The sequence below is a fragment of the Heterodontus francisci genome, chromosome 12, assembly GCF_036365525.1.
Source record: "Heterodontus francisci isolate sHetFra1 chromosome 12, sHetFra1.hap1, whole genome shotgun sequence".
Lineage (NCBI taxonomy): Eukaryota > Metazoa > Chordata > Chondrichthyes > Heterodontiformes > Heterodontidae > Heterodontus > Heterodontus francisci.
Genome location: NC_090382.1, coordinates 79,114,883 through 79,186,971, shown reverse-complemented (window position 1 = coordinate 79,186,971; position 72,089 = coordinate 79,114,883). Strand labels below are relative to the sequence as shown.

Below are 72,089 nucleotides of genomic sequence, written 5' to 3'. Positions count from 1 at the left end.
TGCCTCTGGAGAATCCGTGGCATCAGGTGGCATGACCGTATCTCCAACACAGAAGTCCTCGACGCAGCCAACATCCCCAGTATATACACCCTACTAAGCCAGCGGTGCCTGAGATGGCTTGGCCATGTGAGCCGCATGGAAGATGGCAGGATACCCAAGGACACATTGTACAGCGAGCTCATCACTGGTACCAGACCCACCAGCCGTCCATGTCTCCGCTTTAAAGATGTTTGCAAACATGACATGAAGTCCTGTGACATTGATCACAAGTCGTGGGAGTCAGTTGCCAGTGATGGCCAGAGCTGGCGGGCAACTATAAAGGCGGGGCTAAAGAGTGGCGAGTCGAAGACACTTAGCAGTTGGCAGGAAAAAAGACAGAAGCGCAAGGGGAGAGCCAACTGTGTAACAGCCCCGACAACCAATTTTATCTGCAGCACCTGTGGAAGAGTCTGTCACTCTAGAATTGGCCTTTATAGCCACTCCAGGCGCTGCTTCACAAACCACTGACCACCTCCAGGGGCTTACCCATTGTCTCTCGAGACAAGGAGGCCAAAGAAGAAGAAGTATAAATTATCATTCGGAGCATCCTCACCTTCCTTTTGCTGTTGCTGGTGTTCAGGCATCATGAGTTGAGGGAAAAAAGACCTCCTTAGTCTCTCTCTTTGCCCTTCTTCCCATGGTACTAGACAAATTGGATCTATGAGACCCATGTCACTGTGGCTTTTCTGAACAATAAATAAGCAGAGCGTGGCTATTCAGCCCTCTGCTGCAAGTGAGCTGAAACATTGAGGCAATGAACAGCTCCCTTATATCTGCCTTCAAATTGCAGCCAGGTAGAAGACATACCCTCTGTCGATTGTCTCCTCCCACTCCCCTTGCAATCCTTGAGTGTCCTCGTGGTTTCCATTATCATTGGAGAAAATGGTGCATGGAATTCAGGGCAAGTCTCCGCACCTTCCAGCTTCTCCTGCAACCTTATAGCTTGAACCCATCACCCTTGACCCACACAATGTTACTGTTACCCTTCCCTCCATTAACATTACCATTGAGCCTCCCCCCCCCCATTCTGTACACAGTGTAATCATCAATGTATTCATGCCATCACTCCGCCTGTTCCTCCTCCCATCACTATTCATATGCCAACTCCTATCCTTGAACCTCCTCACATCGAAATGACCATTGTTGTCGAGTCCCGTTCCCCTCCATATGAAACTGTCAAATACCCACTCATTAGTCTTGACCTTCCCCAATATAGAATCCATTTGCCCCCATTGACTGTGACCATTTCCTCTGCTAGCCAGTACCCTCAATTTGTCCCACAGCTCCCCAGAAACCAACAGTCAACAGAAATCATCCCTCCATTTAGGCCCTTGCCAAATATCTTCACACAGTACTGAGCTAATCCACCCACTACCCCCACAGCCAACGAAATGCATCTTCATCATCAACATCAACCATTTAACAACCTAGAGGCTCCACTCCACCCTCCCCTGCTCCTCGATGCACCCGATCAACCTCGCTCTTCCTCCCCTTCTACCCTCCCCTGCTCCTCCATGTAGCCTCCACCCATACCGTTGCCGCCATTCCCTGAGACGATTCACCTGGAGGCAAACATCCAGTCCAATGATTGCATGGTGGTAAACATCCATTCCAATGCTGGCATTAGTTTAGTGGCTGAGTTAAAGAGAGAAGAGCACAGTCCTGAGACTCAGCTGCACAAATCTGACTGTTGTACGCCATGTTGAAACATTCGTGAATCGGGCCTCACGGGAATATCGCTCTGTTCACTTAATCTGGCAGGTAGGACTAAATTGTAACTATGTGTATGGTAATGAGTATTCATGGTATTTAAATGAATGCAAAGATGCAATCCGCCACCGTGCTGGGGTACCCAGAACGCTGCAAACCTGCTGCTGACTTAATTCCTCTAAAACATCCCGCCTTCGGGAATCCGAAAAAACACCTCCTGCCTAAATATATCACCCCGCCCGCCACCAAATCCGCCACGGCGGTCTGCATAAAATTCAGTTGCTAAAGACATGCATGAAGAATAGCCATTTGGTGAGGTCCCAGGCAGCTGCATACAATCAGGGATCCATATTCCAGTATGAGTCAGTACCTTTAGGAGAGGAAGAAAGAAAGCAGGAGAAAATTGATGAGGAGCAGTCACTGCAGGGAGGAATGATTTTCAACAGGAATGGAATGACTCAGTAAACCGCAAAGAAGGTAGGACTTTTTCTGAACGCTTCGCCAACTGGATAACAGCATCTCGTTGAGAAGTGAAATCATTTCTGCTCAGTACAGCCCTGGAGCAATTCCTGCAAGAACACTCTGCAAAGAATGAGTTGATTCAGCAGGCAAGCTGACTAACATCTGTAAATTGAGGATACCGTTCAGGTGAGATGCAATGCTTTGAGATATTTATTATTTCTAAACTGTTGTTGTGCATTTTTAATAAGCAAGACATTAAAGTTATTGGTGTCAGCATATCAGGACTGGAAATCATCCAGAGCTCCTGCTATCCAATAACTCCTTCTGAACATGTCTATGTGTAGTCAAGGTCAGGCACAGCTTCATTCAAGTAAAAGGTGTTGCTATGGGTACCCACATGGGTCCCAGTTATGCCTGTCTTTTTGTGGGATATGTCGAGCATTCCTTGTTCCAGCCCTACTCAGGCCTCCTCCCCCAACTCTTTTTCCAGTACATTGATGCCTGTATCGGTGCCGTTTCCTGCTCCTGCCCTGAACTGGAAAACTTTATCAACTTTGCTTCCAATTTCCACCCTTCTCTCACCTTTACATGGTCCACCTCCGACACTTCCCTTCCCTTCCTCGACTTCTCTGTCTCCATCTCTGGGGATAGGCTGCCTACTAATATCCATTATAAGTCCACCAACTCCCACAACTACCTGGACTACACTTCTTCATACCCTGCCTCCTGTAAGGACTCCATTCCATTCTCCCAGTTTCTCCATCTCCGACGCATCTGTTCTGATGATGCTACCTTCCATGACAGCGCGTCTGATATGTCTTCCTTTTTCCTCAACCGAGGATTCCCCCCCACTGTGGTTGACAGGGCCCTCAACTGTGTCCGGCCCATTTCCCGCACATCTATCCTCACCCCTTCCCCTCCCTCCAAGAACTGCGACAGGGTTCCCCTTGTCCTCACTTTCCACCCCATCAGCCTCCAGATCCAAAGGATCATCCTCCGCCATTTCCGCCACCTCCAGCGTGATGCCGCTACCAAACGCATCTTCCCCTCCCTTCTCCTGTCAGCATTCCGAAGGGACCATTCCCTCTGCGACACCCTGGTGTACTCCTCCATTACCCCCACCGTCTCGTCCTCTTCCCACGGCACCTTCCCCTGCAATCGCAAGAGGTGTAATACCTGCCCATTTACCTCCTCTCCCCTCACTATTCCAGGCTCCAAACACTCCTTTCAGGTGAAGCAGTGATTTACTTGTACTTCTTTCAATGTAGTATACTGTATTCGCTGCTCACAATGTGGTCTCCTCTATATTGGGGAGACCAAACGCAGACTGGGTGACCGCTTTGCGGATCACCTCCGCTCAGTCTGAAAGCATGACCCTGAGCTTCCGGTTGTTGGCCATTTCAACACTCCCCTCTGCTCTCATGCTCACATTTCTGTCCTGGGATTGCTGCAATGTTCCAGTGAACATCAACGCAAGCTTGAGGAACTGCATCTCATTTACCGATTAGGCACAGTACAGTCTGCCGGACTGAACATTGAGTTCAATAATTTCAGAGCATGATGGGCCCACCATTTTACATTAATTTTTAGTTATTTTTTCTTTTTTATATTTTTTTGTGTTTATTTTATTTTATCTTAGTTTGTTCAGTTTGCCTACCCACTGTTTTTTTCCATGTTTGTACTTGTGGCTGTTCAGTTTTCAGTCCGTTAATACCCTATCTGTACTAATACTTTTTCTTTCAACACACCATTAATATATTGTTTGCCTTTGTTCCATGACCTTCTGGTCAATTATTCTCTGTGACCTTGTCCTAACTACACCTTCTCCTTTGTTATCTCTTGCCCCACCCCTGCTTTACTTGCTTAAAACCTTTCATATTTCTAATATCTGCATGTTCTGAAGAAGGGTCACTGACCTGAAACGTTAACTCTGCTTCTCTCTCCACAGATGCTGCCAGACCTGCTGAGTATTTCCAGCATTTCTTGTTTTTATTTCAGGCCCAGCGGTACTGCCTTCATGGTCAAATAGCCTGCCACCCCTCCACATTTGGCACCACATATGAAGATTGGTGACCTGGTCAATATCAAAGTACTGCTGACTTGTGATGCTAGCTTTAGCTTTCAGATTATAAAATACAGTCTGAAGGAAGGTGATTAATGCTTCAGGTATTCTTTGCACTATAAATATAGTTATCAATTTTGACTTTGTTCGCTGTGTGCTTTAGAGAAAGCATGAAACAAAAAGCCACTTCTTAAAACCTAGTGAATAGATTTTGCTGAAGTTTGTCATCAAAATCAATTCATTCAGTTTTGTTCAGAAATTTCAGAACTTTGTATGAAATGGTAATCCATGTTCAGAGGAATGTAAATAAAGTGCTGGTGGTATTGCTTTATGGGTGGAAGATCACATTGTAATCCCAAATGCTTTTCCCATCTCAGTTACACTGTTGTGGGGAGATGCCAAACAGAAGCTAGCTGCTTCCTTACAGGGAGAGGAAAAATCAGAGAGCAAGCCATGAATGGAGAAAGCAGGAAGGTTGGAGAGAAAATAAAACGTTTTGTACCGTGCCAAAAAAGACAGAGATAGAGAAGTACTGTGGAAGTCGTGTTATTACAAACTTTGTAATAATTTCTGCCACAACAACGCATTTCATTTGATTCCACCTGCAGCTCTATTACTGTCAGCAGAGGAACTGAAATCTGAATACGACAAACTGAGCTGGTTTTTATGGGGTAGTTTGTAAGAATTAGGTTTGCCTGTAATGTGTAAACATTTAAAATATCTACTGCTTCCGGTAACAGGATCTTGTGCTGCAAGAATTGGGTAATTCCCTTGTGCCACGACTGCTACGCTGAGGAGACCAGACTAGGGTCAGACTAGGGACAGATGGAACAGACCAATGTTGTGGTCAGCTGCAGCTCAGTTGGAAATACTCTTAACTCTATCTCAGAAGCTTGTAGGTTCAAGTACTGCTCCAGGCAGTTAAGTACCAAAAATATCTAGATGACAATCCAGTGCAATACTGCTAGAGTACTGCACTGTTGGTTGTGTTGCCTTTCGGATGAAACATTAAACTGAGTTCCCATCTGTCCTCTCAGGTGGATGTAAAGGATCCCATGACACTATTTTGAAGAAGAGTAGGGGAGTTCTGTCCAGTGTCCTAACCAGTATTTATCCCTCAACCAACACCTAAAGTACGATTATTTGTCATTATCTCATTGTTGTTTGGGGTGCTTGCTGCACGCAAATTAGCTGCTGCATTTCCTGCATTATAACTTGGCTAAACTTCAAAAAGTACTAAAGTGCTACTTTTTGAAGCTTGTTGATCTGTATATATTCAAGTTCAAAACTGTGCAGATATGAGGTGCTATGGACCATCAACAGCATCAGAATTGTATACAACCACAGTCTGTAACCTCAGCCTGGCACATTCCTTACTTCTTCATCACGGAAAAGCCAGATGGCAGACATTGGTTCAATGGTATGTGTCGAAGGGCATACCAGGAGCAACACTAGGCATGCTTCAGAATGAAGCTATAAAATAGGGCTAGCATGACAGCAGGCTTTAGACAGAGATAAGTGGTACCACAGCCAGCAGATCAGAGCTCTGTACAGCCAAGAGTGGTGATAGACAATCAATCAATTACCGGGAGGAGAACATCTCCATCCTCAGTGTGGTGGGGCCTCATATGTGAATGCAAGAGACTGAGTTGAAGAGTTTGCAAATATCTTTAGCCAAAAATGCCATGTTCACAATTCCACTCAGCCTCCTGAGAGAAGTCTGCAACATGGCAGTATCCAACTAATTCTGTTTGCTCCTCGCAATGATAAGAAGTGGCTGAGTGCACCAGACATAGTGAAGGCCATGGGTCCTGACTATATTTTAGCTGAAGTGCTCACCAGAACTAGCTGCTCCCTTAGTTACATCTAATTGATGTAATAGAAAATTAACCAGGTATGTCCTATTCACAAAAACAGAGAAATTCTAACCCAGTCAATAATTGCCCCATCAGCCTTTCCTATCATCAGCAAGTGATGAAAGAAGTAATCAATAGTGCCATCAAGTAATGACGATTTGTTAATAAGCTTCTCACTGATGAGAATTTTGAATTCGACCAGAACCACTCAATTTCTGTCATTATTCTAGTCTTGATCCAAGTTTGGACACATGAGCTGAATGCTAGAGAAGAAGTGAGAGTAGCTGCCCTTGACATCAAGGCACCATTCAACCAAGTATGGCGTCAAGGAACCCGAGCAAAACTGAAGTCAATGGGATCAAATGGAAAATTCTTTAGGGGCTGTTAGTCAGTCATCACAGCCTGTAGGAGCTCTTTAGCTTAACATCCTAAACCCAGCTATCTCAGCTCCTTCATGATCTTTCCTCCATCATAAGTGGAGTGGGGTTGTTTGCCAACAAATCCACAAGAGACCAGCTCCAAAGTAACTCTTCCGATAATTAAACAACCCTGGACAGCAGCCAGGTTTATGTTGACAAGTGGCAATGACCACAGGATGCCAACCTTTTTTTTATGCCTTCATGGGATGTGGGCGTCGCTGGCTAGGCCAGCATTTATTGCCCATCCCTAATTGCCCTTGAGAAGGTGGTGGTGAGCTGCCTTCTTGACCCACTGCAGTCCACTTGGGGTAGGTAAACCCACAGTGCTGTTAGGAAGGGAGTTCCAGGATTTTGACCCAGTGACAGTGAAGGTATGGTGATATAGTTCCAAGTCAGGATGTGTGACTTGGAGGAGAACTTGCAGGTGGTGGTGTTCCCATGCATCTGCTGCCCTTGTTCTTCTAGGTGGTAGAGGTCGTGGGTTTGGAAGGTGCTGTCTAAGGACTTTTGGTGCATTGCTGCAGTGCATCTTGTAGATGGTACACAGTGCTGCCACTGTGCGTCGGTGGTGGAGGGAGTGAATGTTTGTAGATGGGGTGCCAATCAAGCGAGCGGCATTGTCTTGGATGGTGTGGAGCTTCTTGAGCGTTGTTGGAGCTGCACCTATCCAGGCAAATGGCGAGTATTCCATCACACTCCTGGCTTGTCCCTTGTAGATGGTGGACAGGCTTTGGGGAGTCAGGAGGTGAGTTACTTGCCGCAGGATTCCTAGCCTCTGACCTACTCTTGTAGCCACATTATTTTTATGGCTGGTCCAGTTCAGTTTCTGGTCAATGGTAGCCCCTAAGATGTTGATAGTGGGGGATTCAGCGATGGTAATGCCATTGAATGTCAAAGGGAGATGGTTAGATTCTCTTTTGTTGGAGATGGTCATTGCCTGGCACTTGTGTGGCACGAATGTTACTTGTCACTTATCAGCCCAAACCTGGATATTGTCCAGGCCTTGCTGCATTTCTACATGGACTGCTTCTGTATCTGAGGAGTCACGAATAGTGCTGAACATGTTGCAACCATCAGCGAATCACCCCACTTCTGACCTTGGGTCCGTAGTAGCACATCCTCCCTAACTCAGAAGTTTTCAGGTCCATGCCCTGTCCAGAGCCTTATATAGGGACATAGGAACTGGAGTAGACCATGCAGCCCCTCAAGCCTGTCATGCCATTCAGCTAGTTCAACTCCAGTTACCCAACATTGCTCTATATTCTTTGATAACCCTACTGAACAAAAATCTTATAATTTCAGTCTTGAAAATTTCAATTCACCCAACATCCACAGGTTTTTGGGAGAGAGAGTTCCAAATTTCTGCCTCTTTCTGTGAAAAAGAGCCTCTCGACTTTACTCCTACAGAGCAATCGTGTCTGGAACATTTTGAATCATGACTCCCCCCACATTGCTACAACCTTAACCATCCAGTGTCTTCACCCTAAGATTCAATTCTACCCTCTCCATCCCCACCCAAATCAATGCAGCTTTTCCCTCACTAACCTACAGCCACCCAAGGCCAAAGCTTTGCCATTGACTGCAATAAAATTTAAATTGAACCTTCTAGTTCTAACCTTACTGTGAGAATGACAAAATAACATCAGGAGATAGGAATGAGTAAAAGCCATCAAAACCAACCAGTTTATTCTACTGAAGCAGTTTTAATTGAACTGCTACCATATGCACAGTCTGCATCGCTCTGCTTTCCAAAAACAGCAGGTTTGTTATTACATGAAAAATAAGGTGGGAACTGATGAAATGTTTTATTACCTGCATCCCCTTCCCCCCCACCACCCGCTTCCCCTTCCCAGCTCCCCCCTCGCACTATCTTCCCCCTGCAACCCCTTCCCCTGCACCCCCCCACCCCTCTACAGCCTCCTTCCCAGCTCCCCCTCGCACCCCCTCCTCCCACCGGCATCTACCTATGCCTGAGCAGGGGCCCTAACAACCCCACTGCCTTGTGGGCGTCTCGGGAGAGTCCAAGGCTAAGGGAGTAAACCCTAACAGAAAATCCGGAGCGGAACCCCATAGGCGGTCATGTGTCACCTTTGGCATGTTTCCAGCAGTTCCTGCAGCCATACCGATGCAAAACGTCGTGCTCTGCACTCCTTTGGACCCCACCAGAAAGGCCGAGAGGGGGGATTCGATGCGTGGGCAACTCACAACCTCTATACATTCGCCCAGGCATGCGCCATGGAGAGGTCACTCCATAGTCGCCTCACAGTGACCGAAACAACACGGAAGGCAGCAGTTACGGGTTATAAGTCCACCTCAATTGGCGTAGAGATTGGGCGCCACGGGTTGCCTTTGTCGGTGGGAGAGGTCATTGCACCTCACTGGACAGCTACCGCCCGCCTCAAACCGGGCAGCCCCCGATCAATAAGATTCTGTCCTGCCACAGTCCACCTGCTTCAATGGGTGCTTGGAGATCAGGGTCATTGCCTGAAAAGCGGACTGCAACACCGCACCAAACAGCACGAAAAAAGGAAAGAACGTACCAGCCCTTCGTTTTTCAAGCTGGAACGTCAGAATTATGTGTCCTGGCCGGTCGGAAGACCTTGCACAAATCAACGATTCTCGGAAGACCGCCATCATTAACAACGAGCTCAGTAGACTCAATGCGGACATTGCAGCACTTCAGGAGACACGCCTCCCTGCGAGCGGATCCCTAAAAGAGCAAGTCTACACCTTCTTCTGGCAGGGTAGGGATCCTGAAGAACCAAGACAGCATGGAGTGGGCTTCGCCATCAGAAACTCTTTGCTCAGCATGATAGAGCCACCCTCAAATGGCTCAGAACGCATACTGTCCATCCGACTGTTCACTGCCTCTGGTCGAGTACACCTACTCAGCATCTATGCTCCAACACTCTGCTCCTCACCTGAAGATACAGACCAGTTCTACGAGGAACTCCATAATATCATTAGTAGCATCCCCAATACCGAACACCTATTCCTGTTGGGGGAATTTAATGCCAGGGTTGGGGCCGACCATGACTCATGGCCCTCCTGCCTTGGGCGCTATGGCATTGGAAGGATGAATGAGAATGGGCAGAGACTGCTTGAGTTGTGTACCTATCATAACCTCTGCATCACCAACTCGTTCTTTCACACTAAACCCTGTCACCAGGTTTCTTGGAGGCACCCAAGAGCACGTCGTTGGCACCAGCTGGACCTCATCATCACAAGGCGAGTCTCCTTAAACAGTGTTCAAATCACACGCAGCTTCCACAGTGTGGACTGTGACACCGACCATTCCCTGGTGTGCAGCAAGGTTAGACTCAAACCAAAGAAGCTGCATCACTCCAAGCTGAAGGGCCACCCGCGCATCAACACGAGCAGAATTTCTTATCCACAGCTGTTACAAAAATTTCTAAATTCACTTGAAAAAGCCCTTCAAAACTCTCCCACAGGGGATGCAGAGACCAAGTGGGCCCACATCAGAGACGCCATCTATGAGTCAGCCATGACCACCTATGGCAAACATGTGAAGCGGAATGCAGACTGGTTTCAGTCTCATTTTGAAGAGCTGGAACCTGTCATAGCCACTAAGTGCATTGCACTGCTGAATTACAAAAAAGCCCCCAGCGAGTTAACATCCATAGCACTTAAAGCAGCCAGAAGCGCTGCACAAAGAACAGCCAGGCGCTGCGCAAATGACTACTGGCAACACCTATGCAGTCATATTCAGCTGGCCTCAGACACCGGAAACATCAGAGGAATGTATGATGGCATTAAGAGAGCTTTTGGGCCAACCATCAAGAAGATCGCCACCTTCAAATCTAAATCAGGGGACATAATCACTGACCAACGCAAGCAAATGGACCGCTGGGTTGAGCACTACCTAGAACTGTACTCCAGGGAGAATGTTGTCACTGAGACCGCCCTCAATGCAGCCCAGTCTCTGCCAGTCATGGATGAGCTGGATGTACAGCCAACAAAATGGGAACTCAGTGATGCCATTGATTCTCTCGCCAGTGGAAAAGCCCCTGGGAAGGACGGCATTACCCCTGAAATAATCAAGAGTGCTAAGCCTGCCATACTCTCAGCACTGTACGAACTGCTTTGCCTGTGCTGGGACGAGGGAGCAGTACCACAGGACATGCGCGATGCCAATATCATCACCCTCTATAAAAACAAAGGTGACCGCGGTGACTGCAACAACTACCGTGGAATCTCCCTGCTCAGCATAGTGGGGAAAGTCTTCGCTCGAGTTGCTTTAAACAGGCTCCAGAAGCTGGCCGAGCGTGTCTACCCTGAGGCACAGTGTGGCTTTCGAACAGAGAGATCGACCATTGACATGCTGTTCTCCCTTCGCCAGCTACAGGAGAAATGCCGCGAACAACAGATGCCCCTCTACCTTGCTTTCATTGATCTCACCAAAGCCTTTGACCTCGTCAGCAGACGTGGTCTCTTCAGACTACTAGAAAAGATCGGATGTCCACCAAAGCTACTAAGTATCATCACCACATTCCATGAAAATATGAAAGGCACAGTTCAGCATAGCGGCGCCTCATCAGACCCCTTTCCTATCCTGAGTGGCGTGAAACAGGGCTGTGTTCGCGCACCTACACTGTTTGGGATTTTCATCTCCCTGCTGCTCTCACACGCGTTCAAGTCTTCAGAAGAAGGAATTTTCCTCCACACAAGATCAGGGGGCAGGTTGTTCAACCTTGCCCGCCTAAGAGCGAAGACCAAAGTACGAAAAGTCCTCATCAGGGAACTCCTCTTTGCTGACGATCCTGCATTAACATCTCACACTGAAGAGTGTCTGCAGAGTCTCATCGACAGGTTTGCGGCTGCCTGCAACGAATTTGGCCTAACCATCAGCCTCAAGAAATCAAACATCATGGGACAGGACGTCAGAAATGCTCCATCCATCAATATCGGCGACCACGCTCTGGAAGTGGTTCAAGAGTTCACCTACCTAGGCTCAACTATCACCAGTAACCTGTCTCTAGATGCAGAAATCAACAAGCGCATGGGAAAGGCTTCCACTGCTATGTCCAGACTGGTCAAGAGAGTGTGGGAAAATGGCGCACTGACACGGAACACAAAAGTCCAAGTGTATCAAGCCTGTGTCCTCGGTACCTTGCTCTATGGCAGCGAGGCCTGGACAACGTATGTCAGCCAAGAGCGACGTCTCAATTCATTCCATCTTCGCTGCTTCCGGAGAATCCTTGGCATCTGGTGGCAGGACTGCATCTCCAACACAGAAGTCCTCGAGGCGGCCAACATCCCCAGCTTATACACACTACTGAGCCAGCGGCGCTTGAGATGGCTTGGCCATGTGAGCCGCATGGAAGATGGCAGGATCCCCAAGGACACATTGTACAGCGAGCTCGCCGCTGGTATCAGACCTACCGGCCGTCCATGTCTCCGCTTTAAAGACATCTGCAAACGCGACATGAAGCCCTGTAAAATTGATCACAAGTCGTGGGAGTCAGTTGCCAGCGATCGCCAGAGCTGGCGGGCAGCCATAAAGGCGGGGCTAAAGTGTGGCGAGTCGAAGAGACTGCACAGTTGGCAGGAAAAAAGACAGAAACGCAAGGGGAGAGCCAACTGTGTAACAGCCCCGACAACCAATTTTTTCTGCAGCACCTGTGGAAGAGTCTGTCACTCTAGAATTGGCCTTTATAGCCACTCCAGGCGCTGCTCCACAAACCACTGACCACCTCCAGGCACTTACCCATTGTCTCCCGAGCAAGGAGGCCAAAGAAGAAGAAGAAGAAGTTTCTCAAACACTCATCTTATTGCACTGTTCACTCAAGTGAATCTTCAGCAAGTTTTAGTTCATTGCAGAATCTGCAACTGAATGTCGATTCAAAGCCGAATTTTTATGTTCAAATTCTTTTTTGTTGAGTTCTTCTTAGTCAAATAGAAATTGTTTACAGAAACAGTTTGAAAAATGATGACTGTAATCACATTTCTCCTTGCAATTCCTTAAGAGATGTTAATTCTGTGAAAATGGAATCTGAAATAAACCTGAAAATGGAGCATAAGAAACCCTTCTGTATTGAAGTTACATCACTGAATGGAGTGAGTTTACCCACTGAGAGTGAAATACCAACCTATAAACAAGAAGATGAATCCAGTTCAACAGACCTGCCTGGTAGTGCAGCTGAATTCATATCAACTGCTCCAGTTCCTATCGACAGTGTAACAGATCAAAAGAATGACAATGCTTCCCTGTGCACTGCACCCGAGATGAAAATAACTGTTGATGGGAACCAAGTTGAAGTTCCCTCCTTCTCAGAGCATAGCAATAATGTCTTCTTTAATTATCAGTCTAATGACTATGCAACAAGCTGCAGCAAGAAAAGTGTTGAAACTGAGAATGCCTCTTGGACTTTCTCTCCAGATATTAGCATCATTGAACCAGTTGCAGAAAAAGCAATGGATGATAAAAACAGCAGCCAGTGCAAGATGTCAGAGCAGAACCAAGAAATGGCACAAGAATTGGCTGGCACTGAGGAGTCCCAAAGCTCTAGTAACTGTAAAAGTTGCTGTACAGCATTTGTCTGTGGCCTTCTCACTTTGGGTTTTGTGATATTTGCACCGCTGATTGTAGTTGGAGTTTTTTTGTATGAAATTTTTGGTTGTATATTTAAATGTAAGGACTCCTGTCCTGCTTAACACAATAGTTCCGTCTCACACCTACTCAAGAACTTGTTTCTCAACTTCCTGGTTTGACAGAAGCTGCTAAGTTCTTTTTTTATTCTCTTTGCATCGATGATAGCTATTGACATTTGCAACCAAATCAAGAAGTAACTGATAGATTTGGAAATTTCCAAATAATACAGGTGTATAATTAGATAGCTATTACATTCAACTTTTCTTTTATCCTTTAAATTGAATTGTGTAATCTGATTATTAACTGTTAGCCCGTGAATAAGCCTATCAACGCTTATAATGTGAAAAACCCTCCATGAGAAGAGACCAATAGGAACTAATGAAATACAAAGTTACGAGTGGGTGACAATTCACTTTGTGATCAGAAATATCTTTTCTATCTCACTACTGATCTGACATAATCTATTCCTATCACCAATAGTGTGCTTTCAATTAAAGAAATAAATTTTAATAAGTACAACATTTTAATTCATAATTAAATTAATACATTTTAATCCAGTATTAATGTGCAGATACAAAGTTTTTGGCAAATTGTAATTGCAATGAAAAAGCAGTGGAATTGTGTTTTTTAATTGGCTAGTAGAGTCAGAGTCATTTACGACACAGAAGGAGGCTATTTGGCCCATCGAGGCCATGCCAGCTCTCCACAGAGCAATCCTGTCAGTCCCACTCTCCCACTTGATCCCCTTAGCCCTGCAAGTTTATTTCTTTCAAGTGGCGATCCAATTTCCTTTTGAAGTTATTGATTGTCTTCACTTCCATCACCCTGTGGACAGCGAGTTCCAGGTCATTACCACCCGCTGCGTAAAAAAAGTTCTTCTTCATATTCCCACTGCATCTCTTGCCCAATACCTTCAATCTGTGTCCTCTATTCCCTGTTCCATTAGCTAATGGGAAGTTTTTCCTTGTCTGATTTATCTAAGCCAATCGCGGCACAGTGGCGTAGTGGTTAGCACTGCAGCCTCACAGCTCCAGTGACCCGGGTTCAATTCTGGGTACTGCCTGTGTGGAGTTTTCAAGTTCTCCCTGTGTCTGCGTGGGTTTCCACCGGGTGCTCCGGTTTCCTCCCACATGCCAAAGACTTGCAGGTTGATAGGTTAATTGGCCATTATAAATTGCCCCTAGTATAGGTAGGTGGTAGGGAAATATAGGGACAGGTGGGGATGTGGTAGGGATATGGGATTAGTATAAGTGGGTGGTTGATGGTCGGCACAGACTCGGTGGGCCGAAGGGCCTGTTTCAGTGCTGTATCTCTAAACTAAACTAAACTTATACACCTCTTTCAAATCTCCCTTCAATCTCCTTTGCGCTAAGGAGAACAACCCCAGCTTTTCCAACCTAACCTTGAAACTAAAATCCTCCATCCTGGTAATTCTCCTCTGTGCCCTCTCAAGGACCCTCACATCCTTACTAAAGTGTGGTAACCAGAACTGAATGCAATACTCTAGTTGGGGCCTAACAAGAGCTTTATAAGACTCTCGTTAAAACCTACATTTTACTAAACATTTAGTCACCTGTCCTAATGTCTCCATCTTTGGCTTAGTTTTTTCTCTGATCACACTTCTGTGAAGCACCTTAGGACGTTTTACTCCTGAAGGCACTATATAAATGCAAGTTGTTGTTACCAGTAACTGAATTATTGGCATAATTTTATCTGTAGAACAATTGAATAGCAACAGCAACAACTTGCAATTACATAGTGCCTTTAGCATATTAAAATGTCCTACGACATTTCACCGGAATGTTAACAATTTATGACACCGAGCCATATAAGGAGATATTAGGGTAGATGACCAACAGCTTGGTCAAAGAGGTAGATTTTTAGGAACATCTTAAAGCAGAAAGGAGAGGTAGAGAGATTTAAAGAGGGATTTCCGGAGCTTAAGGCCTCAGAAACTAAAGGCATGGACACCAATGGTGGATTGATTAAAGTCGGGGTGGTCAAGAGGCCAGAATTAAAGGAGTTCAGATATCTCAGAGGTTGTTGGGCTGGAGGAGGTTATAAAGATAAGGAGGGGTGAGGCCATGGAGGGATTTGAAAACAAGGATGATAATTTTAAAATCGAGGATTTCCTCAACCGGAGCCAATGTTGGTCAGCAAGCGCAGGAGTGATGGGCGAATGGGATTTGATGTAAATTAGGACATGGACATCAGAGTTTTGGATGAGCTCAAGTTTATTGAGGGTGCAAGATGGGAGACTGGTCAGGAGGACTTAGCAATAGTCAAGTCCAGAGGTAACAAAAGAATGGATGAGAGTTTCAGCAGCAGATGAGCGGAGGCAGGGGCAGAGTTGGGTGATGTTACAGTGGTGGAAGTAGACAGTATTAGTGATGGTGCAGATATGTGGTCAGAAATATGACACCAAGAGAATGAACAATCTGGTTCAGCCTCAGACAATTGCCAGGGAGAAGGATGGAGTTGGTGACAAGGGCACCAAGCTTTTAATTGGAGGAAATTTCTGCTCATTCAGTACCGGATGTTGAACAACCAATCTGACAATTTAGAAACAGTAGAGGGGTCAGGAGAGGTGGTGGTGAGATAGAGGCTGGATGTCGTCAGCGTACATATAGCACTTGATGTGTTTTCAGGTGATGTCACCGGGAGGCAGCATGTAAATGAGAAATAGGAGGAGGCCAAGGATAGATTCTTGGCGGACTCCAGAGGTAACAGTGCAGGACAGGGAAGAGAAGCCATTGCAGGTGATTCTCTGGTTATGACTGGATAGATAAGAATGGAACCAGGCAAGTACAGTCCAACCCAGCTGGACGATGGAGGAGAGGCATTGGAGGAGGATGGTGTGATCAACCATGCCAAAGGCTGCAAATGAATGTGTACATGTCAATTATTTATTGAAAATTGTTTCCATTTTTAAGGTATTGTATTTTGTTCTTTCTTTATGACTCTATTATGCATCATTCCTCAGGCAAAGAGGGTAAGCAGGCACCATTCCTCCAGTTTCTCTTGCAGCAGAGACCTGTCTGACCTTTTTAATTTGAGACTGATGTTGAGATTTATAACTTCGAGTGGAGGTCACAGATGTGAATGCAGTAATAAGACTCTATGGTGATATACATTGCGATGTCAGCATGTTGTGTTTCCATAGCACTTCCATTTGTTACTTCTAAAAGACTTAGCTTGGCCTGTGTCATATTGGATTCCTTGGTTTGCTCTTTCAACCACTTTCATTGCTCCTATATGTGATTTGACTGATTCATTAAAACTGCTCTCTTTTTGCTTGGGCATTAGCTAAGTGTACTGGCTTGTGCCATTTCTGTGGGTAACTACAGATAGTAAGTGGTTGGGAGGTAGGAATCAGTGAGTAGGGATAAAGAGAACATCTTTTGATTGGTGAAATGTGGCAGGTGGTGTTCCCCAGGATTCTGCACTGGAGTCTCAGCTTTTCACCATATTTATCAATGACTTGGATGACGGAGTAGAGAGTAGTATATCCAAGTTGGGAGGCACAGTAAATTATGTAGATAGGAGAAGGAAATTACAAAGGGACATGGGCAGACCAAGTGAGTTGGCAAAAGAGTGGCGTCATCCACTTTGATCCAAGAAAGACAAATTGGATTATTTTCTTAATAGTAGGGGATTAAGAGCTATGGAGTAGCAAAGAGATTTGGGTGTGTATGTACATAGATTATTAAAAACAAGTGCACAGGTTACAAATGTAATCAGGAGGGATAATGGAATGTTGGCCTTTATCTTAAAGGATTGGAATATAAAAGTGAGACAGTTATGCTTCAGTTGTAGAGAGCCTTGGTCAGGTCTGATCAGGAGTACTGTGTTCTGTTTTGGGCACCAAACCTCAGCAAGGATATATTGGACTTGGAGGGGCAACAGTGCAGATTCCCCAAAATGATCCAGTGTTTCAAGTGTTAAATTATGAGAAAAGGTTGCATAAATTTGGCTTGTCACCCCTTGAGTTTAGAAGGTCAATCAAGTGATCAACTTAAGGTGGTTTAAATCATGAAGGGATTCAATAGGGTAGATAGAGAGAAACTATTTCCTCTGGTGGAGAATTCAGTAAAAGGGGCCAAATCTTAAAATTAGTGCAAGGCGAGTTAGGAGTAAAATCAGGAAGCACGTAATCACACAAAGGGCAATGGAAATCTGGACTCTTACCCCCAAAAAACTAAGGATGCTGGATCAATTGAAATTTTCAACACTGAGATAGGTTTTAGTTATGTAAGGGTACCAAGGGATTTGAAGCAAAGGTAGGCAAATGGAGTTGAGGTACAGATCAGCCACGATCCAATAGAATGGTAAAGCTGGCCCGAGGGGCTGAATGGCCTACTCCTATTCTTATATTCCATAATGATTTCTAACTTGCTTTCTCCATTGTGCTGTTCTCATAACTTTTGCACTGTGACAATAGCTCAGAATTTGCTGGGGAAGTAACAGCAAGTTTAATATGCACATTATTGTGATTCTGTATATAACCCAATAATTTGTGAAGAACAGATACCTCAAGAGATGCAAATCGTCTCAAATTGCTGGACAATTTGCATCGCTCCACCATTAGTCTTGCAAAAATGGGAGCTCACCATGAACCTACCCATGAGCTTCAAGACATTACTACATTCGTGCAATCAGTTACAACACTGGCATCTACCAACAATGTGGAAAATTGCCCAGGTGTGACCTGAGCACAAAAAGCAGAACAAATGCAATCCGGCCAATTACCACCCCATCAGTCTACTCGCAATCATCAGCAAAGTGATGGAAGGCGTCGTCCACCATGCTTTGAAGCGGCACTTTCTCACCAATAGCCTGCTCACTGAAGCTGTTAATTTCTGCCAGGACCACTCAGCTCCAGACCTCATTACAGCATTGGTCCAAACATGGACAAAAGAGCATCATCAGCATTTGACTGAGTGTGGCATCAAGGAGCCAAAGTAAAATTCAAGTCAATGGGAATCAGGGGGAAAACTTGACACTGGCTGGAGTCATACCGAGCACAAAGGAAAATAGTTGTGGTTGTTGGAGGCCTATTATCTCAACCCTGGGACACTGCAGCAGGAGTTCCTCAGGCCAATGTCCTAGGCCCAACCATCTTCAGCTGCTTCATCAATGACCCACTCTCCTCTGTGCCCAAAGCAAAAAAGCACTTTGAATCTAACTCAGTGGTAAAATGCTCCTCATAAGGCTTCTGGATGAAATTAGTTTAGACAAGCTCAATCCAGTTCTTCGTCAGCATGGGCACACAGATCAAAACTGCCCCCAATTTGGATCTAACTGGTATTGAACTGGGCACTCTCATTCAGTATTATGGGGAACATAAAAATAGTGCGATTTACACTCAGCTTCTCAGAAAACTACAGTTTTTCAACCCTTCATGGAAAGAAAGATTGAACTTACATTTATATGGCGTCTTTCATGACCTCAGGGTGTCTCAAAGCACTTTACAGCCAGTTAAGTACTTTTGAAATGTAATCACTATTGTAAAGTTGGGAAATGTGGCAGCCAATTTCCACACATCTAGGCCCCACAGACAACAATGAGACAATAAACAGCTAATCTGTTTTAGTGATATTCCTTCAGCCATAAATGTTAGCCAGCTTACTGGGAAGACTACACTGCTCTTCTTCGAAAAGTGCAATAGGATCTTTTACATCCACCTGAGTTGGCAGTCAGGGCCTCAGTTTGAAAAAAAAACAAGGAACTTGCACTTATATAGCACCTTGCATGACCACATGATGCCCCAAAGCACTTTACAGTCAATGAACTACATTTGAAGTGTAGTCACTGTTGTAATGCAGGAAAATTTGCTCACAGCAAGGTCCCACAAACAGCAATGAGATAACGACTTGATTCTTTGCTTTTAGTGATGTTGATGAGAGATAAATGTTGGTCCCGGACATTGGGAGAACTGCACTAAAGTTTAATATCTCATCTGAACGACAGTGCAGCACTTCTGCAGCGTTGCATTGGAGTGTCAGTCTAGATTATGAGCTCAAGTCTCTGGAGTGGAACTTGAACCCACATCCTTCTGACTCAGAGGTAAGAGTGGTGGAAACAATGTTAACAGAGAGAAGATTCTAAGAATGAATAGAGTAAAGAAAATAAGTTTAAGGGAACAAAGTGCATTTTAAAATGGACATTATCCCTTTAATGTGCACATTGAGCTATGTCTAGTTGTTTGGCAGACCCAGTGGAGCAATGTAAAATCAGTTGCACAATAAATACATAAGCAACCCAAGTACATCATCACATAGTTTACTTGTACCATCATAATGGCATGCAATCACCTCTTCCAAACCCAGTATCTTTTTAACAATTCAGATGAATGCCATTTCCGTTTAATAAGGAAATCAGAATTGCATAGTGCAGTGTGGTTTTTATTGTTGAAAAAATTCTGGCCCTTGTTGCTAGCATCTACACGAAAAGGTTTAATTCAGTCTGAAATCGATAATTAAAGTGCATTCAAAATTACTGCTTGGTCCTTTAAAGTCCTTGGCTGACTATTTAAAGTGTCAATTTTATGTGGTTGTTTTTTAATGTGCTTTCCTTCCTTGCTGCTTTTGATAAGTCACAGAAAACATAAACAGGGTGTGCTGTTGATCAATTATCATCCATCGTGGTATTTGCTTTCTCAGTGATATTACTAGAGGATTTAGTTGAGACTGACTCAGAATATCATGATTGACATGGCTGATTACAAGCCACCTACAAGTACATCAACCTTGTGTGGTATCTGTGTTTGCAGCCAGTCTGAAGGAGGCAGAGCGCCATCTACTGCATCTTACATAACCTGTAATGACTCATGGACTCTGAAGAAACTTCTAATCTAACAGTAAAAGTCAACTTTGTGATTGGCTCTTGCTTTTCTTTAATGGAGAAACCTAAGTGATGGTGCTAAGTCCATGGTACAAGACACTGCCAAAGTTCAAAACAATAAAAGAGATGAAGTAAATCAGAAAATACTGATGTGAGGCTTGCAAATACTTCATCAGACTTGTAAATATAGTTGTGCATAATTCTGCAATGGATGACACAATTTAATCAGTTGTATCATTCTCGAATTCTAATCTAACATATAAACAAAATTAAGTACTGCAAAGGTTTATAAAATAACACACAAGGTAAGTGGTTTATGTAATGGTGTATGTTATGAATATGCACTCATGGTACAAAGCCTCACATGACCATTTGGATGAAAAATTGTAGGGACTGTTCCTGTGATAGGTGCTCCTGGTAAGTGATACTCTGCACTAGGAGCGTGTATTCAGAAAGTTTATCCCTCACTACCCAGTATCTATAATATAAAAATGGGATGATAATGTGCACTAGTTGCTCGTAACACCATATATCCTATGTCAGATTCAGTCACACTTGGCCACCACACTTTTGACTCACTTCCACTTTGGTAACGCACTTTTAGATTCATTCAATTTTCATCTTCAACAAATCACAACTCAGTAATTAAGAAATGTGACCAAAATCTACCAGTAAAGCAAAACAGTGCTGAAACTATTTAAATCAGAAATGTTTTAGAAGTTGTTTTGTCCACATACAATCATGATTCTACACATGATTCTCAGGGAGTACTGCACTGAAGTCCTGTCTTTCAGATGAGACATTGAACTAACCTCTCAAATGGCTGCAAAAAGATCCCATTGCATAATTTGAAGAATAGGGAAATTCTTCTGGTGTCTTGATTAACTGATATCTCTCAACCAAAAGAAAAATCAGGTCATTTATTTAATTGCTGTTTGTCGGACCTTGGATATGTACAAATTGGTTCCCATGTTTGCCTACACTTCAAAAGTATCTCATTAGCTCCAAAATGCTTTGGGTGTCCTAAGGATTTGAAAGATGCTATATAACTAAAAGGTTTTTTTGCTTCCTGCAGGGATTCCTTGTCCATCATTGCTAATTTAAAGCTTGGTTTCTGGAGAGTGGTTCTGAGCATTCCTGCCTCAATGCTGCTAAGAACTGGGGTCCAGACTTTGCCAAGGGAGTGCTGCCGACTTCTGCACCCCTCCACTCCACTTCAGTACTGTCAGATGCAGCAACCCCATCCTCTGTGCTGCTGGATGCTATACGCACTGGCGGTACCTTTAGACTCCAATGCCCCCACCCAGCGCTGCTGGACCCTGGAACCTAGACCCAGTGCTGCCAGAATCTGCACCCTGTCTCCACTGTCATCAGACTCTGTGATTCCTACCAATGCCAATTCTGCCAGACCCCAGGTCTTTCCCCAGCCTGGCTGACACCAGATCACAGAACACATCACCTCAGTACTGCCTAACACCAGCATTCGACCATCTGCTAATCCCAGCAACCACCACCCACCACCCCCCCCCCTACAACACCTCAGAACCCCCACTGAAGTAACTTCAGAACTAAAATTCCCAAAGTGCAGGATCCTCCAATGCTGATAAATCCCACACCAACACCCTCTCCCCTCGTACTGTGAAATGACAGGTACCTTCCTCCAACCTGGTTCATCTTGCCTACTTTCGCTACAAGAAAGGTAAGTGGAAATTGACTATGTAAGAGAATGCATACTCTGTATTCATCATCAAGGTCATTGATTTACAATGTCAGAAAACTGTCCAGAATTTTGTTTCTACAGCACTAGTAAAATCTTAGAATGCCATGTAATAAAAGGTTTTCAATTATTCAGTCACCACAAATGCTGCTCCTGATAAAACATTTGGAATTACATGGCTTAACACACCTTTTAAAATAGTACATTCTCAGAATCACGATGTGCAACACCTCAGGAGATGTACTTATATTATAGATACTGGCATATATATAATAAAATGTAGTGAGTGTGGTGCATTATATTATGGTATATACATTATATAACATGTTACTTGATAGTTCATTATGGTACCAAAGCAACATTACATTTTATATTGAAATTAATATGACAATTTCAGCAGTTTCTTAATGGTGCTGACATTTAAAGGATAATTTAAACCCTCCCGTCAGGCAGAAATAGGATTGGTAGGCAGTTAAAATACCTCATGTCGCTTATCACCTGGTCTTGCTACCTTCCTGTGGGTACAGATATTACATGAGCAGAGCACCTGCCAGAAGTCAGTGGGGCCTGCTTTAAATATGCAGATCAAGCTCTGACGACATCATTGAGGTTCAATTGCAAACTTAACCTAGCCCTTGTGGTTTTCCAGTCTGGGATGCCAGTGCCAGAAGGCAAGTTTTCCTTTTTTTTTGTGCTCGGTCAGGTTTGGGTAGGAGACTGACAAAGTATGCAGAGGAGGCTTGGAAGTTAAAATCTGCAGTTTCCCATCCACCTTGTGCCCCCCACATCCTCCCCCAAACACCATGCACTGATCCAGCTGATAAAATTGATCCCTTCGTACAAGTTCTTTAACCACAATCTGCAAAAGCTAGGCAGAGCACTTATGCAGCAATTTATGTTTTTACAGCTGTAAGGCATCTAACAAGCTGCTCAAATGCCTTGAACCCTGCAAAACTCAATACTCCAGTTGTGCTTTAGGTAGATTAACTGCAAATCTTGGGTTGGTACAGCTCAACACACTGCTTTGTAAATAAACAGTATAATCGCATCATTAAGTAGGTGCAATGTACGAATGTCATGAGTCAGGAACAGATTCAAACTTCATAAATAAGATCCTGCTGATTTATACTGTAGCAATGTATTTAGATCATAGAATTAAAAGCATTCTCCTAAACTCTTTAGTTGATTTGTTAGTGGCTTAAATGTAAGTACCCTTGTTCTGGGCGTATCCAGAAATGGTAAGTTTCTCCATGTCCATTGTATTGAACCCCCTTCATAAATTTAAAGACCTTTATTAGATCTCCCACTTATTCTTCTCTTTTCTAGAGAAAAGAGCCTCAGCTTGCTCAACTTTTCCTGATAGTTGCATTCTCTCAATTCTGTAAACATCCTTCTAACTCTTTTCTGCATTTTCACTAGTGCTTCAATATCCTTTCTGTAGTGAGACCAGAATTGTACACAGTACACAGAGTGTGATCTAACCAAAATTCTACTAACATTTGACATTATCTCCCTTCTTTTTGTATTCCATTCCTTTAGAAATGAACCAACCCCATTTGCAAATTATGGCCTTATCAACTTGCACTGCTGCCTTTAATGATTTATATATCTGTATTCCCAGATCGTTTTCTCCTTTAATTAGTTTCTTACCTTCCACTGAATGACCTCCTTAATTCCTTCCACCAAAATGAACAATCTCACATTTAGCTAAATTGAATTTATTCATCTTCCCACTCTGATTTATATTTAGTTATAGGATTATTTGGTTGTAATCTAATTGTGTCTGAAATGTACACGCAAAAGTTTTTCAAGAGAGAGATTATTAATGGAACTTATTTCCATAAAACATCCTGCAGTTCAAAAGCAGAAGGACTGCCAGATAAAACTCCACCTGCTGGAGATGGTAGTTAGCTTCTTTTTACATAAACCACTTAGTAACTGAAAAATGCTAAAAGAGGTTGCATGATTCTGCATTGAGTTATAAAGACCAAGAAGGTTGCAGGTTAAATAACTATATCACACTGATTTAGCTGATCGCAACTGGAGTGGCAATAGGAGGACTGCTAATGCCTTTGGTGCCCCTGGTTTAGAGATGTGAATAAAATCCCCACACCTGGTTGTTATCCAATAACCACTGCTAGAAAGTGAATGTCTGTAGATGGCAGGTGAGAATAGAATCAAGTTGGCTGTGATGGCTTCCATACAGAATAGATTGGCAACAGTTACTGTCTAAACTTACACATTATAAAATGGGCACTCAGGTGAGATATGAATGCCCTGCAGTGCCATTATTTGGTTGAGTGTCTATATCTACTGCCACTGTGCACCAACTTTTAAATTTGAAGTTATACTACAAAGGTGTAGCAATTTCTTCATTGTTACCCTATCTGATTAAACCTGCAGGATATAAAAAATGCTTTAACATTTATGTAGAATGCAGTGATGTAATACCATGTATCACTGCCATTCAGCAGGAGACTTGCTTTTTCAATATTGTTTTTGAGGTTGCCTCCAATGCTACTTGGAATGCTTTCTCATTGAATTCTGCCTTTCCTCTACTTGCCATCTTCCAGCTGAAGCTGGTAACCAATATCTCCTTCCAGAGAAATTGCAAGCTCTAACATCTGGGATTGCAGCACATGAATCCAGTTGTATACAGTGCCACTCGAGAATGTATTTTACTTCCACCAGTTCCTCCAGGTGATAACTCAATAAATTGCACCTAGTGACCATTCTTCAAGTGTGCCTTGGTCAGTGTTGGCAGGCTGTTCAACCATCAAGAGACATTAAATAGTGTATTTTAAACAAGGTTTAATTACACTAGGCAGCGTCGAGTCATTCATTTTTTGTTCATGTCATTATCAGGCACTGTTTTGTATTAGCTGGCTGAGGGCTAGTTGGTGGTTTCATGCTGAATAACTTCTACTGCAAAACAATAGGACAATAATGCCTTTATAAGTTAATCTCAAAACTGCTATTTAGGCAAGGGGAGTTGATCATATCTTACATTTCTAGTTTGATCTGTCTTGGTAAACCAAACTTAGCAGTAGACTTTCAAAAGTTTCTTCCAATACTACAGACTTTTTAAGTGATATTCTTATACCACAGGAACAACACAGAACATAGGAAATTACCAAAACTAAAAATCAATTCCTTATTTAAACAAATCCCGATAAGCTTAAGGAAAATGCTAGTGGGATTATTTCATGCATGTATAATTTATTGGTGTGTTCCATATTATTCTGTGAAGAGGGTATAATTTAAAGCTTCAAATAAAAACTAGCCGTGCTTACATTCTGCACAGTACTCATTAGAAGAATAACACAGAAATAGATAAGGAATGAGCATTTGTTTCTTCTATTTCTCAAGCAAGGAACAAATTGGTTACAGTCTAATTTAATACAGGGTGCTCAGGGATTCTCCTGAAAATGTTAAGGCATCATGCAGTATCAATAAATTGAGATTTTTCTAAAAATATTGGCATTCTTCAGATACTAAAAGGATAGGTGGCTACATGTTCTAAATTTATTGAACTGAACAATTTAAAAATAGTACATAAAAATTTTTACATGATCATTAAATACCGCTCACATGTATGTTGCTTTCCTGTTTAAAAAGTGCATTCAGATACTATTTTTGTCTAAGTACACTCTCTGTCCAAAACTGTACAGATTTGTGGTTTGGTTAATGTTATAAATCAAAGTAAGGAAACAAGTAAGTATCTTCTCCACTGAAATTAGAGTGTTACCGTATTGTAACTTCAAACATACAAATTGTTTAAGAACTTTTTTTTTGAGGCCTCATACATACAGATGATTTTTTTCTTTCAGCACAGCCAATGCTATTGTTATTCTTCTAGAAAAACATCAAACTTTTATAACCAAACATATACCCAGAAAATGTCTATTAGGTTCAAGTTGTTGTATGTTGGTAGCTGAGTCTTCAGCCATTTGACAGATAACCTTTCCAAAGTCAGCTTCAATCTATGTACTGAGCTAGCCAGCGAAAACCTTCTCCATAACCTTGTCTCTTTAGGACGCTGCACATGAAGACTTCTAGTGGTCGTGCATTAAGCTCCTTCATGGAAATATTTCCCTGTTTTGGCCAGATGGGTGGTGAAAGAGAAAGAAAAAAGTAAGTTTAATTGATTCTGATATCATCTCACAGAGTTCTATTAATGTAGATCTAAATGCAGTGAGGATAAATCATGGAAGCTGTAATACAAATACATCTGTATCCAAAAATGACCCCAAAATAAAAAGTTACTTTGCTTCCACCCACACTAAAGTTGATAACTACCCAAGCATAAAATGTCTTGATCAACAACTTGCATTTATAATGCACCTTTTATCATAAAATGTCCTGATGCACTGCATAGGATCATTATCAGAAAGCTTGACATTGGAGATATTAGGACAGGTGACTAAAAGCATGGTCAAAGAGGTAAGTTGCAAGAAACGTCTTAAAAGGAGAGAGAAGTGGAGTGGTTTGTGGAGGGAATCTTAGGGCTTAGTGCTTAGACAGCTGAAGGTATGGTCATTAATGATGAGACGAACAAAATCAGAGATGCACAAGAGGCTAGAATTGAATTTGTGCAAAGTTCTCGAAGGGATGTAAGGTTGGAAGAGGTTAGAGAGAGGAGGGGTCATGGAAGGATTGAAGACAAGGATGAAAATTTTAAATTTATGGTATGACTGGACCAGGAACCAATGTAAGTCAGCACTGATGGGAGTGGTTGCTGATGCTGAACCTGAAAAGAATACTTATCAAAATTGATAAGAGTATTGAAGAAAATGCTACAAAGGAGGAGGAGCTGAGATGTTTGACATTAATTGCCAACAGAGAAAATATCCTTTATGAACATCTAATCAAATGGCTGACTGATAAGGGCAAAAACAATGAACATACAAGATACATGCTACTAAGGTATAGTGCTGTCGAAGTTTCTCCTCTCCCTCCAATCTGCCACCTTCCGAATTTTACCCGAGTTGCAAAAGGGAGCCACTCAGCAGAGGACTTGTGCTAACACCACAGAGAGGTAGAACTAAAAAAAGGTGTTGCGAAATCTGCTCTAGTATTGGCAGAATCCTCAGATGTGGTGCCATGAAAGTCAGGAATAATAATTAGAGAATAAACATAAAATAAAACACAAAAAATCCTCCTATCCCATTTGCTTTGGAGGCTTTACTCCAATGTCACGAGAACTAGAGAAAACCTGTAAACAAAGTGGCACTAACGCCATCAGATGCACAGCCCTTGTTCTCACTGATCGACACAGGCTCCTGGTTCACCAACGTTTCAAATTTAAAATCCTCATTCTTAAATCCCTTCATGTTCTTGCCCCTCCCCATCTCCCCCAGCACTATAATTCCTTCCAAACTCTCTATTTTTGTTATGCATTACCACTCACTCCACCCCACCCTCAACTGTTGTGTCTCGAACCAGCTAGACCCCATGCTCTAGAACTGCCTCAATAAATGCCTCCGCTTCTGTCGGTCTTTCCTCTCAAAACCCTTCTTAAAATTCACCTTTCATTATTTGACTCGACATCCATCTTTTTTGCCTTGCACCCTGTGATGTTTTTCTTGATTTAACATTCCATATAAATGCAAGCTGTTATTATTGCATGCTCAAACATTTCTGTTGTTACTGAATGAAAACTGAAAATACTCAGTGGATCAGGCAGCATCTGGGGAGAGAGAAACAGAGTTAACGAGCTGAATATTCCCAGCCCTTTGGAGACGGGCTCGGAGGTGGGAAGGCTGGCAATACGGCAGGGGAAAGTGTCGGGAGCAGAGCCCAACGTCTTCCCACCACCATAGCATACAGACAGCAGCGGGAACCTCATTTTATCAGCATTGGAAGGAGCTCCTGCCACATGGGGAGACAGTCAGGCGAACCCTGGCAGCCTCCTAGCTGGTTCCCGGGAGCTGGGGGGTTGGGGGTGCCTCCTTGATGGGTGCTCCATGGCCCACGGAGGGGCCCCCTTCTGGAACAACCCCATCCCCCCCACAATTGTTGGGGCCGGCCTGCTGTCCCTGGCTTTCCCAAAAACACTCACCAGTCTTCGAGGGGCGCCTCGGCATTGAGGTGCCTTCTCTTTCACGATGCTCCCTCAGCAGTGACCGCTAGTGTTGTTGCTGTTGAGGTTGCTGACCCTCTGGTTGCGCTGGCAGCTCTGTGGGGACGGCCGTCCTCAATTGAATGGCAGTCCCAGTCACTGCCAACAAAACACCATTCCAGGGCCCCACCATCCGTCAGAGCAGGATCGGCTCCTGCTTTCAGCCACCACAGTGGGACTTGACCCTCTGACAAAATTCAGCCTAACGTTTCAGGTTTGTGACCTTTCATCAGAACTGGGAAAAGTTTTCCCAGTTTTGATGAAAGGTCACAGATCTGAAACGTTAACTCTGTTGCTGGCTCCAAAGATGTTACCTGATCTGCTGAGTGTTTCCAGCACTTTCTGTTTTAATTTCAGATTTCCAGCATCCGCAGTATTTTCCTTCTGTACTGTTGTTACTGAATCTGCCCTGTGGCATAAACAAGGGAACTGCTTCCATAATATTGAGTTATCACTGCTTGAGTGGATTTTGTTCAAAAATTAGAGCAGTATTACTCCAAATGTACAACTGACCAGCTGCAAGACTGAGTCTTACCTTTCCTGTTGTTTGCCCATAAAGCCCGAATAGCTCTCTGAACTTCTCCTCACTGATTGCCTCAGGTCGGTCAATTTTGTTACCAAGGATAAGAATAGGCACATTTCCAACAGTTTCATCTGTCATTAGTGCCTGTAGGAAGGATAATGCCAAATTAACAACTAAATCCATCTATGTGCTGTGCAGACACACACACACGCTGCATTTTTCTTAACAATTACTTCCCCACATTTTTCTTCTTGAAGTTTACCTCACCCTTTTCAATCCTTTCAGTTAGGAAGTGAAATCTTCTTTAAAGACATCTAAATGCATGCCATTAGTCTAGCTCCTTAATGTATCTATCTCCAGGAATTTCAGCCATAGCTGGAATTTCATCTTACATCTTCAAGTCGGAATCTAATCATTAATGTCTGGTGTGTAGATGCCATTACAGATGCAACTTCTTCCACTGTATGTTAAATATTGGTGTTTACACTACAAATGTGGAAGAAAGATTTTACAGCTGCTTTATTTATTCAAACATGGGACTATTATATTTTACTAATGAATAGGTCTCATTTTCTGAACTTCAAGATACTTAAGGATCTGTGATGGGTTGAAATCTATGCCTCAAAGACGCTACATCTACATATCAAAAATCTTGTGTGCCACAAACAGTTCCTGTTGCCACAATTTTTCCTAATACTTATGCGCCAGTATTCACCACTGAAACTGCCTATGTAAACAGTTATATTGAATGTTCTCACTCGATCACTCTCAATAGAACCGTGAAATACAATTTCAAGGGCCTTTGTTATTTATTCTCTATGTTTCCCTCAAGGTCTTTGGATGTACTCAGTTACATCCTGGCACTTTATCTTCCTTTAGCTTAACCAATTGCTCTAATATTTTCCTTTTATTTATTTATCACCTTGCTTTCAACCAATTCAGGATTTATCTCCTTTTCGATACCCTTCTGTTTTATAAACATAGATATGAAGTACTGCTACATATCCCTGCCAATTTCCATTTATCCATTACTAAATTATGACCGTCTCCTGAGTCCATCTCACATTTAATAATTCTTTTTACTGATATATTTCCAGAATACTTTTCTTTCGAAAGAAAAATGTTGAGATTCTCACCTTGCTTCCTTATCTCTCTCTTCTCATGTGTTATTTTGGCTAATCATTTTCATCATGCTATACAAATTGGATATGCCCTCTTCAATTTTAGTTACTTTTTACTTTTATTATCTGACATTCAAAACTTGAACTAGCCTCATTTTTAAATGGAATATAAAAGATGCCATTCTACACCATTACAATTTTCTTTCAAAAAAATCCCATTGTTGATCTATGTGCCAATTAATTGTCTTTCAGCTAGCTCACTCCTCATCTTTTTAAAATATGCTCCATTCCAAACTTGTGCCTTTGTTTTGAACTCATTTCTTCCTTTTGGACTTTATTGTGGTCATTGCTCTGAAGGTCATCACCTACATTTAAATAAATCGACATTATCAATTTTCATACTTAAAACTAGATCTAGTAACATTGCTCCCCCTTGTAGGCATGAACATCCTGTCTGAAAAAGGAGTCCTGCACAGATTTTAGAAATTCCATTCCCTTTTCTCTGTTTACTCTTTCCCAGTTCCAATCAACAGGTGGTTAATTAAAATCTCCTATAAAAATTATTTTGTTATTCCGACTCATCATCCTGATTGGTCTTAGATTTCCATTTCTCTTCCTCAACTAGCAGACATGCAGTATTATCTCACAAATATATCACCTTTTTATGTCTTTGATCTCTAATCATACAAACACTGTCTGAACCTCTTTTTGGACACCAGTCTGCTCCACAGCATGTTTCTTCCTTCCTCGATATTGCCATTCTTCCTCCTTTCTGACCCATTCTGTCCCTCCTAAAAATACTCTATTAATTTGCCACACCTATCCAGTTTGTAGCCTACGGGCTATGAAATCTAGATGTTCTTGAGATTTAACTGCTTCTAATTCCCAGTTTATTTCCCAAACACACAACATTGCAATAACATGTAATATCGCTACTCCTTTTCCCTCGATTTATTTTGCCAAGCTAATGCCTTGTTCCTTTATCTCAGACTGATAATTGATTGATTTATTTTTCCTCCTAAACTTTATTTCTCCTCCGTTCTGCTTTTCTTTTGCTAAACTCCTCATTTATACACCAACCTCGGCTAATTCTATCTTCTCTACTTGCTCATTCACATTACTTTTATTTTCCTGTTCTCCCTTCCTTCAGCGTTTAAATGACTTGTCACTCCCCATTTCACCAGTGCATCAGCCTTCTTCCGATTCCAATGTAGCCCATCCTTGTGAATACGTCCCATATTTCCCTCAAATGGTGAATGTCCCGTCAAGCGGAAGCTTCTTCCTGACACCACCCTTTTAGCCATGTGTTGAGCTCCCTATTATTGCTATTCTTCCCTGTTATAGCATGGTGCTGGGGAAATAATCCAGAGATTCCTACCCTTGAAGCCCTCCTCCTAAACTTCAGCAATTTTGCATGATTTCAGGGTTTTCATATATTGCTGGCTCCACATAGACCACAATAACTGAGCTGTTCTCCTTCCCCTTTTATCATCTTATCCAAGTTGTTCTTATTCCAGGTGACAAAGTATCTGGAACAGAGTCTGGACAGCAAAATGCATCCTCCCCCACCTGTGATTATCAGGTCTTCTATTACTTCAGCATTTTTAATTGAATTGCTGAACCCCCAGCCTCGAGTCATCTCATGCTTTTTGGTGCTGTTTCATGACCTTGCAGGATGTTCATTCTACCAACAGGAAACCAGTACTTCAAATTTATTGTAGGATAATTTACTCTTGGCATTCCCATTCTAGCCTATCTCTGACCTGTGGATAGTCACTATTCCATCCTCTACCACGGTCAGCTGCCTACCTCTCTGTAGGATGTCTACCCTCAAACCCTTACTTCAGAAATGCTCTCTCTCATGTGTCAGTTTGTCTCCAACTCTGCAAGAAGCTTTGAGATCGAGAGCTCAACTGATTTCAGTTGGAGACGCTTGCCAATTAGAAATGTTGGAGTCACTGTCTGCTGCTGAAAATTTCCAAATTCTAAAAAAAAACTTCCTATGTTGCCATTCTTACTATGAATATTAAGTTAGTTAAGTTTTAACTTTATATTCTTTACCTAATAACACTTGAACTATTCTGTTCCCCCTTCCCATCCTACTCCATATTCCTACTTCAGCCAAATTCCCATTTTAGATGTGCTGTTTTCACTCTGTTGCCAGCTCACTCAGTGGTATGCCCTCTGACTGATCATTGGTTTGGGTTGAGTTAGTTAATCCGAGCAGGAGAGGCAAGGGAGAACCAAATCCAGTTTCAATAGAACATAGAACAGTACAGCCCCTTCGGCCCACGATGTTGTGCCTACCCTTTAACCTACTCGAAGATCAAACTACCTACATACCCTTCATTCTACTATCATCCATGTACCTATCCAAGAGTCGCTTAAATGTCCCAATGTATCTGCTTCTACTACCACCGCTGGCAGTGCATTCCACGCACCCACCACTCTCTGTGTAAAGAACCTACCTCTGACATCTCCCCTAAACCTTCCTCCAATCACCTTAAAATTATGCCCCCTGGTGATAGCCCTTTCCGCCCTGGGAAAAAGTCTCTGGCTATCCACTCTATCTATGCCTCTCATCATCTTGTACACCTCTATCAAGTCACCTCTCACATCCTTCTTCGCTCCAATGAGAAAAGCCCTAGCTCCCTCAACCTTTCTTCATAAGACATGCCCTCCAGTCCAGGCAGCGTCCTGGTAAATCTCCTCTGCACCCTCTCTAAAGCTTCCACATCCTTCCTATAATGAGGCGACCAGAACTGAACACAATATTCCAAGTGTGGTCTAACCAGGGCTTTAAAGAGCTGCAGCATAACCTCGCAGCTCTTAAACTCAATCCCCCTGTTAATGAAAGCCAACACCCCATACACCATCTTAACAACCCTATCAACTTGGGTGGCAACTTTGAGAGATCTATGGACGTGGACCCCAAGATCCCTCTGTTCCTCCACACTGCCAAGAATCCTGTCTTTAAGCCTGTATTCTGCATTCAAATTCGACCTTCCAAAATGAATCAGTTCACACTTTTCCAGGTTGAACTCCATCTGCCACTTCTCAGCCCAGCTCTGCATCCAGTCAATGTCCCGTTGCAATCTACAACAGCCCTCCACACTATCCACAACTCTAGCAACCTTTGTGTCATCGGCAAACTTACTAACCCAGCCTTCCATTTCCTCATCCAAGTCATAGAACATAGAACATTACAGCGCAGTACAGGCCCTTTGGCCCTCGATGTTGCGCCGACCTGTGAAACCATCTGACCTACACTATTCCATTTTCATCCATGTGTCTATCCAATGACCACTTAAATGCCCTTAAAGTTGGCGAGTCTACTACTGTTGCAGGCAGGGCGTTCCACACCCCTACTACTCTGAGTAAAGAAACTACCTCTGACATCTGTCCTATATCTATCACCCCTCAACTTAAAGTTATGTCCCCTCGTGTTTGCCATCACCATCCGAGGAAAAAGACTCTCACTATCCACCCTATCTAACCCTCTGATTATCTTATGTGTCTCTATTAAGTCACCTCTCCTCCTCCTTCTCTCTAACGAAAACAACCTCAAGTCCCTCAGCCTTTCCTCGTAAGACCTTCCCTCCATACCAGGCAACATCCTAGTAAATCTCCTCTGCACCCTTTCCAAAGCTTCCACATCCTTCCTATAATGTGGTGACCAGAACTGAACACAATACTCCAGGTGCGGCCACACCAGAATTTTGTACAGCTGCAGCATGACATCGTGGCTCCGAAACTCGATCCCCGTACTAATAAAAGCTGACACACCATATGCCTTCTTAACAGCCCTATTAACCTGGGTAGCAACTTTCAGGGATTTATGTACCTGGACACCAAGATCTCTCTGCTCATCTACACTACCAAGAATCTTCCCATTAACCCAGTACTCTGCATTCCTGTTACTCCTTCCAAAGTGAATCACCTCACACTTTTCCGCATTAAACTCCATTTGCCATCTCTCAGCCCAGCTCTGCAGCCTATCTATGTCCCTCTGTACCCTACAACATCCTTCGGCACTATCCACAACTCCACCGACCTTCGTGTCATCCGCAAATTTACTAACCCGCCCTTCTACACCCTCATCCAGGTCATTTATAAAAATGACAAACAGCAGTGGCCCCAAAACAGATCCTTGCGGTACACCACTAGTAACTAAACTCCAGAATGAACATTTGCCATCAACCACCACCCTGTCTTCTTTCAGCTAGCCAATTTCTGATCCAAAGCACTAAATCACCTTCAATCCCATACTTCTGTATTTTCTGCAATAGCCTACCGTGGGGAACCTTATCAAACGCCTTACTGAAATCCATATAGACCACATCCACGGCTTTACCCTCATCCACCTGTTTGGTCACCTTCTCAAAAAACTCAATAAGGTTTGTGAGGCACGACCTAACCTTCACAAAACCGTGCTGACTATCTCTAATGAACTTATTCTTTTCAAGATGATTATAAATCCTATCTCTTACAACCTTTTCCAACATTTTACCCACAACCGAAGTAAGGCTCACAGGTCTATAATTACCAGGGCTGTCTCTACTCCCCTTCTTGAACAAGGGGACATTTGCTATCCTCCAGTCTTCCGGCACTATTCCTGTCGACAATGACGACATAAAGATCAAGGTCAAAGGCTCTGCAATCTTCTCCTTGGCTTCCCAGAGAATCCTAGGATAAATCCCATCTGGCCCAGGGGACTTATCTATTTTCACACTTTCCAAAATTGCTAACACCTCTTCCTTGTGAACCTCAATCCCATCTAGCCTAGTAGTCTGTATCTCAGTATTCTCCTCGACAACATTTTCTTTCTCTACTGTAAATACTGACGACAAATATTCATTTAACGCTTCCCCTATCTCCTCCGATTCCACACACAACTTCCCACTACTATCCTTGATTGGCCCTAATCTAACTCTAGTCATTCTTTTATTCCTGATATACCTATAGAAAGCCTTAGGGTTTTCCTTGATCCTATCCACCAATGACTTCTCGTGTCCTCTCCTCGCTCTTCTTGGCTCTCCCTTCAGATCCTTCCTGGCTAGCTTGTAACTCTCAAGCGCCCTAACTGAGCCTTCACGTCTCATCCTAACATAAGCCTTCTTCTTCCTCTTGACAAGCGCTTCAACTTCTTTAGTAAACCATGGCTCCCTCGCTCGACAACTTCCTCCCTGCCTGACAGGTACATACCTATCAAGGACACGCAGTAGCTGCTCCCTGAATAAGCTCCACATTTCGAATGTGCCCATCCCCTGCAGTTTCCTTCCCCATCCTACACATCCTAAATCTTGCCTAATCGCATCATAATTCCCTTTCCCCCAGCTATAATTCTTGCCCTGCGGTATATACCTGTCCCTGCCCATCGCTAAGGTAAACCTAACCGAATTGTGATCACCATCACCAAAGTGCTCACTTACATCCAAATCCAACACCTGGCCGGGTTCATTACCCAGTACCAAATCCAATGTGGCATCGCCCCTGGTTGGCCTGTCTACATACTGTGTCAGAAAACCCTCCTGCACACACTGGACAAAAACTGACCTATCTAAAGTACTCGAACTATAGTATTTCCAGTCAATATTTGGAAAGTTAAAGTCCCCCATAACAACTACCCTGTTACTCTCGCTCCTGTCGAGAATCATCTTCGCTATCCTTTCCTCTACATCTCTGGAACTATTCGGAGGTCTATAGAAAACTCCCAACAGGGTGACCTCTCCTCTCCTGTTTCTAACCTCGGCCCATACTACCTCAGTAGACGAGTCCTCAAACGTCCTTTCTGCCGCCGTAATACTCTCCTTGATTAACAATGCCACACCCCACCCCTCTTTTACCATCTTCTCTGTTCTTACTGAAACATCTAAATCCCGGAACCTACAACATCCATTCCTGTCCCTGCTCTACCCATGTCTCCAAAATGGCCACAACATCGAGATCCCAGGTACCAACCCATGCTGCAAGCTCACCCACCTTATTCCGGATGCTCCTGGCATTGAAGTAGACACACTTTAAACCAAGTTCTTGCTTGCCAGTGCCCTCTTGTGTCCTTGTAACCTTATCCCTGACCTCACTACTCTCAACATCCTGTACACTGGAACTACAATTTAGGTTCCCATCCCCTTGCTGAATTAGTTTAAACCCCCCCGAAGAGCACTAGCAAATCTCCCCCCCAGGATATTGGTACCCCTCTGGTTCAGGTGAAGACCATCCTGTTTGTAGAGGTCCCACCTACCCCAGAAAGAGCCCCAATTATCCAGGAAACCAAAACCCTCCCTCCTACACCATCCCTGCAGCCACGTGTTCAACTCCTCTCTCTCCCTATTCCTCGCTTCGCTAGCACGTGGCACGGGCAACAACCCAGAGATAACAACTCTGTTTGTTCTCGCTCTAAGCTTCCACCCTAGCTCCCTGAATTTCTGCCTTAAATCCCCATCTCTCTTCCTACCTATGTCGTTGGTGCCTATGTGGACCACGACTTGGGGCTGCTCCCCCTCCCCCTTAAGGACCCCAAAAACACGATCCGAGACATCACGAACCCTGGCACCTGGGAGGCAACACACCAACCATGAGTCTCTCTCGTTCCCACAGAACCTCCTATCTGTTCCCCTAACTATGGAGTCCCCAATGACTAATGCTCTGCTCCTCTTCCCCCTTCCCTTCTGAGCAACAGGGACAGACTCTGTGCCAGAGACCTGTACCCCATTGCTTACCCCTGGTAAGTCGTCCCCCCCCAACAGCATACAAAACGGTATACCTGTTGTTGAGGGAAACGGCCACAGGGGATCCCTGCACTGCCTGCTGGTTCCCTCTCCTTCCCCTGACGGTAACCCATCTACCTACTTCTTTTACCTGAGGTGTGACTACCTCCCTATAACTCCTCTCATTTCTAAAAATCACAAACAGCAGAGGTCCCAGAACAGATCCCTGCGGAACACCACTGGTCACCAAGCTCCAGGCTGAATACTTTCCATCTACTACCATCCTCTGTCTTCTATGGGCCAGCCAATTCTGTATCCAGACAGCCAAATTTCCCTGTATCCCATGCCTCCTTACTTTCTGAATGAGCCTACCATGGGGAACCTTATCAAACGCCTTGCTAAAATCCATATACACCACATCCACTGCTTTTCCTTCATCAATGTGTTTTGTCACATCCTCAAAGAATTCAATAAGGCTTGTGAGGCATGACCTGCCCCTCACAAAGCCATGCTGACTATCTCTAATCAAACTATGCTTTTCCAAATAATCATAAATCCTGTCTCTCAGAATCCTCTCCAATAATTTGCCCACCACCGACGTAAGACCGACTGGTCTGTAATTCCCAGGGTTATCCCTATTCCCTTTCTTGAACAAGGGAATAACATTTGCCACCCTCCAATCATCTGGTACTACTCCAGTGGACAGTGGACATATAGGATACAGCAAAGATCATCGCCAAAGGCGCGGCAATCTCTTCCCTCGCTTCCCGTAATAACCTTGGGTATATCCCGTCTGGCCCTGGGGACTTATCTATCCTCATGTCTTTCAAAATTTCCAGCACATCCTCCTTCTTAACATCAACCTGTTCGAGCATATCAGCCTGTTTCACGCTGTCCTCACAAACGTCCAGGTCCCAGGCGGGGTGGAAATCACTCCAAGTTTCCCACTCCTTGTCACTTTCGGCTGAAAGTTTCGCATACTTGGATGAGGATTGGTTGAGGCTTGCTGATGCCTCAAGTCAAATTCCCCATCTGAACTCACTGCTCAGTATCAGAGAGAAAGAAAGGTTACTTGGGTGAGGGCAGTGGAGCGCGTTACTGCCCATCGAAAAATAACTTCAACCTGATTGATTTCTACCTTTAGAATGAGAAAGGTAAGAGAATAAAGGAAAAAAAGTATTTATGTACTTTTTATTTATTTTATTTAGAGATACAGCACTGCAACAGGCTCTTCGGCCCACCGAGTCTGTGCCGACCAACAACCACCCATTTATATTAACCCTACAGTAATCCCATATCCCCTACCACCTACCCACACTAGGGGCAACTTACAATGGCCAATTTACCTATCACCTGCAAGTCTTTGGCTGTGGGAGGAAACCGGAGTACCCGGTGAAAACCCACACGGTCACAGGGAGAACTTGCAAACTCCGCACAGGCAGTACCCAGAATCGAACCCAGGTCCCTGGAGCTGTGAGGCTGCGGTGCTAAGCACTGCGCCGCCCTGATTATGCGATAGAAGTTACGCTCAGTGTTCAGTTACCAAATATACCTGGAGCTGAAAGCCTTAAATCCATTTTATCACATTCTAATTCTTTGGAGAATCTTGTATACAGTTAAAAATATTTGTACTCTGGGTGACCTGGAGATATTCTAACTAAAGGTTTACTTACATCAAGCTCTGCTTTAGATTCTGCCAGACGCTCACAGTCTGCACAATCAACCAGGAAGACAATAGCATTGATAGCAGGGAGGTAGTTTTTCCAGACTCTGCGGGCTTTGGAGAAAGTATAAGAGAAAATAATTGAAGGCACCATAACAGATTCAATGATTTAAAAAAAAAATCTTTTAAGAAGCCATTAAGAACAGATCTGTACCTTGTGCATGGCCACCCAGGTCAAAAGTAGTAAAAGTCATCCCAGCAATCGTCAGCTCTTCTGAGGCTATGGTAGAAACAATGAGTTGGTTACTTTATCTGGAATTTTTCACTACTTATTAACTGGAATATTTAATAACTTTTAGCAATAGTTGTACAATATGTTTAAAACTTCAGTAACTAAACATGGAAGTGCACACAAAATTGGAGTAAATTACAATTCGAAGTAGCGTTCGTACTTTTGAGAATGTTTCTTTATCTCCTATATCATTGCTTGCAGAAATGTTTTAATATAGGATGCTAGCAGATCTCCTGTGGTGTTGCTCATGGCATCAATTATTATGCTGTTTTATAAGAACAGGAGCGTTATACATGTAATACACAACGTATTATTCTGCTGTAATAAAAACAAGAAATGCTGGAACCACTCAGCAGGTCTGGCAGCATCTGTGAAAAGAGAAGCAGAGTTAACGTTTCGGGTCAGTGACCCTTCTTCGGAACTGACAAATATTAGAAAAGTCACAGGTTATAAGTAGGTGAGGTGGGGGTGGGGCAAGAGATAACAAAGGAGGTCGAGATTGGACCAGGCCACATAGCTGACCAAAAGGTCACGGAGCAAAGGCAAACAATATGTTAATGGCGTGTTGAAAGACAAAGCATTAGTACAGATTAGGTGTTAATACACTGAATATTGAACAGCAGCAAGTGCAAACCTGAAAAAAAACAGTGGGTAAGCAAACTGAACAAACTAAGATGAAATGAAATAAATGCAAAAAAAAAGATTGTAAAAAATGTAAAAAAAGGAAGAAAAAATAACTAAAAATGAAAGTAAAATGGGGGGCTGTCATGCTCTGAAATTATTGAACTCAATGTTCAGTCTGGCAGGCTGTAGTGTGCCTAATTGGTAGATGAGATGCTGTTCCTCGAGCTTGCGTTGATGTTCACTGGAATACTGCAGCAATCCCAGGACAGAGATGTGAGCATGAGAGCAGGGTGGAGTGTTGAAATGGCAAGCAACCGGAAGCTCAGGGTCCTGCTTGCGGACTGAGCGGAGATGTTCTGCAAAGCGGTCACCCAGTCTGTGCTTGGTCTCCCCAATGTAGAGGAGACCACACTGTGAGCAGCGAATACAGTATACTACATTGAAAGAAGTACAAGTAAATCGCTGCTTCTGCTTGCCATTTCAACACTCCACCCTGCTCTCATGCTCACATCTCTGTCCTGGGATTGCTGCAGTATTCCAGTGAACATCAACGCAAGCTCGAGGAACAGCATCTCATCTACCAATTAGGCACACTACAGCCTGCCAGACTGAACATTGAGTTCAATAATTTCAGAGCATGACAGCCCCCCATTTTACTTTCATTTTTAGTTATTTTTTCTTCCTTTTTTTACATTTTTTACAATTTTTTTTTTGCATTTATTTCATTTCATCTTAGTTTGTTCAGTTTGCTTACCCACTGTTTTTTTTCAGGTTTGCACTTGCTGCTGTTCAATATTCAGTGTATTAACACCTAATCTGTACTAATGCTTTGTCTTTCAACACGCCATTAACATATTGTTTGCCTTTGCTCCGTGACCTTTTGGTCAGCTATGTGGCCTGGTCCAATCTCGACCTCCTTTGTTATCTCTTGCCCCACCCCCACCTCACCTACTTATAACCTGTGACTTTTCTAATATTTGTCAGTTCCGAAGAAGGGTCACTGACCCGAAACGTTAACTCTGCTTCTCTTTTCACAGATGCTGCCAGACCTGCTGAGTGGTTCCAGCATTTCTTGTTTTTATTTCAGATTTCCAGCATCCGCAGTATTTTGCTTTTATTTTAGTATTATTCTGCTGATTAGATTAAACATAGAACCATCTTAAGACAGAAAATGCTGGAAATGCTCAACAGGTCTGGCAGCATCTGTGGAGATAGAAGCAGAGTTAACGTTTCAGGTTGATGACCTTTCATCAGAACTAGGAAAAGTTTGAAACGTAATAGGTTTTAAACAGGTGAAATGGGAGAGGGTGGGAAAAAGAATAAAAGTGATTGTGTGGCAGACAGCAGAGATTGAATGACAAAAGAGTTAGTTGTGCAGGGCCAAAGGGAGTGATGATGGGGCAAGAAAGAAACAAAAGACGTGCTTAGAGTAGGTATGCTGCCACCCGAAAGAAAAAACAAGAGGAAAACTGAAACGTGCAAAGAAAAGAAAACAAGGGGGCAGAGATTGTGGTCTGAAATTGTTAAACTCAATGTTGAGCCCAGAAGGCTGTCAAGTGCCTAATTGAAAGATGAGGTACTGTTCTTCGAGCTTACATTGAGCTTCATCAGAACACTGCAGGAAGCAGACAACAGACAGGTCAGCTTGAGAGCAAGGTGGAGAATTAAAATGACAGGTAGCTTGGGATCATGCTTGAGGACTGAATGGGTGACTGCTTTGCGGAACACCCCCAATCTTTAGTCTCCCCAAAGTAAAGCAGACTGTTCAAATTGCCACCCAGTGGCCTCTGTTGGAAATGCATGCATGGAATTTGGACAAGAATAGGAATGGGAATGTTCTCCTAATTACTGTCCAGGTTCACAATCAAGCAAAGTGCTGGAGTGCCACCAGTGTCCATGGACCCACATCCTACAGGAAATGATTGGGTAGAAAAACTAAACAAAATTTAAATTGAGAGACATTGTACATGGATGTATTAAGGCATCAAAAATGTGAGTTATTTCTGAATGTTTTTCTCGCATTGGTGATAAAGAAGGGAAAACACTCAAGATATGGGATAAATTCTCCAGGGGTATTACTCTCAACATTTACTATGGGGAATCAAGCACTAACCAGAATTCACAAAATTAGCACACTGAGGCACTGCAGGAAGCAATGTGTTAATACTCATGCAGATAGACAAAAGTGAAGGCAGATTGGCCATTTATGCAAAAGTCCTTCTGCAATTATATCAAGCACTTCTTTTCCACTGAGGTACTGAATAAGTATCATTGGTAGCTAAAGTCAGAGATTCTCACTCCCTAGTCATGACACCATTGAAGAACAACAGGGGAATTCTGCAGAAAGAACGTGTTTGACTTTAGGTATTTCAGACTAGCAGTAGGAAAAGCAGACAATAAAACGAACGAACAGAAGACAGAGACTAAGAACAGATTGATGCATGCAAATACATTCCAAGGAAGAAAACCCAGGAAATTCAGAAACTTCTGCTCCAGTGACATGTCTGGACAGCACAGTTCAGTTCTAATGTGACATGGGGGAGTGGGAATAATGGAATTCTATACAAAATATCTACTGTCACTAGCCAGCAGTTGTAAAGTAGAACACAACGCAGTATCAAGAAATTACAGAGTGCTACCAGTAGCAATATAAATATTATTATTTTTTTATTTAGAGATACAGCACTGAAACAGGCCCTTCGGCCCACCGAGTCTGTGCCAACCATCAACCACCCATTTATACTAATTCTACACTAATCCCATATTCCTACCACATCCCCACCTTCCCTCAATTTCCCTACCACCTACCTATACTAAGGGCAATTTATGATGGCCAATTTACCTATCAACCTGCAAGTCTTTGGCTGTGGGAGGAAACCGGAGCACCCGGCGAAAACCCACGCGGTCACAGGGAGAACTTGCAAACTCCGCACAGGCAGTACCCAGAATCGAACCCGGGTCGCTGGAGCTGTGAGGCTGCGGTGCTAACCACTGCGCCGACCAGAATTATTATCTGAAATACTGTACAGAATTGAAGAAGCAAATCAGTAGAATAAAATTCTCCTTAGTGAACAAACTACACCCCAAGGTTAAGGTTGTCCAGGCCATCCAGCAATCCAGAGTTTGGAAAATGGCCCACTCCCAGGCTTCAGTTTTTTTTCAACCATCCACAAAGTGCATAAGAACATAAGATTTAGGAGCTGGAGTAGACCATTTGGCCGTTCCAGCCTGCTCTGCCATTCAACAATCTCATGTCTAATCTACCTCAACTCTACCTTCCCATACTATCCCCCATGTCCCTTACACCCAAAACTATAAGAACATAAGAAATAGGAGCCAGAGTAGACCATTTAGGCATGTACAAGACACCTGGAATCACCTGCTTGTTGATCTAGGCCCGTTTCAAAGTGCACAACCACTACTCAGTGTCCTCCCTTGCCCCAAACAGCAAAACTAAGACCAGGAACTTAGTGTGTAGAATATCACAGGCACATAACATACCCTTTTCAGCTGCCCTATATTGTCTAATTTAATGATTTCAGTTAAACATCAGCTTTAACCTTGGCCTAGTTAGAATCATTCTCAGCTCTGGGACAGAGGGTTTCGGTTCAAGTACCCTTGCAGGGCACGTCCATCATCTACACTGACAGCACACAGCATTATTGAGTGAATGCTGCATTACCGGAGGTCTTGTCATTTGGATGAGATGTTACAAGGACGTGCCATCTACTTTTTCCATGGCAAAATTCAAGATCCATGGCATCACTGAAAGAAGAAAAAGGAATTTGCCTAGTATCTTAGTCCCAACACCATCAACAAGTAAAATGGTCACTCATCTCATTGCTGTTTGAGATCTTGCTGTGTGTAAATTATCTAACACATTTGCCTACATAACAGTGACTGTCCTTTCAAGTAATTCATTACATCAGAGGTGCTTTGAGTTTTTCTGGGCCACATAATAAGGGAGTATGTAAATGTTAAGTCTTTTCTTCATATACAAACAGATGTTGTAGAGTAACTTTAATGTATTCATTAATTATGATATGGGTGTGGCTAATGACATCCTTGGAAACCAATGATTTAATTATTACTTTTTAAACTTCCCCTCACAGTATTCCATCCCATTTAATTTTCATGAAAATATATTACAATCAACATAAAACTTCCTATAGACTGTATAATGTTGTCAGTCACTGCACCACCCTATCACTTCCCAAACCAGATAGATGTTAGCCTAGATTGAGGGACTGAAGGCCTCCTCTTTCAAAATCTGCACAAACCCCAAGGGAAACAAAACTAGATAGATTTGATCCAGCTTCTTATAGGCATGGATGTATAACTGAAAACAGCACATAATAGAGCAGAAATCAGCAATTGCATTCATACTTGGATAATTGATAGGAATAGAAAAACTGACATTGTTTCATTTGAGATAACCTTCTGAGGTTAGGGCTAAAGCATATTGCTAGAGCGATGCAATTGAAACTTTAATCTGCATCTAACCCTGATACACTTTACCTGGAATGCTCAATATTGACACTGATTACCCATTCCATTCCGTATGGCTATCTCACAACTTGAAGAGCATTAAAAAAAAAACACAAAATTATAAATTAATGGTTCCTTACAATCATAATCCTAAGAAGAATGAATCTTTGATGACTACACAACTTACTTGGATGTAGCGTTGGCACATGTTGTGCCAGTCTATCATCTTTGAGCATGTGCAACAGTGTAGTCTTTCCAGCATTGTCCAGTCCTAGAAATACTAACTTTCCCGATTTCTTGTACAGTCCTGGAACAAATAAACAAGTATTTCAACAATAAATAAAATCATACACTGAGTAAGTGAAAACTATGTAGCAACAGATGTCTCCATTTCATTGATTCCAAAAATGTCAAAAACAAAATATTTGGCTGAATAGTTACCAAAAACAGAAAGGCTCAAGATGAGCAATAGTTATAGGGGACTCTATAGTCAGGGGCACAGATAGGCACTTCTGTGGACGTGAAAGAGATTCCAGGATGGTATGTTGCCTCCCTGGTGCCAGGGTCAAGGATGTCTCTGAACGGACAGGGGGCATTCTGAAGGGGGAGGGTGAACAGCCAGAGGTTGTGGTACACATCGGTACCAACGACATAGGCAGGAAGAGTGACGAGGTCCTGCAGGGGGAGTTTAGGGAGTTAGGTAGAAAGTTAAAAGACAAGACATCTAGGGTTGTAATCTCGGGATTTACACCCGTGCCACGTGCCAGTGAGGCTAGAAATAGGAAGACAGTGCAGCTAAACACGTGGCTGAACAGCTGGTGTAGAAGGGAGGGTTTCAGATATCTGGATCATTGGGATCTCTTCAGGGACAGGTGGGACCTGTATAAGAAGGACGGGTTGCATCTAAACTGGAGGGGCACAAATATCCTGGCTGCGAGGTTTGCTAGCGTCACTCGGGAGGGTTTAAACTAGTGTGGCGGGGGGGTGGGTGGGAACCAGAGCAGTAGGACAGCAGGTGAAATAAATGAGGGGGAACTAGTAAATAAGGCCAGTAAGACTAAGAGGAACAGCAGGCAGGGAGATGTTGCTGAGCACAGCGGGACTGGTGGTCTGAAGTGCATTTGTTTCAATGCGAGAAGTATAACAGGTAAGGCAGATGAACATAGAGCTTGGATTAGTACTTGGAACGATGATGTTGTTGCTATTACAGACACGGTTGAGGGACGGACAGGATTGGCGGCTAAATGTTCCAGGATTTAGAAGCTTCGGACGGGATAGAGGAGGATGTAAAAGGGGTGGGGGAGTTGCATTACTGGTTAAGGAGAATATCACAGCTGTACTGCGGGAGGACACCTCGGAGGGGTCATGCAGCGAGGCAATATGGGTGGAGCTCAGGAATAGGAAGGGTGCAGTCACGATGTTGGGGGTTTACTACAGGCCTCCTAACAGCCAGTGGGAGGTAGAGGAGCAGATATGTAGACAGATTTTGGAAAGATGTAAAGGTAACAGGGTTGTAGTGGTGGGTGATTTTAACTTCCCCTATATTGACTGGGACTCACTTAGTGCTAGGGGCTTGGATGGGGCAGAATTTGTAAGGAGCATCCAGGAGGACTTCTTGAAACAGTATGTAGATAGTCCAACTAGGGATGGGGCCGTACTGGACCTGGTATTGGGGAATGAGCCCGGCCAGGTAGTCGAAGCTTCAGAAGGAGAGCATTTCGGGAACAGTGACCATAATTCCACAAGTTTTAAGGTACTTGTGGATAAGGAAAAGAGTAGTCCTCGGGTGAAGGTGCTAAATTGGGGGAAGGCTAATTATAACAATATTAGGCAGGAACTGAAGAATTTAGATTGGGGGCGGCTGTTTGAGGGTAAATCAACATCTGACATGTGGGAGTCTTTCAAACGTCAGTTGATTAGAATCCAGGACCAGCATGTTCCTGTGAGGAAGCAGGATAAGTTTGGCAAGTTTCAGGAACCTTGGATAACGCGGGATATTGTGAGCCTCGTCAAAAAGAAAAAGAAAGCATTCGTAAGGGCTGGAAGGCTGGGAACAGATGAAGCCCTTGAGGAATATAAAGACAGTAGGAAGGAACTTAAGCAAGGAGTCAGGAGGGCTAAAAGGTGTCATGAAAAGTCATTGGCAAACAGGATTAAGGAGAATCCCAAGGCTTTTTATACGTATATAAAGAGCAAGAGGGTAACCAGGGAAAGGGTTGGCCCACTCAAGGACAGAGGAGGGAATCTATGTGTGGAGCCAGAGGAACGGGCGAGGTACTAAATGAATACTTTGCATCAGTATTCACCAATGAGACGGACTTGGTGGATGATGAGTCTAAGGAAGGGAGTGTAGATAGTCTGGGTCATGTCGTTATCAAAAAGGAGGAGGTGTTGGGTGTCTTGCAAAGCATTAAGGTAGATAAGTCCCCAGGGCCTGATGGGATCTACCCCAGAATACTGAGGGAGGCAAAGGAAGAAATTGCTGGGGCCTTGACAGAAATCTTTGTATCCTCATTGGCTGCAGGTGAGGTCCCAGAGGACTGGAGACTGGCAATATTGTTCCTTTGTTTAAGAAGGGTAGCAAGGATAATCCAGGAAATTATAGGCCAGTGAGCCTTACGTCAGTGGTAGGGAAATTATTCAAGAGGATTCTTTGGGACAGGACTTACTCCCATTTGGAAACAAACAAACTTATTAGCGAGAGGCAGCATGGTTTTGTGAAGGGGAGGTCGTGTCTCACTAACTTGATTGAGTTTTTTGAAGAAGTGACGAAGATTGATGAAGGAAGGGCAGTGGATGTTGTCTATATGGACTTCAGTAAAGCCTTTGACAAGGTCCCTCATGGCAGACTGGTACAAAAGATGAAGTCACACGGGATCAGAGGTGAGCTGGCAAGATGGATACAGAACTGGCTTGGTCATAGAAGACAGAGGGTAGCAGTGGAAGGGTGCTTTTCTGAATGGAGGGCTGTGACTAGTGGTGTTCCGCAGAGATCAGTGCTGGGACCTTTGCTGTTTGTAGTATATATAAACTATTTGGAGGAAAATGTAGCTGGTCTGATTAGTAAGTTTGCAAATGACACAAAGGTTGTTGGAGTTGCGGATAGTCAGAAGATACAGCAGGATATAGATCGGTTGGAGACTTGGGCGGAGAAATGGCAGATGGAGTTTAATACAGAAAAATGTGAGGTAATACATTTTGGAAGAACTAATACAGGTGGGAAGTATACAGTAAATGGCAGAACCCTTAGGAGTATTGACAGGCAGAGAGATCTGGGCATACAGGTCCACAGGTCACAAAGTGGAAACGCAGGTGGATAAGATAGTCAAGGCGGCATTTGGCATGCTTGCCTTCATCGGTCGGGGCACAGAATATAAAAATTGGCAAGTTATGCTGCAGCTGTACAGAACTTTAGTTAGGCCACACTTAGAATATTGCGTGCAATTCTGGTCGCCACACTACCAGAACGACGTGGAGGCTTTGGAGAGGGTACAGAAGAGGTTTACCAGGATGTTGCCTGGTCTGGAGGGCATTAGCTATGAGGAGAGGTTGCATAAACTCGGATTGTTTTCACTGGAACGTCAGAGGTGCAGGGGCGACATGATAGAGGATGACAAAGTTATGAGTGGCAAGGACAGAGTGGATAGTCAGAAGCTTTTCCCCAGGGTGGAAGAGTCAGTTTCTAGGGGACATAGGTTTAAGGTGCGAGGGGCAAAGTTTAGAGGGGATGTGCGGGGCTGGTTTTTTTTTTTTTTTTTTTTTACACAGAGGGTGGTGAGTGCCTGGAATCTGCTGCCGGGGGAGGTAGTGGAAGCAGGTACGATAGCGACGTTTAAGAGGCATCTTGACAAATACATGAATAGGATGGGAATAGAGGGATACAGTCCCTGGAAGTGCAGAAGGTTTTAGTTTAGACAGGCATCAAGATCGGCGCAGGCTTGGAGGGCCAAATGGCCTGGTCCTGTGCTGTACTGTTCTTTGACATAAGGCCTATAGTGCAGATTAATGGACGACTTGATTGTTTCATCACACTACGAAATTCTACTTTGAAAGATCACATTGTACAAAAAGGTATTTTTCACTTTTCACTCAACACCCTGACCCCAATAAATTGTACAACTGGAAGGGGGGGGGGGGGCGGGGCTCCGTCCATTTTGCCTGTTGAGGTTCCTTTTTTGAGATCAGTTCCTGCCTTCCACTCTGTGCTTCTCGCAGGTGATTTATTTGAAGACCAGTGTTTCTTGTTTGAAAGAAATCATACTCACAATAGTGCACTTACATATAGAGATGCCAGGCCATTCCAAATTGAAAGTTTCAGTGGTCACATTGGCATCAGATAAACAAACTCGCCAGTGTCATGGTGTTACAAAGGTATTTTTTTTTTAAATATGTAGGGGCTCTGAATCAAGAGTTACAAATTCCCTGACATCATAGGTTTCCTTCATGCTTCACATACATACGTTTGCTGCTTGAATGACATAACATTCTTCCTTACAGCAGACTGAGTAATTCCTTTTGGATGGTACATGGTGAGGTAAATCTTTGTTTGTTCCTAGCCCTGTACAGCCACACCCTCATTACAAGTACCTTTATAATGCATGTGCTAGATAACACAGGTATGAGTCGCAATGGGCGGGCCAAATGGCCTTTGTTCATACTTCGCTTCAGATTCCCATACCTACTGGTACACACAACTACCGTACAAACAGCACAGCTCCAGGTGTGTGACAGAGGGAGTGCATATAAAGCCAGAGGTTTTGCTATGCGCCTTGGTCAGATCAACTTTCTCAATAAGCAGCCAGCCTTAAAAGAAATTCTGAATTGCTCAGCAGCACATTTCAAATGCAATCTATACAAATGATTGCTCTTCCACGGAGCTTTAAAGCTGGGGAAATCTGCCAACACATAAATGCAGGTAAAAGCATATGCAGTGGGAAAATAATTAAACATTAGTGATGTACTTGTAATAGACTCAAAAATTGGTCACATACACGAAACGGAAAACCACCAGATGATAGTTTCTATAGAGCTTGTTGCTACCAGGATCATTAGTATTTGGCAGTAATTATCATTACACTCAGAGTTAATACCAGACACACCCAATCTGCAGTATATAAAGTTGTTTAACAAATTTGGATGCAACATGACAACAAAACAAAACCCTCTACTTGCCCTCACCACTCCAATGACGTACAAAATGAATCAGGTTTCAGTGTATGAAATAACCTGGAAAAAAATTGAGCGTCAAACTTTAAGAGAACACCCAGAAAAAATAAAACTAACAGGGCTGTAGATCCAAATGAATCTAATGGGAACAACCATTTGATTTGTTGAAAAAATATAATCAATGGAAAAAGGACAGGGGAAATGAAAGCCATTTCTCTGCTGACAGAGAAAATATTAGCTTCAGAAGTTCTACTCAGGTGCCAAATATTTGCATATATTACAGATCACACCATGTGTTTATGAATACACTGTGCGCTGTTACTTGTATAAACGTGTTATAAATAGCGGATCTTCCATGATGTTGCTCCAGTCTGTGTTAGCCATGGCTCAGTTGGTAGTACTCACGTCTCTAAATCACAAGGTTCAGGGTTCAGGTTCCACCCAACAATTTGAGCACAAAAATCTAGGTTGACAATCCAGCGCAGTCCTAAGGGGGTGCTGCTAACAAGGCCCTGTCTGCTCTCTCAAATGGACTTAAAAGATCCCAAGGCACTATTTTGAAGAGCAGGGGAGCTATCCCTAGTGTCCTGGCCAATATTTATCCCTCAATCAACATCGCAACAACAGATTACCTGGGCACCATCACACTGCTGTTTGTGAGAGTTTGCTGTGGGCAAGTTGGCTGCTGCATTTCCAAAATTACAACGGTGGCTACACTTCAAAAGTACCTCATTGGCTGCAAAGCACTTTGGGACATCTGGTGGTCATGAAAGGTGCTATATAAGTGCAAGTCTTTCTTTTTCTTTCAGCAATAGTCAATGCCAATGAAATGTTTTTAATTGAAGTTAACAATTGTTTAGAATCTCTGATTTAAAAAAACAAGAATTATTTACTATTGCTTGTATCGACAAGCAAGAACGGAATGTTTTTAATAACAGTTTGACTACCTTTCTGGCTTCTCTTACAAGAAACAGCTGTTCAATTTATGTATTACTTTGAGATTTTATGTATTACTTTGAGATTTTTTTTGATTAAAAGAAAATTCCCAAAAGCAAGTCACCTTTTCAGTTACTTCAATGCAACAGTATAAATTGTGCCGCATACACCTTCTTTCTTTGGCCTCCTTATCTCGAGAGACAATGGGTAAGCGCCTGGAGGTGGTCAGTGGTGTGTGGAGCAGCGCCTGGAGTGGCTATAAAGGCCAATTCTAGAGTGACAGGCTCTTCCACAGGCGCTGCAGAAAAATTTGTTTGTTGGGGCTGTTACACAGTTGGCTCTCCCCTTGCGCCTCTGTCTTTTTTCCTGCCAACTGCTAAGTCTCTTCGACTCGCCACACTTTAGCCCCGCCTTTATGGCTGCCCGCCAGCTCTGGCGAACGCTGGCAACTGACTCCCACGACTTGTGATCAATGTCACAGGACTTCACCGCAAACACCATCACATTAGAAAGTTCCAAAACTTTCACTTACAAGTTCACAGTTCTCTATGTTGGGGAGATCAAATGCAGATTAGGCAATCAATTTGCTGAGAACCTCCATTCAGTCTGCAAGCACAATTCTGTGCTTCCAGTCTCTCGCCACTTTAACTCTCTATCCCATTCCCACTCTTGACCTCTCTGTCCTTGGCCTCCTACACTGTTCTGATGAAGCTCAACACAAGCTCGAGAAACAGCACCTCAGCTGAGGCACTTTACAGACTTCCAGCCTCAGCACTGAATGCAACAACTTTAGACCATAACCACTGCTTTCATTTTCTCAGACAGCAAGTTTTGGAAATGTTTTCACTGTAATCATTTACACCTCCTCTGGACACATCTTTTCTTTCTTTTTACTTACCCAGTTATACTTTCTCACCCTCTTGGCTTCAATGGAGCATAAAATCAAGCAGGGTGTAAAACCAGAGCTGCAACCAGTTTCCCCAATAGAACAGTGAACATTGGGTGTTTCCAGCATTTTCTATTTCAGGTTTCCATCATCCATAGTATTCTGCTTTTGTTCCAGTTGGGATAACTTACTGCTTTGACCACATTCCATTACCATTTAGCTTTTAAAAACTGATTTCTGATCAGGGTTGAACACTGGTAATTGCGCTTATTGTAATCTGTAGCGATGCTTAATAATAGAACTGGAATAACCTACAGGTATCTTACTTCTGGAGGAATCCTCAAAGGAGGCATTTTGAAAATGTTCTAATTTCTGGAAATGTCTTTGTTTTAAGCATTTATACCTCCTCTGGGCCCAACTGTTTCTTTACTTGCCCCATTACCACCCACTTTTGTCATGTAATCACTTATGCATGTTACCTTATCACAACTATTAATTAGTTGGCTAATCAACACAGAACAGGAAGAAATAACATTTCACTTCTTGACAACTAAATATATATCCTGGAATAATATGGGACTATCGCTTCCCCAGTTACAAGACTACAGGAAATTGTCTGATCTTGTCACCATACTCCTCAGCATGCCAAGGAACCTTGTTAAGTGGGATGGCAGAACTGTATAACACTCAAGTGTACAAGGGAACACAGGCTAATCTAGATGTTCACCTTGGGATCTTCCTTGTCAAAGGGCACCAAGTGCAGGTCAGAGATACGGAGAACAGAAAACAAAAAAAAGTTAGAAATAGCAGAGAGGGTTTCTGTTTTCAGATTACTTTCAAACACATTTCTGGCTATCCCTCAAGAGTATTGAGAATTTATGAAGATGCTAGAGGACTGAGTGTCCAGGTGCCTACATGCTGAAAGGTTGGGGACATACTGAAAAAAATGATATGTCACACATTAAAAAACCATGTTAAAAACAAAGATAGATACAAAAAGCAATCAAAAAGGCTAATGGAGTGTCTGACTTCACCTCAATCTTTTCATTTTTAAGACATGCATTTAAATCACGATTTTGGACAACAGAGAACATTACTCAGGAAGGGGTTGGCAGTGAGGAAAAAAAATCAGTGAGGATGCATGGCCACATGATAAATATTATAATTGCAAAACATTTTAATAACCCCATTTTATTTTATCTGTGAAACATAGGAACACAGAAAATAGGAGCAGGAGTAGGCCATTCGGCTCTTCGAGCCTGCTCTGCCATTCATTATCATGGCTGATCATCCCAGTCGCCTGTTCCGGCTTTCGCCCCATACCCTTTGATCCCATTAAACCCAAGAGCTATATCTATAGAAACATAAAGTTGACCAACTTAACTGAATTTTAGAGTTTATATAAACAGGAAATCTTACCTAGAAACTGAAGTGCACTACAGAAACTATTAGTGAAACCATTATAAATCCATTCAAAAAAGGAGGTCATATCCGGGTCTTAAGGAATCTGAAAAAGAAATTAAGGTATATTTCACAGAGCAGAATATGTACAGTACAGTGGAGTTTCAGCAACAATCTGCCCCAGTTACAACTGGGCAAGACACAAAATTCTAGGAGATATTTTGAAAAATAGTGAATTTAAAATGTTTGAGTTCTGAGACTTGTTCAAAAACAAAAGAAATACCTGTATTTTCTTAACAGTTTTTGTTGATGAAGCAAATTTCCATTTTCATTCATTCAATTCATTGTACACCCTGGAATCACCCCTATTCCTATTTAACTGTAACCCCGGGTTTCCACCTCTGCTTTTAAAAAAAAATTCACCAGTTCTCTATTTTTAAAAACATTCTCAACTTTTTCTTATTAGCATTAAGCCAGACATTAAGTTCCAAATAGCCAAGTTCATGTATCACCACAAACTCTAGTCAGTATTTTTTAAAAATTCACAAACATGAATCCTGCTGCTATCAAAATGTCAAGCCCCAGTTCTGTAATGAATTCTTCAGTTTGAAGGAGTATTATTTGGTTCCTTAAAAAACACACAAGTAGAGGAGAAACATTTGGCCTACCCAACCTACTTTTTCCAACAGACCATGTATAATCTGCACTGCCATTTACACTTCTCAACTGCAGTCAATCTCTTGAAGGACATATATAACTTCATTACAACATGAAAAATAGAATTCTGGAATTTCTTCCCAACTCCCAAGGCAACTGATGAAAACGGGATATTAGTCCTAAATTCTAATGTTTTATTTTCATTACTGTAGCCAGTTCCTTAAGTTGTGCTTCAATAAAAGCACGAAGCATTCAAACTTCTATGGGAAAAAACTTCTTGTTCACACTACAAAGCCGAAGTTAACAAAGTCTCTAGTCTGCAGCTAAAAAATGATGTTTATGACAAATATTTGACAATTTTGCAGTAACATTGTAGTACAATTAGCAAAGGTGCAGAGCTTCCTCAATCATTAATATACAGATGATAAAAATAAAATAACTGAATGCTTGAAATCTACAACAAAAACATAAAATGCTGGAAATACACAAAAGGTGTAAGCAATGGCATTTTCCACATTTAAGATGCGGAGAGTGCACAGTCTGTATTATAGACATCGGTAGGATTGTCCAAACCAAAAACTTGAGAAGGGTGTTTGAGATCTTTATCAAACCATAAGAATAAAGTTTGATGGTGGGAGAGTCAGGATTCTGTTGTTAAAGTGGAACTGCAAAAAAAGCCTAGTTGGATATGGAAAAGATGGCAACTCTCCAGTCACCAAATCTGGCAAGTTAGTGAACACAGACAATACAACATTAATACAAGTATGGGGAGAATCAGTGACCCTTACACCAAGTTTCGAGGAGGAGAAAACAATACACATTCTGAGGCATGTATGACAACAATTTACAATATTGATATTTAATGCCTTTAATGTTAAAAAAAAACCCAGAGCAGTTCTTACATGAATAGAAGAGAGGGAAGCAGATGCTAAGCCATAGAAAGAGAGATCAAGAGAGGTTGGGTGGAATGATCAAAACGAGCATAGGAAATAGGAGTGGGCCATTCAGCCAATCAAGCCTGCTCCACCATACAAACAGATCATGCTGATCATCTACTGCTATGCCATTTTCCCCATACCCCTTGATGTTGTTAGTATTCAGAAATCTATAGATTTTTGTCTTAAACATGCTCAATGATTGAGTTTCCACAGCCCTCTGGGGTAGAGAATTCCACAGATTCACCACCCTCCGAGTAAAGAAATTCCTCCTCATCTCAGTCTTAAATGGCCTGCCCCTTGTTCTAGGCTCACCAGCCAGAGGAAACATCCTACTTACATCCAGCCAGTCATGCCCTGTAAGAATTTGGTAAGTTTCACTGAGATCACCTCTCATTCTTCGAAACTCTAGAGAATACAGACCCAGTTTCAGCAATCTCTCCTCTTAAGACAACTGTACAGATTATAATAGGAGCAGGAATAGGCCATTCAGCCCCTCAAGCATGTTCCATCATTCAATAAGATCATGGCTGATCTGATCATGGCCTGAACACTTTCCTGCTAGCCCCAAGAACCCTCGACTCCTTTGTAGATCAAAAATGTACAGGGCTTTGGAGAGACCACACCTGGAATACTGTGCGCAGTTTTGGTCTCCTTATTTAAGGACGGATATACTTGCAGTGGAGGCAGTACAGCGAACGTTTACTAGATTAGTTCTTGGGATGAGAGGGTTGTCTTATGATGAGAGGCTGAGTAAATTGGGTCTATACTCTCTGGAGTTTAGAAAAATGACACATGATCTCATTGAAACATACAAGATTCTGAGGGGGGTTTGACAGGGTGGATACTGAGGTTGCTTCCTCTGGCTGGGGAATCTAGGGCACAGTCTCAGGGTAAGGGGCCTATCATTTAGGTCTAAGATAAGGAGAAACTCCTTCATTCAAAGGGTTTTGAATCTTTGAAATTGTCTACCCCAGAGCATTGCGGATACTCCATTGTTGAATATATTGCTGAAGGCTGTGATAGACAGATTTTTGGTCTCTCGGGGAATCAAGTGATATGGGGAGCAGGTCAGCAAGTGGAGTTTAGGCCAAGGATCAGCCATGATCGTACTGAAAAGCAACCATTTACTATGACTCGCTATTTTCTGTCTTTAAGCCAATTTTTTTTTTATCCAATTGGACACTGACCCTCTTATTCTATCAGCCTCAATTTTGTTAGCCAGCCTTTTGTGGTACCTTATCAAATGCTTTCTTAAAATCCAAAAAAAAAATCCACCACATTCCCTTCATCAACCTTCTGTTACTTCAAAGAATTCAATTAAATTAGTCAAGCATGATCTTCCTTTTACAAATCCATGCTGGCTATCCTTAATTAACTCAAACCTCTCAAAGCATCCATTCATATTTTCCCCAATTGCTTCTAAAACCTTACCCACCACTGATGTTAAACTAACTGGTCTGTAGTTGCTAGAACTGTCCTTACGCCCTTTCTTGAATAAGGGTGTCACATTTGCCACTCTCCAATCCTCTGGCACCTCCCCCATTTCCAGGGAAGACTGGAAGATTATGGTAAGCTCTTCTGCTATCTTCATCCCCACTTCCTTTAGCAACCTGGGATGCAAGCCATCCAGACCAGGTGACATCAACCCTAAGTATAGTACCTCCCTACTCCCAATTTTTATCCTATCCATTGTCTCTACTCTCTCTGCCTCCACAGATATTTTGTTAGCCTCCATTTCCTAAGAGAACGCCTAAACAAAATACTCATCAGGTATATCAACCTTGCCCTGTGCCTCTAAGCATATATTACCCTCAATGTCCCTCATAGGCCCCACTCCTCCTCTTACTATTCACTTACTATTTACCTGCCGAAGATCTTTAGGTTCCTTTTTATGCTGTCTGCCATTCTATTTTCATATTCTCTCTTTGCTAGTCTTATTTTCCTCTTCACCTCCCCTCTCAACCTACTCTATATGGCCTGGTTCTCACAATGTGTTCACCTGACATGCATCATACACCATTTTTTTTGTTTCATCATCTCTATCGCCCTCTTTTTGGAACCCCTACCTTTCAACCTTGTTATAATGTTCCTAGCCTGTATCTGAAGCATCTCTTCCTTAAAGATAACCCATTGTTTCAATACAGCTCTTCCTGTCAGTCTTTGGTTTCATTCTACCCTGGCTAGAACCCTTGTTATTGCATTGAAATTAGCCCTCTTCCAAGCTAGACATTCCACTTTATTTTGTTCCTTGCTTTTCTGCATTACTAGTCTAAACCTTATGATACAATGATCACTCTTACCCAAGTGCTCCCTGACAGACACTTGGTCCACTTGGCTCACATCATTTCCCAGTACCAGATCCAGCAATGCCTCTTTTCTAGTTGGACTGAGAGCATACTGATCAAGGAAGTTCTCGAACATATTTGAGAATTCCTCCCCCTCCTTACCCTTAACTCTAAAATTATCCCAATTGATATTTGGGTAATTAAAGTCGCCCAATATCACCACTCTATAGTTCTTGCAAATCTGTTTGATTTCCCTGCAGATCTGCTCCTCTATCTCTCTCCCACTATTTGGGAGCCTTTGGCAGCATGGTCATACCCTTTTGGCTCCTCAACTCTAACCAAATGATCCTTCCTTTCCAGCACGGCAATGTCTTCCCTAACCAGGACTGCTACCCCACCTCTTTTTTTCCTTTCTCTATCTGTTCTGAACACTTTATATCCTGATATATTAAGCACCCAGTCCTCGCCATTTTTAAGACTTTTCCGTTATTGGCACTACATCTTATTCCCAAACTGCTATTTGTGCTTGTAGGTTATCAACTTTATTCACCACACTTTGTGCATTTAAACATATACATTGTAATCCTGTCTTTGCATTCCTCGTAGTCCTTCTCAGTCCACTCCCATCCAATACAGAACTACTCCCTTCTCTGGTACTGACACTCTTACTCTGACCCCACCTAATACTTTGCTACTTCCTACTCTTCACCAGCTACCCACTTGTTATTTGTTATTAATACTTAATATTTTTAATGTTTTTAAACTCCCAGTTGTTTAGACTCAGTCCCTAAGCAGCAATACTCACCAGCCAATCAACTCACCACTTTCCAGTGATGTCACTGTTTAATTTTTTTCCCCCCAAACTCCTGCACGTAGAGGTAGTTGGCTCCACACAGGTCCGCTGCTCCCAACTCCCTCCAGTTAAGTGGAAGGCCCCGAGCCTGGGTCTCTCTTTATACACTCCAGGTAGTTGGTTCCTCGCAGGTCTGCCACCGGCGCCGCTGCTCCTGACTCCCTCCAGGTAGATGAAGTCCCTGAGCCTGGGTCTCACTTTATGTGCTCTCCGGTAATTGGCTCCACGCAGGTCTGCCGCTCCCAACAGGTGCCGTTAGAACATGAGCAGAAGAGATTTGGATGACCTCAAGTTTACGGAGTGTAGAAATGTGTGAGAACAGCCAAGAGTGCGCTGGAATAGTTAAGTCTAGAGGTAGCAAAGGCAAGAATGAGGGTTTCAGTAGATGAGTTGAGGCAGAGTGAAGTCAGGCAATGTTACTCAGCCATTCAGCTTAGAGCAGCTAATGTAGCAGAGACAGGCGGTTGTGTTCTATTCAAGATAGCCAGGCAGTGAAGGATAGAATTGGAGCTTAATCTTTATACACTTACAAGCTTTTATTTACAGAGACATAAATTACCAAGATGCACCTCCAAACACAATAACCACAGTTTCAGTCTGCTCTGATATACAGGAGCACAAGTGAATCCCCAGCTAATACCCACCCTGATACAATTAACTACTCAATTAATAAACAATTAACAGTCAAACCTAGAGTATAGCTCTGTCCATTTTAGATTTTGGGTTCAGACAGACACAAGTATTATGGAACAGGAATCAAGAATACGACAGTGACACTGGAGACAAAAGACGACTCAAAAAAATGTTTAAAGCATCAATGTCAGGTGTTCCATCCAGTGAGTGTCCTAGTTAAGACTTAACACACAACCAGACTGATATCCCATAGCTCTAGTTATGGACTAACATTAAATTGATGAAATGCTTGGGCCTGTGAAAGCTTTTTACAGATCATTTCCTGAACACGTCAATGGGTAAATTCACAGCCTCCCATTGTGTGGACATATGGAGTGCATTTTGTTTCTTGCTGTTCACCAATTGGTGACAACTCTCTGGATCACACCAGCCGCTGTTGAAGTAACTGATCTCAAGGAGAATAAGTGCCCCTATGGTTAGGTGAAATTGGTCAAAGGTTTCAACCTCTGATCACTAATCTTGGATCCTACTGCATGTGCATGTTAGGCAAGTACAAGGTCGGGTTCAGTTGTGATGGCTACCATGATCTCAGCAAGAGTGGAGGGGTAGAGACAGTCTATAGCTGCATTAGCTTCAAGATACTAAAGGGGAAAGCAAAAAATATTTATTGGCCAGTTAAATCTTTATCACTTTCCAGAGTCCCTGGATGGAAGACAGGCTCATCCCTGGCTGTGAGGTTTCCACTGGTAAAATAGCCAAAGAACTCTTTAAACCTCCACAGAATGAAAATCTTGCATATGCACGAGGGGGTCATTAGTTTTGTATTGAAATCTTGTATCCTTAATTTAATTAAGCAAATTAACCAGAGCTTCACAGCTGAACAACTCTGAAGCGCAACCTGCATTGAAACATTGGCAGCCATCAGTAGACCCTCCTCCCTACACATTAGCAAGTGCGTCACATGGAGCAATATAGAGTCAGACAAACTAAGAAGACTTCAATCCTGGGCTGAAATTGATGATATCAGCCAGACTGGTGGGGAACATAGGCTAGGGCTTCTGCTCTTGATCATTATCTAGTAACTCCTTCTCAGAAAGTGTAAGTTTGTGGATGCCACAAGGTTAAGATTAGTCTCAGCTATAACAACCCATGTGCTAACAGAACACTGATGCTTCCATCTAGCCACATGGGAAAGGTACCAGACATCTTCCAACATGAGGAACCATATCGCAGCACAAGTCACTGTTTTGAAAAGCAAAAAATGTAAGCTACAAAATAGATCACAGAAAAACTGAAGGATAGCGGTCAAACAACATGTCTGCAAGCAACAGTGTTTTACAATTCCAGTCAGGAGGTGGTATACCTGAGGTTAATTTTCACTTTCATGTTTTACACTTGGGGAGCCCGGATATCTGATCTGATTTTCAGAAACTCACAGAACTCTTCGAGTCACAGAGTTATAGAGCACAGAAACAGGCCCTTCGGTCCTTCGTGTCTGTGCCGGCCATCAAGCACCTATCTATTATAATTCCATTTTCCAGCACTTGGTCCGTAGCCTTGTATGCTATGACGTTTCAAGTGCTCATCTAAATTAAATGTTGTGAGGGTTCCTGCCTCTACCACCTCTTCAGGGAGTGTGTTCCAGATTCCAACCACCCTCTGGGTGAAAACATTTGTCCTCAAATCCCCTCTAAACCTCCTGCCCCTTACCATACATCTCTGCCCCTTGGTTATCAAACCCGTCATGCAAACATACGAAAGCAGAGCAGGCCTCGAGGCTACTCCACCATTTGATAAGATCATGGCTGACCTGATTGTGGCCTCAGCTTTACATTCCTGTCTATCCCCTATACCCTTTGACTCCCTTGTCAATCAAGAATCTAACAGCCTTAAAAATATTCAATGACCTTGTCTCCACTGCTCTCTGGGGAAGAGAATTCCAAACACTAACAACCCTCAGAGAAAAATTTCTCTTCATCTCTGTCTCAAATGAGAGACCCTTATATTTAAACTGTGACCCCTAGTTCTAGATGCCCCCATGAGGGGAGACATCCTCTCAGCATCTACCCTGTCAAGCCCCTCAGAATCTTATACGTTTCAATAAGATCACCTCTCATTCTTCTAAACTCCAATGGATACAGGCCCAACCTGTCCAACCTTTCCTCATTAGATAACCCCTTCATTCCAGGAATCAGTTGAGTGAACCTTCTCTGAACAACTTCTAATACAATTATATCCTTTCTTAATTAAGCGATCACAACTGTACACAGTACTCCAGATATGGTCTCACCAATACCCTGCACGACTGTAGCAAAACTTCCTTACTTTTATATTCCATTCCCCTTGCAATAAACAATATTCCATTTGCCTTCCTAATCATTTGCTGTACTTGCATACTAACTGTTTGTGAATCATGTACCAGGACACCCAGATCCTGCTGTACCAGAGTTCTGCAATCTCTTTCCATTTAAATAATAGTGTTTTTCTATTCTTCCTACCAAAGTGGACAAGTTCTCATTTTCCCACATTATCCTACATCTGCCAAATTTTTCCCCACTCACCTAGCCCATTTATAATTCTTTGCAAACTGCTAATGTGCTCCTCACAACTTACTCTGTCTCATCAGCAAATTTAGCAACCATACATTCGGTCCCTTCATCCGTCATTTATATAGATTCTAAGTAGTTGAGGCCCCAGCACTGATCCCTGTGGCACTCCACTAATAACAGCTTGCCAACCCGAAAATGACCCATTTATCCCCACTCTCCACTTCCTGTTAGCTAACCAATCCTCTATCCATGCTGTTATGTTATCCACTACACCATGAGCTCTTATCTTGTGTAACAACATTTTATCTTATCAAATGCCTTTTGGAAATCCAAGTACACATCCACAGGTTCCCCTTTATCCACATGGCTTGTTACTTTTTCAAAGAACTCTAATAAATTAGTCAAACATGATTTCCCTTGCACAAAACCATGCTGACTCGCCTGATTGCATTATGATTTTCTAAGTGCCCTGTAGAACCTCCTTAATAACATAGGAAGATAGGAACAGGAGGTCATTCAGCCCCTTGAGCCAGTCCCACAATTCAATGAGATCATGGCTGATCCGCGGCCTAACTCCATATACCTGCCTTTGGCCCATATCCCTTAATATCTTTGCTTAACAAAAATCTATCTATCTCAGATTTAAAATTAACAACTGTTCTAGCTTCAACTGCTGTTTGTGGGAGAGAGTTCCAAACCTCCACCACCCTTTGCATGAAGAAGTGCTTCCTAACATCTCTCCTGAACGGTCTGGTCCTAATTTTTAGACTATGCCCTCTAGTTTTTGAATCTCCACCCAGTGGGAATAGTTTATCTTTATCTAGCCTGTCTTTTCCTGTTAATATCTTGAAGACTTCGATCAGATCACCCCTTAACCTTCTAAATTCTAGCAAAAACAGGCCTAATATGTGTAATCTCTCCTTGTAACTTAACCCCTGTAGTCCAGATATCATTCTTGTAAACCTACGTTGCACTCCGTCCAAGGCCAATAGATCCTTCCTAAGGTGTGGTGCCCAGAACTGCTCACAGTACTCCAAGTGGGGTCTAACCAGGGTTTTGTACAGCTGCAGCATAACCTGTGTCTTTATACTCCAATCCTCTAGATATAAAGGCTAGCATTCCATTAGCCTTTTTGATTACTTTCTGCACTTGCTCGTGGCATTTTAAAGATCTATGCACCTGAGCCATCCACTGTACTTCACATCTTCCCATTTAGAAAGTACCCTGCTCTATCCTTTTTTGGTCCAAAATGGATAATCTCACACTTGCCCGCATTGAAATCCATCTGCCACAGTTTTGCCCATTCACCTAGTCTGTCAATATCTCTTTGCAATTTTATGATATTATCTGGACAGTCTACAATGCCGCCTAACTTTGTATCATCAGCACATTTGGATATATGACTTACTATGCCATCATCCAAGTCATTAATGAATAATGTGAATAATTGAGGCCCCAACACAAATCCCTGTGGTACACCAGTAGTTACATCCTGCCAATCGGAGTACTTAGCCATTATCCCCACTCTCTGTCACCTACGACTCAACCAACTTCCTAACCATGTCAATAATTTGCCCTCAACTCCATGGGCTTCTACCTTAGTTAACAGTCTCTTATGTGGGACTTTATCAAATGCCTTCTGGAAGTCCACATAAATAACATCCATAGACATTCCCCTGTCCACTACATTAGTCACCTCTTCAAAAAGTTCAATGAGATTTGTCAGGCATGACCTTCCCGTCATGAATCCATACTGGCTGTCCCTGATTAGCTGAAATTTTTCTCGGTGTTCAGTCACCCTATCCTTGATTATAGACTCCAGCAACTTGCCCACCACAGATGTCAGGCTAACTGGTCTGTAATTTCCTTGGTTCCCCCTTTCACCCTTCTTAAAAAGTGGAGTGACATGTGCAACTTTCCAATCCAGAGGGACTACTCCTGAATCTAGGGAACTCTGAAAGACAGAATCTATCATTTTTCCCTAATGACAGATTTTAGGATTTCTGGCCTGTAGTTTCCTGTCAGTGCCCCAAAATGCTCAGGTTTGCTCAACCCTCAGCTGCAGCAGTACTCCATACCACTAGAGGATGCTAGAAAGCTGGTGAAACACAAATTACTTCAGAAGCTAAAGCAGAAATCAAACTCTGCAAGATTACAACTTGCAGCTTATGTTTCAGTGAACTTTAGATATGGACTTGCAGTGAAGGTGCACCTAACTTTTTCTACACCTCTTCTGTGCACACCTAAAGTAAATAACTCAGTGGCAACGTGTTTACAAAAATAGTGCGTCCTGCTAAAAGACAGTTTGTGCCTACAATAAAAAGGCAATCAGGGAGATGAAACAAATATTTCTTGAGAAATAGCAAAAAAGTATCCCTTTTGAATTTGGCCTCTCTCCATGTACAGAATTTGGTCATCAAAAAAAAATTACAGTAAATCTTTGTCCTTTTTGTTTGCTGAGTCACAGCCAATGCCAGGCGGAGTGAAGTTTTCACATCATTTCTGCTACTTCTGAATAATTACTGTCCCAAGGACAGAGCCTATAGATAGAGACTACAATCCCATAATTGTTATGTTTGCCAAAATCAGAACGTATATGTATTCCATTGACATTAATTCAAATAATTTTCAATGATGTTCTATGCTATTCCACCCCAAAGGTTGATGTTTTCATTTGCCACTTTTTGCATCAATCTTCCTTATCCTCAGCTGTGGTCCAACTACACCAAGAAGGTGAACAACAACCTTGTTGCAAGCTTCTGCCAGTCCTGCTCTAAATAGTTAAATGTGAGGGTGCACTGTTCCCCAAGCACCCTCTAATTCCTGGTACACAATGTGCTTGGGCCTGGAGTCTTCACTTAGCATGGTCCCATATAACAGTAGCTGAGACAGGGAACTCAGGTGGATGGGAAGGAGTACACCACATATTAAAACTGCACCATATTATTTTCACATTGTATTCCAACACTGTAGATGACATTTTATTTGCATCATAGTACATGACTAGATACCAGAGTTCACAATCTTAATTGTTTCAAAAATGCCTGACAAAGGTGTATATCTGCAAATATAGATAGGTTATGCAAAGGGATATAGATAGGTTAAGTGAGTGGGCAGAAATTTAGCAGATGGAATATAATGTGGGAAAATGTGAGGTTGTCCACTTTGGCAGGAAGAACAGAAAAGCAGATTATTTAAATGGAGAGACTGCAGAATGCTGCAGTACAGAAGGATCTGGGTGCTCTTGTACATGAATCACAAAAGGTTTACGTGCAGGTACAGCAAGTAATTAGCAAGTCAAATGAAATGTCGGCTGTTGTTGCAAGGGGGATGGAGTATAAAAGTAGGAAAGTCTTGCTACAACTGTAGAGGACATTGGTGCGACTGCACCTAGAGTATTGTGTACAGTTTTGGTCACCTTATTCAAGGAGGGATATATATGCATTGGAAGCAGTTCAGAGAAGGTTCACTAGCTGATTCCTTGGATGAGGGGTTTGTCCTATGAGGAAAGGCTGAGCGGGTTGGGCCTATGCTCATTGGAGTTTAGAAGATTGAAAGGTGATCTTATTGAAACATATAAGATTCTGAGGTGACTTGACAGGGTAGATGCTGAGAGGATGTTTCCCCTCGTGGGGGAATCTAGAACTAGGGGTCACAGTTTCAAATTAAGGGGTCTCCCATTTAAGATGGAAATGAGGAAAAATTTCTTCTCTTAGTGGGTTATTAGTGTTTGGAATTCTCTGCCCCAGCGAGCAGTGGAGGCTGGGTCATTGAATATGTTCAAAGCTGAGTTAGACAGATTTTTGACTGACAAGGCAGTCAAGGGTTATGGAGGGGAGGGAAAGGAAAGGAAGGAAAGTGGAGTTAAGGCCACAATCAGATCAGCCATGAGCTTACTGAATGGCAGAGCAGGCTCGAGGGGCCGAATGGCCTACTTCCATTCCTATTTCTTTTGTCATGGATATTGAGCGAGGGCAGGATTGGGCTTGCCTGTGAGCGCTACTCACAAATAAATTTCCTGCCACCACTCGACACTCTTGTGAGGAATAACTACTTGGGAAACATTGTATAGCGTTGCTGGTGCTTATGAAAATGTAGCTTAACATGACTTACTGACTTCAGAAAAGGGTACAAGAAAATTGGACGAAAAATAAAAACACATGAATTCGTATTCAAAAAGAACATTTTGCAACAGATTAAAATTTCACAATGGAAAAGAGTTTGGATAATTATTCAAGGAAGAGAAACTGCATACAGCGCAGAAACTTTCTATCCCACCTAGGCAATGTTGCTACTCAGCTGCACGCATATGCGGCCGCGCAGCAACCTGGCAGGTACCAAGCGGACCGTGTGCTATGTTAAATACTGTGTGTGCATGGTTGTTGAAAACAAATGCCCAGGTACCACGCACTGGAAAAAAACTGGTCATGAACAACAAGATTTTACAGACAATGCACCTAGGAACACAAATTTTAATAAACACTTTTTTGGAATGCGCCAAGAATAGAAACATTATATTACACTTACATAACTGTCAGCAAGGCATTCATAAGTGGTTATTCCATTTTGGGCCATCACAGAGGAGCTACTTCATGACATAACCTGGTTTTAATACAGAAGGAACTTCCAGTGCGGAGGGTCACTAGATAGTAATCAGAAGCTGAAACTTTGGCTGATTTTTCACCTCGCTAATCAAGGGGCAGAGGCTAATGATAGCACTGTCCTGATTGAGTTCAGACAACTCAGCACAGACCTGAGCTGAATCACTCGAGCAACAGGAGATGCTGCATTTTATTTCTCACCTATTTTCTCATTTGCTGGAAACAATGACTCCTTGCTGGAGTATGGTTACATAGGCACAACCCAGCACCAACCAAGCTGTTATTATTCTTGGGTGAGCATTGACTGGTGCTGGTGTTACAGTGACATCACAGTCAGGTCCAATGTTTTTCCTTGCCCCAGAACTGTACATCTGCACTTCCAGCTGGGGTTGATGGATAGCAAACAGGAGTGGGAACCTTGATGAGAGCTGACCCAAAATTGTTGAGATTAACAACACAGATGAGGGACCACCTAGACCTTCATGGCTCAGCTACTCACTGGATAAATTCACTGAGTTATCAAAGGGACTAATCACAGAACAGCACAGAAGGAAATCATTCAACCCATCAAGTCTGTATCGTGTTTCAACTGTTTATCCAACAAAGTTGCTCACAACAGGGTGTAAAAACACATTCCAATACATGCTCCCACTGTTAAACGACAAGGGGGCTAGAGGCCAAGTAGGATGTCACTTCCACTTGCAAAAATGCGCGAAGTATTTTAAAATGGGAGAAATGCATATACAGCAAGCTACAGTTCACTAATTTGGAAAATAAAAAACCTCCAGTCCTAGAAACATATACAAAACATAACTTACTTGCACAAAATGGTAAATAGTATTGACTGAAATCCTGATTTAGTACTTTGATGAGGATGTAACTTGTGATTCTTCAGTCAACAGCCTGCGTTTTGGGGAGAGGTGCAAGAAAATGTTAAAACTCAATGCTTTTCCCATGCTTTTTTATGTTAAAATCTGGTAACTAGCTCCCCACTTTCATAACAACCAGTCCAATTCCAAAATTAGTGTTGACCCTGTTAAAACCTGGATAGGTCAGCTTCACTTCACTACACTTCTGTAGTGATGCACACAATTTTCCTTGTTTGTGGGGAAAAGGCACTGAATCTACTCAAATGTAACACTGTTACATAGCACATTGGCAGTCACATGCAGATACATGAACACGCTGCATGGGAAGAGATGCTGAGGGTTCAAGTAATGAGACATTAACTCCTGTTAGAAATGCACATGAAGTATTCGCATCCAGACCCTGCACTCTGGAATTCCCAACTGAAACCGCTTCACCCCTCCAACTCCTTCTGCTTAAAACCTACCTCTTATGATTTTTCCTTAAGCCACTCCTCCTCCTACAGCTCAATGTCCATTTTTGCCTGGTAACGCGAAGCAGCTTGGGACGTTTTCCTACATTAAAGGTACTAATTGCAAGCTGTTGCTATTTACATGTATTTCATTTTTGTGCAAAGTTGTTTTACTGAATGAACTTTAAGTTTTCCCAATTAAAAATGTAGTGTTTCATTTTTGACCCACCAAAAATATATCTATGTTTGCAACTGGCTTTTAGGCTCAAATTCAGGGGTAAATAAAAAGTTGTCAATCGGAAGGCCTATACCTACCACCCTATACTGAAATGGCCTTAAAAATGATCAGCCTTGAAAATGTTATTTGAAATGAGTGGGTAATGGACAGTTTTTTATGACACAACAGAGGACTAACAGCTGTCTATTGCATGTGGGCAACCAAAGGTCAACAACATGCATACATGGCAGATTACACATACCAGGTGGGTCACTGACACCACTGACATACCGGAAAAAATCCTTGGACTGTCTACGTCAAACTGAGTTAATCTGATGCACTTCAACAGCCAAATAAAAAATCACTGCCACAAAGTGATATGCACTTTTTACAGTGTTACACCTTTTTAATGAACGGTTAGTCCTTGGAGAAGAATACAAGAGTGACCTGTGAAACATTCCAAGGCAAGCTTCAAACTCTAACATATGAACTGGTTGCTGGTATAAGAACAGAGCAAATAATTTAACAAGATGTCAAAGATTAGCATCTCAAGGGTCTGTGTGTCTGTCTACTCATTCCTTGTCACAGGGTACAGTTTTAAAATTGACTTCGACCCATCTTAGACTTTTAACAAGCAAACTTGCAAGTTTATTCTTGATCAATGTGGAAAATGAGGAAGAAAAGAAACCCTGGGACAGGGGCATAAAATTATCCAGGTTTCCTGTTCACAATCACTATCTAGTGAATGGTTCTTTGAGCAAGTATTGGTGGGCTGCTTCTGTGGAACTTCAGGTCACTGTAACTTGCAAAACAACTGAGGCAACTTGACCTTATTTGAGTGGGTTTTCAGGAGAGGTGTTGGAGGGATGAAGTGGTTTAGGTCTGGAATTCCAGAGTGCAGGGTCTAGATGTACGATGGTACAGAAATACGTAAGAGTATTTCGAGGAAAAATTTACTGAATTAAACAAACAATACCTCTCTTACATAGCTTTGTTCTGGGCAGAAGATTAGTCCATGTAGCCTATCCTTATTAATCTCCCAGCAAGTCCCATACTCTGATTCTAGAATTGATAACTCTGAATTCTATTTGCTAATGGGAATATATTCAAAGTTGAAAACACAAACAGCGATGGATTGGCAGGAATAGATGGGAGTGCTATTGCTATGGCATTCGGGCTTCCATGAAACACAGAACAAGATAATGACTAGCCGCGTACAATGACTGCCTGTCGCCTTAAACAATGCCAGTTTATAAAATGATACTATATATAAAACTAAACACTGTCCACTAATGGCAGGATACAATTGTTCACATACTACTCCCTTCCCCCAGTTGCACAAGTGATTAAAGAGGGCAATAAAAAAGGGGCGGGGGGGGGGCTACAAACAAAACTCTCCATAGGCTTAGCAGTTGTCAGATACACGGCGCATTTGGCCATTCTGCAAATGAGTCTAAACAGTGAGCCAAGTAAACCATCACCAATTTGTCACTGTTACTGCCCTGCCTCAGACACACACTATTCCAGAGTCCCCTACCAAAGGCCAAGTGTTGAAAAACCTGCCATACATCCAGCCTAATTTGAATACTCAAAGTCTGCAGGCCTCATTACTCACTACAACCAAATATCTACTTGCAATTCAAATGCAATCCTCCTGTGGATTTTACTGCATCTGCACTACTATCCTCAGGACTGACTGTGTATTATTTAAAATATCAGCACCAAATAGTACTCAAATAGCCATTTTAAATTTTGGATTTGTCAATACGCAAAACAATTTGCAAGAAGGCAGAGACTCAAGAGCACAGAACCCGACAACAAAAGGTTAACAGCAAAGTGATAAAACCAGCTTAGTGGCACAGCAGCTGAGCGATGATTTGCACAACCCCACAAAACCAAACGATCTACATTTACAATTACAACCACTGACATCTGAAACCGGGGGGCGGAGGGGAGAATGGTGGGGTGGTAGGGGAAGGGAACCGGAGCCTGGGGGAGGGGGTAGAGGAAAGGGGACGGGAGCATGGGGGGTGGCAATTACAACCACTGACATCTGAAACCGGGGGGCGGAGGGGAGAATGGTGGGGTGGTAGGGGAAGGGAACCGGAGCCTGGGGGAGGGGGTAGAGGAAAGGGGACGGGAGCATGGGGGGTGGGGGGGGAGTGGAGGGGAAGAAAGGAGAACGGTGGGGGGGGGGGGGGGGGGAGAAAGGGGAACGGTGGGGGGGGGGAAGAAAGGGGAACGGTCGGGGGGGGGGGAGAGAAAGGGGAACGGTCGGGGGGGGGGGGGAGAGAAAGGGGAACGGTCGGGGGGGGGGGGGAGAGAAAGGGGAACGGTCGGGGGGGGGGGGGGAGAGAAAGGGGAACGGTCGGGGGGGGGGGGGAGAGAAAGGGGAACGGTCGGGGGGGGGGGAGAGAAAGGGGAACGGTGGGGGGGGGGAGAGAAAGGGGAACGGTGGGGGGGGGGGAGAGAAAGGGGAACGGTGGGGGGGGGGGGAGAGAAAGGGGAACGGTGGGGGGGGGGGGGAGAGAAAGGGGAACGGTGGGGGGGGGGGGAGAGAAAGGGGAACGGTGGGGGGGGGGGGAGAGAAAGGGGAACGGTGGGGGGGGGGGAGAGAAAGGGGAACGGTGGGGGGGGGGGAGAGAAAGGGGAACGGTGGGGGGGGGGGGGAGAGAAAGGGGAACGGTGGGGGGGGGGGGAGAGAAAGGGGAACGGTGGGGGGGGGGAGAGAAAGGGGAACGGTGGGGGGGGGGGGGAGAAAGGGGAACGGTGGGGTGGGGAGAAAGGGGAACGGTGGGGGGGGGGAGAAAGGGGAACGGTGGGGGGGGGGGAGAAAGGGGAACGGTGGGGGGGGGGGGAGAAAGGGGAACGGTGGGGGGGGGGGGAGAAAGGGGAACGGTGGGGGGGGGGAGAAAGGGGAACGGTGGGGGGGGGGGGAGAAAGGGGAACGGTGGGGGGGGGGAGAAAGGGGAACGGTGGGGGGGGGGAGAAAGGGGAACGGTGGGGGGGGGGGGAGAAAGGGGAACGGTGGGGGGGGGGGGAGAAAGGGGAACGGTGGGGGGGGGGGAGAAAGGGGAACGGTGGGGGGGGGGGGAGAAAGGGGAACGGTGGGGGGGGGGGAGAAAGGGGAACGGTGGGGGGGGGGGAGAAAGGGGAACGGTGGGGGGGGGGGAGAAAGGGGAACGGTGGGGGGGGGGAGAAAGGGGAACGGTGGGGGGGGGGAGAAAGGGGAACGGTGGGGGGGGGAGGAGAAAGGGGAACGGTTGGGGGGGGGGAGGAGAAAGGGGAACGGTGGGAGGGGGGGAGGAGAAAGGGGAACGGTGGGGGGGGGAGGAGAAAGGGGAACGGTGGGGGGGGGGAGGAGAAAGGGGAACGGTGGGGGGGGGAGGAGAAAGGGGAACGGTGGGGGGGGAGGAGAAAGGGGAACGGTGGGGGGGGGGAGGAGAAAGGGGAACGGTGGGGGGGGGGGAGGAGAAAGGGGAACGGTGGGGGGGGGGGGGAGGAGAAAGGGGAACGGTGGGGGGGGGGGGGGAGGAGAAAGGGGAACGGTGGGGGGGGGGAGGAGAAAGGGGAACGGTGGGGGGGGGGGGAGGAGAAAGGGGAACGGTGGGGGGGGGGAGGAGAAAGGGGAACGGTGGGGGGGGGGGGAGGAGAAAGGGGAACGGTGGGGGGGGGGGAGGAGAAAGGGGAACGGTGGGGGGGGGGGAGGAGAAAGGGGAACGGTGGGGGGGGGGGAGGAGAAAGGGGAACGGTGGGGGGGGGGGGAGGAGAAAGGGGAACGGTGGGGGGGGGGGAGGAGAAAGGGGAACGGTGGGGGGGGGGGAGGAGAAAGGGGAACGGTGGGGGGGGGGGGGGTGGAGAAAGGGGAACGGTGGGGGGGGGGGGTGGAGAAAGGGGAACGGTGGGGGGGGGGGAGGAGAAAGGGGAACGGTGGGGGGGGGGGGGAGGAGAAAGGGGAACGGTGGGGGGGGGGAGGAGAAAGGGGAACGGTGGGGGGGGGGGGAGGAGAAAGGGGAACGGTGGGGGGGGGGAGGAGAAAGGGGAACGGTGGGGGGGGGGGAGGAGAAAGGGGAACGGTGGGGGGGGGGAGGAGAAAGGGGAACGGTGGGGGGGGGGAGGAGAAAGGGGAACGGTGGGGGGGGGGAGGAGAAAGGGGAACGGTGGGGGGGGGGGGAGAGGAGAAAGGGGAACGGTGGGGGGGGGGGGGGGGGGAGAGGAGAAAGGGGAACGGTGGGGGGGGGGGGGAGGAGAAAGGGGAACGGTGGGGGGGGGGGAGGAGAAAGGGGAACGGTGGGGGGGGGGGGGAGGAGAAAGGGGAACGGTGGGGGGGGGGGAGGAGAAAGGGGAACGGTGGGGGGGGGGAGGAGAAAGGGGAACGGTGGGGGGGGGGGAGGAGAAAGGGGAACGGTGGGGGGGGGGGAGGAGAAAGGGGAACGGTGGGGGGGGGGGAGGAGAAAGGGGAACGGTGGGGGGGGGGGGGAGGAGAAAGGGGAACGGTGGGGGGGGGGGGAGGAGAAAGGGGAACGGTGGGGGGGGGGGGGGGGGGAGGAGAAAGGGGAACGGTGGGGGGGGGGGGAGGAGAAAGGGGAACGGTGGGGGGGGGGGAGGAGATAGGGGAACGGTGGGGGGGGGGGGAGGAGATAGGGGAACGGTGGGGGGGGGGGGGAGGAGATAGGGGAACGGTGGGGGGGGTGGGGGAGGAGATAGGGGAACGATGGGGGGGGGGGGGAGGAGGAGATAGGGGAACGGTGGGGGGGGGGGAGGAGGAGATAGGGGAACGGTGGGGGGGGGGGGGGAGAGAAGGCAAACGGGGGGGGAGGAGGGGGGAGACGAGGGAGCCGGGGGGGGGGGAGGAGGGGGGAGCCCGGGGGGGGGGGGGGGAGACGAGGGAGCCCGGGGAGGGAGGAGGGGGGAGACGAGGGAGCCCGGGGAGGGAGGAGGGGGGGAGACGAGGGAGCCCGGGGGGGGGAGGAGGGGGGAGACGGGGGAGGGGGGAGACGGGGGAGGGGGGGGGGAGGGGGGAGACGGGGGAGGGGGGGGGGAGGGGGGAGACGGGGGAGGGGGGAGGAGGGGGGAGACGGGGGGAGGGGGGAGACGGGGGGAGGGGGGAGACGGGCGGAGGGGGGGAGACGGGGGGGGGGGGAGACGGGGGGGGGGGGGGGAGACGGGGGGGGGGGGGGGAGACGGGGGGGGGGGGGGGGGGGGGAGACGAGGGAGCCGGGGGGGGGGGAGACGAGGGAGCCGGGGGGGGGGAGACGGGGGGGGGGGGGGGGAGACGAGGGAGCCCGGGGGGGGTGGAGGGGGGAGACGAGGGAGCCCGGGCGGGGGTGGAGGGGGGAGACGAGGGAGCCCGGTGGGGGGTGGAGGGGGGAGACGAGGGAGCCCGGTGGGGGGTGGAGGGGGGAAGACGAGGGAGCCCGGTGGGGGTGGAGGGGGGAAGACGAGGGAGCCCGGTGGGGGTGGAGGGGGGAGACGAGGGAGCCCGGTGGGGGTGGAGGGGGGAGACGAGGGAGCCCGGTGGGGGGTGGAGGGGGGAGACGAGGGAGCCCGGGGGGGGGGTGGAGGGGGGAGACGAGGGAGCCCGGGGGGGGGGTGGAGGGGGGAGACGAGGGAGCCCGGGGGGGGGGGTGGAGGGGGGAGACGAGGGAGCCCGGGGGGGGGGGGTGGAGGGGGGAGACGAGGGAGCCCGGGGGGGGGTGGAGGGGGGAGACGAGGGAGCCAGGATGGTTGGGTGTGTGGGAGACGGGGGAGCCAGAGGATGGTGGGGGAGCCGAGGGGGGACCGGAGTCTGGGAGGTCGCCAGGGGAAATGTAGCGGTGGAGGGAGGGGGGTAGTGACTGATCGTCATTGGGACCGGGGATCGGGATCGCCACAGGGACCGTAGCCCAGATCGCGCACCCTCCCCGCCCCGCCGGCGACACTCCGGATAACGCAAGGCCGCCTTAAACTCACCGGGAAGAGTCAGCGGGAGGAGGCCGGGGCTTGCCGCCGGGATTATATCCGAGGATCGGGGTGTTTTTGCCTTCTGCTGCTCAACAATCACCTGAGCGCCGTCAGAGCCACGACACAACAATGGCGATCGCTTCACTTCCGCTCGGTGCAACCCGATCACTGGTCCCACTCAGGCGCTGTATGCCACGTTGGGGGTGAAAACAGCTCCGGTCCCACAGCCACTTCAAAGGCAGGAGCTCAGCATCTGGGAAATGCCGAACTGTCAATAGGCAGAGTGAGATTCACAACCCGAAAGCATGCAAACCCATTTAACCAAAAATAATTTAATACAAAATATTTTAAAGCATCAGACACCTCAAAGTAGGTATTTTAATCCGCAATCAGTGATTAATTGTCGCTCATCTGACTGATAGGTGGATATGAGCCTGTGATTA

At 44.5% G+C, this 72,089-nt stretch overlaps 1 protein-coding gene across 2 annotated transcripts; it reads right to left on the bottom strand.

Annotated features, from left to right (window-relative positions):
* Window positions 1-24,920: 24,920 nt before the first annotated feature.
* Window positions 24,921-71,821, bottom strand: sar1b (secretion associated, Ras related GTPase 1B). 2 transcript variants are annotated; one of them, XM_068043707.1, is made up of 8 exons: window positions 71,656-71,820; window positions 64,987-65,071; window positions 51,671-51,758; window positions 43,451-43,570; window positions 38,074-38,139; window positions 37,870-37,973; window positions 28,378-28,509; window positions 24,921-25,816 (listed from the first exon to the last, which is right to left on the bottom strand). In XM_068043707.1, exons 3-8 carry the CDS (start codon window positions 51,738-51,740, stop codon window positions 25,700-25,702), a joined length of 609 nt encoding a protein of 202 aa, XP_067899808.1. In that variant the 5' UTR covers window positions 51,741-51,758; window positions 64,987-65,071; window positions 71,656-71,820; the 3' UTR covers window positions 24,921-25,699. The 2 variants fall into 2 exon arrangements, with proteins under 2 accessions (XP_067899808.1, XP_067899809.1); XM_068043708.1 differs by lacking the exon at window positions 64,987-65,071 and having other exon boundaries at window positions 71,656-71,821.
* Between the last annotated feature and the right edge of the window lie 268 nt (window positions 71,822-72,089).

Bases quoted from the DNA above. Each gene is read 5' to 3' on its own strand.
- sar1b (XM_068043708.1), bottom strand. From the start codon at position 51,740: ATGACCTCCTTTTTTGAATGGATTTATAATGGTTTCACTAATAGTTTC. The intron at 43,571-51,670 runs GTAAGATTTCCT...TATTTGTTCCAG, and splicing joins TAGTGCACTTCAGTTTCTAG to GACTGTACAAGAAATCGGGA. The intron at 25,817-28,377 runs GTAAGACTCAGT...TGGCCAAAACAG, and splicing joins ATGGGCAAACAACAGGAAAG to GGAAATATTTCCATGAAGGA.